General features: G+C 37.1%; 1 long non-coding RNA gene across 5 annotated transcripts; it reads right to left on the reverse strand.

Annotated features, from left to right (window-relative positions):
* Nucleotides 1-11,598: 11,598 nt before the first annotated feature.
* On the reverse strand, nt 11,599-49,310 carry LOC112677864 (uncharacterized). 5 transcript variants are annotated; one of them, XR_007413376.1, is made up of 5 exons: nt 49,087-49,309; nt 36,228-36,333; nt 17,338-17,526; nt 16,764-16,838; nt 11,599-12,102 (listed from the first exon to the last, which is right to left on the reverse strand). It is a non-coding gene; the product is annotated as an uncharacterized LOC112677864 (long non-coding RNA). The 5 variants fall into 5 exon arrangements; XR_007413377.1 differs by lacking the exon at nt 36,228-36,333 and adding an exon at nt 33,220-33,303 and having other exon boundaries at nt 11,600-12,102; nt 17,338-17,529; nt 49,087-49,310; XR_003147242.3 differs by having other exon boundaries at nt 11,639-12,102; nt 17,338-17,529.
* Between the last annotated feature and the right edge of the window lie 11,638 nt (nt 49,311-60,948).

The following is a 60,948-nucleotide window of genomic DNA, read 5'->3' on the forward strand; positions in this document are numbered from 1 at the left end:
CTCCTGGAGGCTGGTTAAGTACAAAAATCAAAGCACTAACAGATTTGGTGTCTTGGGAGAGCCCATTTCCTGGTTCATAGACAGCAGTCTTCTGTGTTTCTCATGGTGGAAGAGGTGGAGAGTTTCCCGGGGTCTCTTTTATAAGGGTACTAAGCACATTCACCAGGGCTCCCCCTTCATGACCTGATCACCTCGCCCACCTCCCAACACCATCGCATTGGCAATTAGACTTCAACATATGATTTGGTTGTAAGATACAAACATTCAGTCCATAATATGTCATAACAATTCTAAAAAATATTTGCCTCCCTTACTTGGCCGTGAACATTTATTCATCTTTATAATCTGAATACCTAGTAAAATGTATGGTGTAAGATGGGTACTTAATAAATGCTTTTCTGTTTATGCCTTGCCTCCTTTCAAAGAGAATTGAATATGGCTTACATGGGACAAAAGAGAAAAGTAAAGGGAAAAAAAATGTTTGCTGACTAAAGAGCTGAAAAAAATAATTTAAGAATATAAGAATGGCACATTATCCCAGTTTTAGAATCAATCCAAAAAAACCTAAAATTCAAAAAAATACCTTCCTGGCAACTTTAACCGTGTATTTTATGTGGAATATAAAAAGTCTATTTAAACTGTGAATCACTGGAAGAAATAACGGAAATTCTTTGATTGTTATAAAAGATTATTCTGTACTTGAGCCACCAATCTTCATTTTTGCTATTTGCCTCTAAGCTTTGACATTTTAATTAAATGGCTGTGCCATTGAATCCTATGTATTACCACCAAAAAGTTATCTCTACATTCATGAAAGAAACCATTGGTCAATACAGGGACAGCGCTGGCCAGGCTAGGGAAGTAGACAGGTTTGTTCTGATGCTCCCTTCTCTTCCATATCAGGGACTTTTCCAGGCCATCAATAAATAGGCACAAATAATTTTTTAGAGACAAATCAAAAAGAGAAAAAAAACAATTAAAAGCAAGTAACTGAAAAGGGAATAAAGAAAAAAACAGATAAGCATAATTATATAAGGAAAACAAGTCTCCGAGAGGCTACCGCAATTAAATACAATATTAAGTATTAAGCTTACTGGTTGCCATGGCAAAAAAGAAAAATGTGAGGGGAAGGTTGAATAATTAAACAAAATACAAGAACATTAAAATAAACACTTTCAGAACTCTTGAGAATTTACCTCGAGTCTTCAAAATATTGGTATTTTCTAATAAGAACTTCAGAGATGCTCTTGGGCCAGTCCAATTCCTCGTTCAGTGTCACACACCTATACTCTCTGAACTTTCATATCGTTCTATATGCTATTTCCTCTGAGTTTAATGTCCTCCTCTCTTGATCTTTGCCTAGATTACTCCTCACTGATCCTAAGGTGTCAGTCACTGCAGAAAACTTTCCCTACCCATGTCCCTCACTGGTTGTTCACAGGGGTGTTGAGGTCTCTCTCCGTCTGTCTCTGTCTCTGTCTCTGTCTCACACATACACACACACACACATCTTTGGTAAGTATCCCTCCTCACACTTATCATTGCACCTCGCGCATACTTCTGTCCTAACACAGATGCTAAATAGAGAAGTAGTTTATGAACGAACAGGAAAAAGTTAACTATTGCTTGTGGTATTTGGTCCTTGCAATGCTCCTTTTATCCTTAGATTCTTGATCTCTACAATGAAGAACGGATTGGGCCTGAGTATCCTTAAAGATCCCGTCCAGTTCAATCATTAGATGATAGCTTATTGTTTTGTTTAAAGGTTTCAAGCTCATTGAAGTAGCAGGAAGAAAACTAACAGAAATAATAACATCAGGACAAAAGCAGACACAAACAAAACAACAGTCATGACCCATCTCCTCTCTGGCCAAAAAAGAAACAGACATCCGGCTTATCTAACAACAAGATTTCTCACTTTAAGATTAAATGAACTCTTTAAAGTGCCTAACAGCACGCTTATCAGTTCCTTATCTCTTATTCTCTGCCTGATAGGACTGGCCAATAGGTGGACTAGGATCCCAGGGAAGATTTAAAGAAGCCCTGCTGGCCAGTCTATGTCTTCCTCTGTGAGATTTCTGTTGGTGTCTTTTGCCCATTTCCTGATTGGATTGTTTGTTTCTTTGGTGTTGAGTTTAAGAAGTTCTTTATAGATCTTGGAAACTAGCCCTTTATCTGATATGTCATTTGCAAATATCTTCTCCCATTCTGTAGGTTGTCTTTGAGTTTTGTTGACTGTATCCTTTGCTGTGCAAAAGCTTCTTATCTTGATGAAGTCCCAATAGTTCATTTTTGCTTTTGTTTCTTTTGCCTTCGTGGATGTATCTTGCAAGAAGTTACTGTGGCCGAGTTCAAAAAGGGTGTTGCCTGTGTTCTTCTCTAGGATTTTGATGGAATCTTGTCTCACATTTAGATCTTTCATCCATTTTGAGTTTATCTTTGTGTCTGGTGTAAGAGAGTGGTCTAGTTTCATTCTTCTGCATGTGGATGTCCAATTTTCCCAGCACCATTTATTAAACTGCTGGTGGGAATGTGAACTGGTGCAGCCCCTCTGGAAAACCGTGTGGAGGTTCCTCAAAGAGTTAAAAATAGACCTGCCCTACGACCCAGCGATTACACTGCTGGGGATTTACCCCAAAGATACAGATACAGTGAAACGTGGGGACACCTGCCCCCCGATGTTTATAGCAGCAATGTCCACAATAGCCACACTGTGGAAGGAGCCTCGGTGTCCATCGAAAGATGATGGATAAAGATGTGGTCTCTGTATACAATGGAATATTCCTCAGCCATTAGAAACGGCGAATACCCACCATTTGCTTCTGACATGGATGGACCTGGAGGGTGTTATGCTGAGTGAAGTAAGTCAATCGGAGAAGGATAAACATTATATGGTCTCATTCATTTGGGGAATATAAATAATAGTGAAAGGTCTCATTCATTTGGGAATATAAATAATAGTGAAAGGGAATAAAGGGGAAAGGAGACAAAATGAGTGGGAAGTATCAGAAAGGGAGACAGAACATGAGAGACTCCTAACTCTGGGAAACGAACTGGGGGTGGTGGAAGGGGAGGAGGGCGGGGGGTGGGGGTGACGGGGTGACCGGCACTGAGGGGGGCACTTGGCGGGATGAGCACTGGGTGTTATGCTATATGTTGGCAAATTGAACTCCAATTTAAAAAAAAATGTAAATTAAAAAAAAAAAAGCCCTCCTAACTTGGAGAGACACCAGAAAAGCAAGACTTAAATTTTTTTTTAATTACTATTTTACATTTGCATAGCACTCTCTATCTTTCAAAGTACTTTGATAGAAATTCTGTGGTTTTAACTGTGAAATATGTGAAATATGGATATCTTTTATTAATTATTTAATTTCTGCATTGCCTAAAGAATATTAGGACATTGACTTATTGTCAAAAGATTAGTATATAGATCATATTTTATGAGGATAGTTTATATTATAGATCTGGGAGTTAATTAACATGCCATGCTATGCAACCTTCTAGATGAGAGTTAGCAATGGAAAGCCAAAGAAAGAGCAGTACACCATTATTTTCTACTTTGCTAAAAACATAAAAATAGTTGGACAGTTACCAAACTTTAATTTAATCTGTTAATTGTAGAGTAAACATAGAGCAATTACAAAAACAATGATATTTATTTTCATAGTAGCAAACTTTCTCATTTATCTATCTTCTTTTCCTAAAATAAGCTTTCAGATAAAACATGTTACAGTATCTTTTCAGCTTTTGAGTTTTTTGGGTTTTTTTTTTTTTTTTACAAATACATATTTATAGCAAGCTTGAATTTTTACGTACCCAAAAATGGCAGAAATAAACTCATTTATCAAATCTATTCCAGTTGATAAAAATAGGTGGCAAAAAAAAAAAAACAGGGGAAATATAAAGTCTTTCAAAATATAATTTTAAAAAACTAAAATAAGATATTGCATATTGGTTTTAGATAAATTTTGGTAGTAATCATAGAAGAGGGCTTGGTTCTTATCTCACAGAGTCGATGAATGAATCTTGCAGACACAGGACAAGGGGGTAAAGGGATAGAAGTTAATTAAGTAAAGATACAGAGAAGGTTCTCAGGAGTGAGATGGGTCCCGACAGGGTAGTGGCTGAGAGCTTGTAGGGTTGGTCTTTTACTGAGACCCTAATCAGGGAACCTAAATCCTTTTAACAGTCCATTGACATCACCATTGAGTAAGGACTAGTGATAACATCTTTAGTGGCTTACTTCCTTTTTAGAGTCTGATGATTTTTTTTGTTTGGTTACAGGTAGCTGTTATAACAAGACATCCTCCCCGCCCACACCTCAGGGCAGGGTGCTCTGGCTTGTTCCCTTCTCTCTGGTTTCCTTACACCTCAGCCTTCTGGGGATTTTTGTGAGCCTGCCTCCGTGGTTCCCTACCTAGCTCTGCCTATCCCCATTTGTCCCTAACTCAGTAAAACTAGAGGCATATTTGCTTAGACTTAAATTGTTCTCTCTTCCATTGAGATTTATTTAATGATACAACAATGATTAAATCTTTTGCCATTTTTAGTCTTGAAACACGTAATTTTTTATAAATTTCATTAAAGTACATGCACATCATATTAGAGGAAACAAAAAGCTAATTGTAGTACTAGATGCAATTTACTTATTAGCAAAAGACACTCAATGAGAACATCTGTCTAAACCCAGCAGAGGTTAAACAGAATATAAATATGTTTACTTTTAATGTTGAACAATATAATCTGATTTAAACTATAAAAATATAGTGTAATAAGCTTGAAAAATCTTATTTCACTTTCTTTGTTTAGCCTCCAAATTCCCTAAATCATAGCAATAATTTTATCCAAATAAAATAACATTTTGCAAATTGCACACATTTATCCTCTCCTTATGTTCTCACCTCAGGACATAGGGAAGATAGAATTCTGCTCAAGGTTGAGATGGGAGCACTGTGAGTCTTGAGAACACACTTGAGTACTTCCGGTCTTACACTGACCCTGGGATGAGGAGTTATTCATCTTATCAATCAGAACCTTTTTTGAGGATAGAGCTGAATTTTACTGTAGGTAGGGACACCATGTGAAAGGTCAATGTTAATGCTCAGTATGCTCTCCTGGGCTTCCTTCCACTTGCTGGCTTCATATGGCCAATGTGGTAAGAAAGCTAAGGCCTCATCCTTTTACCCACATATGAAAGGAGACTGGCCTTTCTTCTCTGTTCTTTCGATTACACCTGTGCGATATATTTAAAAATCTTGTTTTGATCTAAGATTAAAACTTTATTTCTTATTAAAAATTTTTTAAAAATAAAAAGAATAAAATTTTATTTCTTAATTTTATTTCCTAAAATGGAATAGTCATTGTTGTGCCCAAGATTGCAAATCTGAGAAACCACCAAGGAGCCGACACCAATGCAAGTGCACGAGCGTTTATTAGCAAGCTCGAGCTTGGGTCCAAGTATACCCGACACAGCGGAGCAGGGACTTGGATTTCGGAGTGGGTTACAGCTGGTTTTTTTATAGGCTGGTCTAGGGGATTTTCAAAAGGGGTGGAGGAATTTCACAAGTTCTGTTTACATTTTGATATGGGGCTTTCAAGGACATTGAGCTCTGTTCTCATTCTAATATGGGACTTTCTACCACGGGTGTGGGCTCTGTTGTCTTTCTGATATGGGATTCTCTGCCGAGGGCAATTCTGAGCTCTGTTGTCTTTCTGATATGGGATTACCTGCCGAGGGCATTGAGGACATTCTGCAGTTTTTCCCAGAAAGTTCAGTTCTTATTCACAGGGGCCTAAGATGGCTGTACTTGTGCTAATGCTAAACTTTAGGTGGGATGGCCTTAATTTTTCTCGGCCTCCACAGTCATCTATTTCTGGCTGAAAAAATATTTTAAAAACCATAAACATTAAAATATGTGCATACAAGCACTGGGGATTATATGACTGATGAATCACTGAACTCATCCTCTGAAACAAATGATACATTATATGTTAATTAATTGAATTTAAAATTTTAAAAATTAATAAGTAAATAATATATGCTCATGCATTTTGCCTTATCATTTACACAAAGTGAATCTTTATGTAATAATTGAGATTAAAAAATCATAAAAACCATTGTATCAGAGACACCTGGGTGGCTCAGCAGTTTAGCTCCTGCCTTTGGCCTGGGGCATGATCCTGGAGTCCCGGGATTGAGTCCCAAATTGGGCTCCCTGCATGGAGCCTGCTTCTCCCTCTGCCTGTGTCTCTGCCTCTCTCTCTCTCATGAATAAATAAATAAAATCTTTTTTTAAAAAAGCATTGTACCAGAAGACACCACATTATCTACTATTGCTTTAAAAGTCTACTGCACTATGGAAAAAGCAGATCTATATTTTTTCCAGAACATTAATATTATCTCTTATGCCATAAAATTGCTCAATTCAAGGAAAAAAGTAAATCCCACTTCACTTGTAAACAAGTATTTATTGTATTTTTGGAAAATAAAAATTTGCAGTTAACAAAGAATAATGCCATTATTACTTTAACTTCTTACTTTAACCACTACAAAAAATAGAAAAGTGATTTATTTTTTAGCTTGTTCCGTTTCCCCCTTTATGAATCCCTTAAAACCAGAAGGTATATATCTCTCATTTTTTATCCCTAGTGCCAATCACAGTGTTAAAAATCACATATTAAGTGTTTTCTGGATATATGGATGGATGAATGGGACAGATGGAGTGGATGGATAGGCTAATGGAGTGGATAACAGATGGCTAAAACTGATGGATAGATGGGATGGAGGGGATAGATGGATGGAATGAGTGGCTGGGATAGATAATAAATGTATGAAATAAATGGATAGCTGAATAGTTCAGATGTTTAGGGGTTAGATAAGTCAAAGTCCATGACAGTGCAATGTATGTGTCCGTTAATTGAACACACATTTATAACTCACTTTTAGATGCCAAATATGCGATGGGTGGTCCAGGCTCACAGTAATGTAAGGGACAGAGACAGACCAAAGTAATAATATAATAATATAACACAGCAAGTATAAGAACAGAGGTAAGTAATAAGTTCCTAGAAGAGACAGGGCTTTACTAAAAAGCATAGTAATTTATCTGGATCTGACGAAAGTGATCTTTACCAGTATGATCTGCATGAGGAAAGCACACATGCACTGTATTAGATCCTGGGAAGAGTCCACTAGATAGACAAAAGTGGTAGAGAAAGGGAATTCTAGTAAGATGAAAACAGGATGTGCTAAGATACAGAGATATAAAACTTCATGGTATGGCCAAGAAACTGCAAGTAATGGAGTATGGCCTGAAATTATAGCAAAATAATACTTTGAGTCATTTATTTTGATGCTATAAATTCATGTATGTCTTACAGCATAAATCAATATATTTCCAACTTATGCCTCACACAGCCTGACTTATTATTTATCTTTTATTTTTCAACTCTGTATTTTGAAAGGAATATTCTCTTGTGACCCATGCCTTTGAAAAAAATAAAAATAACCTGACTTCTTAATGTGTAAACTCCAACTGATATCAATAGTCATATCTTTTCTATAGTTAAGGGTAAAAAGCCTTAATAAAAAGGCTTGGAACCATTGAGATTCTGATTAGAATTTTATTTATTTATTTTATTTAAGATTTTTATTTTATCTATTCATGAAAGACACAGAGAGAGAGAGGCAGAGACACAGGCAGAGGCAGAAGCAGTCCCCATGCAGGGAGCCCGACGTAGGACTCGATCCCAGGTCCCCAGGATCACACCCTGGGCCGAAGGCAGCGCTAAACTGCCAAGCCACCGGGCTGCCCTGATTAGAATTTTAGAAGGAAGTAGTAGATAGTGTTATAGAATCAATATCAGAGTTCACTGTTTTCCTAAGATTTTATATTTTAATGAATCCACTCAAATTAAAATATTGAACATAAACAATAGGGTATCAAATAATGCCTAGGAAAATAAGAACTGTGGCAATAGAAATAATAATTTGCACTAACCATTAAGAGCTCCTTCCTTAATCTTGACAACTCCATTAGGTAGATGTTATTAGTAGTGTTTTATAAGGAGAAAACTAAACCTCAAAGGGGTTGAATAATTTTCATACAGTCACACATCTAATAATTGGTAGAGTCAGGACTCAAATCCAGATCTGTCTGGTTTCAAACCTCTTGATGACAATGCCTCATTACTACTTACATTCAGAAACTCAGATTACCAGGATGCCTGGGTGGTTTAGCAGTTGTGCTCCTGCCCTTGCCCCAGGGCCTGATCCTGGGGTCCCAGGATTGAATGCCATGTCGGGTTCCCCACATGGAGCCTGCTTCTCTCTCTGCCTATGTCTCTGCCTCTCTTTTTCTGTGTGTCTCTCATGAATAAATAAGTAAAATCTTAAAAAAAAAAAAAAAAAAAACTCAGATTATCGTGTAAAGATTTATTTGAAATTTGGTTTTGATTAGGGCAAGGAATAAAGAAAAAGTCACATTATTAGGAAAAATTTATATTTGGATTTTTCAAGAGCATACTAAAGTATGTATAGGATAGTAATATATCAATAGCAAGGACACAGGGCTCAAGCCTTGTCATTTTTTTCACTCTTTGCCCCCCCCCCCCAATAAACACCTATTGTGATATGGTGCTTTATAATAAGAAATATATATTTGGTATTCATACCTATTCCTAGCACAAAGTCCTAAATCCTTGGACCTTCCTAAGGAGAAGCTAAGGGAGATAAAGGTGTCATTTATTATTCATAACAGGCCCCTTTTAACCACACTTGAGTTTATGTTAATTAGGTGATTTTTGGAAAGCTCCTAAATGACCACAGGATAGGGGTAGTTAGTTTCCAGAGGAGCCAACCATATGGCCAGAAGATTAGCACTTTCGGTCTCACCTTTCAACCTCTGGGGAGAAGCCAGGGGCTGGAAGTTGAATTAATAACCAATAGCATATGATTTAATCAATCGTGCATATATAATGAAGCTTCCATGAAATTCCTAGGGGACCAGCTTCAGAGAGCTTCTGGGTTGGTAAACACATGGAAATGCTGGGACGGTCGTATGTCTTGTAAGGGCATGGAAGCTCCACACCCTTTCCCCAGCACCTTGCCCCATGCAGCTCTTCCATCTGCTTGCTCCTGAGTTGTATCCTTCGTAATGAACTGGTAATGTAGTAAATACGCTGTTTTCTTGAGTTCTGTCAGCGATTCTAGTAGATGATCAAATCTGATGAGGGGATTGTGGGAACCTCTGATTTATACCCAGTCAGTCAGAAGCCCAGGTGACAACCTGAACTTGTGATTGACATCTGAAATGTCGCAGCAGTCTTTTAAGATCGAGCCCTCAACTTGTGGGATCTGATGCGGTCTCCAAGTAGTGTCAGAATTGAATTGAATTGTAGGATACCCATCTTGTGTCCACAGAGAACTGGAGACTTGCTTAGCATGGGAAAACCACACGCACACTTGGAGTACAAACATATTCAGTGAGCAGTGAGTAGAGGAGGAAAACAGGAGTTTTCACATTATACCAAACTCAAGTCGTTTTCTCGGAGTTGGTTTTTGGAGGAACTCAAATAAAGATGCAAGATGCTTAAGTTCTTATTCCACATATTTTTGCATAATATTAATTTTTCACAGTGACAATATACTCATGCAGGACTTATGTCATTCAAAAAATATAAGAAAAAATATTAACTTGGCCAAATCACATCTATGAATTTGGAATGTCGTCTTAGGATTTTACATTTTGTTTTACTAAGGGAAGACCTCGTAAATGGTAACCAGTGTCTTCATGCCCATCTGAGTCTCTCAAAATTTAGAGCTAGCATCCTACAAATAGTTCCAGCTCATTCTACTCTTAACTTTTCACATTTAGATACTGATAATATAGAATCACAGGAAAAGATTTCTGAGATGCAGTTTTGTAGATTTATACATCCATAAAATTTTGCTGATTTTAAATCTGCTACCCCTTTGGGAAAAAAGCATGAATGGAATTTATTTGTGTTTCACCTTAAAATGTTTATTTTTTTTTTTTACCTTAAAATGTTTAAAGTCCCATGTACTATACTACTATAATTAAAGAACATAGAAAACCATTAACTCTGGAGAAGATGTGAGTGTTAATCACTAAGAAGAATATTGGGTAAGTGTGCAGAGCTGGATATGTAATGCAGTGAATGACCAGGACGTAATTTCAACAACCGGTTGAGTTCAAGAAATATCATTTGTTTCTACTCTACACTGAGAACTGTTTTTCAAACAAGAAGCAGGAAGTTGAGTGCCTTGTCTAAAAGGGAACATATGTGGGCAGCCCAGGTAGCTCGGCGGTTTAAATGCCACCTTCAGCCCAGGGTATGATCCTGGAGACCCGGGTTCAAGTCCCATGTCGGGCTCCCTGCATAGAGCCTGCTTCTCCCTCTGCCTGTCTCTCTCTCTCTCTCTCTCTCTCTTAAAATAAAAAAAAAAAAGAAAATAAGAAAATAAATAAAAAAATAAAAGGGAACATATGCTTAGGAACAGAAAGAGGGTGGTCTAAAAGGGATATGGCACCCTGCAGAAAAGCTAGAGTTAAAAATGGAACTGGCTGAGGTATTTACATGATAAGTCTATTATTTGAGAGACTAGTATACTCCAGATAAACCAGAGAAACAAACCCCAGTGGGTCAGCAAATGGATAATGTTCACCACAGTTGATGCTGATGGGAAAGTAGAAAAGGGATATCGATTAGATGATACACAAAGTAACTGTAGAACGGTGGAATTATGAGTAGCAGAGGAAGGGTTTTCAGTAAACACTCATGTCAGAAACTGACTACTCATCAAACTTCATAGATTCTTATAAAACTACCATGGTAACAACGACAGAAAAGAAGGTGCCTAAATGCGGGTGGGGGTGGGCAGCAGGCATCCTTCTATAATTGAAGAATTATTCAGCCTGCATCTGTTCAGGAGCAAAAAGGAATAAATGCAGCCATAACCCTGGAAAAGCATAAAGACATGTCATAACCAGTGTTTTCATATCCGTCCAAATCTTAGTGAGGTGGAAGCAGTAATTAAGGCCAGAGCTGCATAGTATGTAGGACTATGCTCGATTCCTTCATTAATGTGAGCTCCATTGTTCTCAATTATATCTTTATAACATCCCAAATCAAAATTGCTCCCTTGATTAGTAATGGTAGGTACTTGACACACCAGGAATCAACAGACGATTAGTAGTCAAGATGCTAGTGCTCAGGACACTACATACCTATACTTGGTGAGTGGCACAATTTATAAAAATTTCCTAGACGGGGAATTGAGAGCATGTGCTCTCAAAGAAAGAAAGAAAAACAAAAGTTTGGAACAGTGAGAAAGGACTCTGAATCCATCTGTTCAGGTTTAGCAGTGTCATATGTCTGTTAGTTCAGAATAATAAGTGAAGAGTACCAAAAAAGTAGAATTCATCTTTCTGCTGGTAAACATACTTAAAATAATTTGAATTATTTTGAATTGATGTAACTTAAAAAAGGCCTGAAAGCTTAGTACAATGTGTTCTGGCACCTTTCAAGAGATCTCTTGAAGGAACATTCAGCCAACAACTCAGGTCAGAGCAAGATGACATGAAGCCCAGAAGAAAAATCTGGAGCCTCGCTACTTTCCTAATGATCTATTGCTGCACAACAAACTCAATGGCTCAAAATGACGACCATTTTATTTGCTCATAATTCTGTGGCTCAGAAATTTGAGGTGGGTTCAGTGGGGTGGTTCTTCTGCTAATCGCACTCATTCTGCTGATGGTCAGTCGCTGGCGTGGTGAGGCCATTGGAGACGCGTGATCAAAGCTGACCTTGCTCAAAAGTCTGGTAGTTGGTGATGCTTTGGATGGGCCACTTTCTCCGTGTGGTGTCTTATGCTTGAGGAGCAAGCTTGCTGGGATGTTTTTACATGGATGGCCATGTACCAAGAGGATGAGACCAGAAGATCTTGAAGGTTACGACTCACAAGCCCAACAATATCACTTCAACTGCATTCTATTGGCAAAGCACATCACAAGGCCAGCCAGATTCAAGGTTACAGAGAAAGACTTTTATCTCTTGAGAGGAGTAAGTCAGTCACTGCTGTAAAGAAACATTCGTACACAGATGGGAGGAATCAGTGCAGATGTCTTTATAAACAATTACTACAGCTAGAAAAATGCCTTTCTCCTTTAGATGCTGGGACAGAAGCCGAAAAGGCCACAAGAGGCCTCCATACAAGAGGCCACCAACCGTATATATAGTGGGATCTTAGAAGCAGAGGGGACCACTGAGTATCTAAATGGTAAAAGAGCTCGGGGAAACATTAAGACAAACTGAAGCTCTTTTTATTTAACAAAATACTGGCAATTTTAAATAGTCTAAGACATCCATATTTAACAATCAGATCATTTCCCAAATATTTACTTTGTTTATCTGGAATGCTTTCCTGCCAGTTTTGGATGGCTGACCTATTCACATTATTTGAGAATAAGCTCAAATTTGCCTCCACAGGCAAACCACCCCCTAATTAAATTTCATCTTCACATTTTCTCCATAGCAATATCACTATCTGAAATTACTTTAATCTTTACTTATTTATGGTCTGTCTCCCACACTCCAATGTACGCTCCATGAGATTTGAGATTCTTTTCATTTGTTTAGCATAGTAATATCAGCAACTGGTGAGTAGTGCTTGAAAAGGTAGCAAGGTGAGGACAAGATTCTGATAATTATTTCTCCACCAATATCCCAAGTCTGGCCCAAGTATGAATCACTGCTGTAAAGCACAAAGTAGATATCACCATCTCGTCATCCCTGGTCTCAGAGTTTACTAAGTTTTTCCTTACACGTATGCCTGCTTGGGGCTCCCCATTTATGTCACAGATTCTAGTCTTTAGAATGCATCTAACTAACCTCCATTTCCTTCATTCGTAAACATGAGAAACCAGTCATGTTGCTTATTATGTAAATTAAAAGAGGTTCTATTTGTAAAGTACATAATACAGTACTTGGTATAGAACAAGTACTCAATAAATGGTGGTTACAGTTATTACTATCCATGGTTCAATTGTGAATAATGGCTTGCACACGTCTCCAGCCCAATCAATATTCTGTCCATTTTGTTGTTGTTGCTTTAAGTTCCCAATTCCAGTCTTCTATTTCTGAAGGTTTCTCTAACTCTTCAGAAGTTCCTAGAAAAAAATCTGATTATTGATTTTACAATTTTTTAATGTCCAAAAAGAAATACAACACCAGAGTCAGAATAACACACAGAGTATCAGCTAAGATGTTCTTTTACACGTGACCACTGGGGTCTAGCCTGCCTAGCCAGCAGTCTTTCCAGTTTTCTTCATCTGGTATTCTCGCCAATCTCCTCCCCTTTCTCCACGAAACCCAGGAACTCCTCCATCTAGGTTTCTGTTGCTCAGCTAACTGGTGACCTCCCTATGTTCCCTCTTCCTTACAATGCCATATTACAGCAGTGAGTTACTGCTGTTAGTAATGACTTTTTTAAAGACTATCCATGCCCTGGACATTTTATTATCTTACTGTTATTAATGCTATTGTAATGATTTCCAGTCACATTTTGTAGTCACAGCATGAAATCCTTCTCATTAAGCTACAATTGCATTAATGTAACAGCTGAACCATTCTGAATCTGAAAAGCCTGCTGTGTTTATCCTGGGAGGGTGTTTTCCTTAGAAATAAGGACATTGGTTTGCTCAAATAACAGGCTCCTTCTCATCCTCCTGTTAAATTCCTCTTTATTCTTCTTGGTATGTTAGGTACCATCTCGCTGGTGAGGACAGCATGTGATTATATTCTTGTCACCTTCCTTAGCACTGATTGGTCCCTTCAAAACCCCTCAAGAAAGAAAAAAAAACCTCAAGATAGAGCATTATCTTGAACTCATTGGGCCATTTCACTGCTTGCATGTCTAATAAGGAAGATTTTTCTTTACATTTCTCAACTGTTCTCAAACAGTCCCTTTTTCTTCTTTATTCTCTCTGTAAGGGAGCAATTAATGAACAATTAGGCTCAGTCATTGCACTTGGCTGACATAAACAGCTACTGGTGGGTCTAATGACATAAACCCTGTCTTCGTGATTCTCCACACAGAGCTCAACAAACCACCCTCAGGAAGAGAGATGGGACCTTGTTGGCTATTTCAGAGGAAAGCTCTGCTAAACTAAGAAAAATGAGGTCTAGCTGTTAACAAAGTAAATTTTTATTTTTTTTCTCTTGGTAAAAAACCTGACATAGGAATTTTTATATATGATGATTGTACCGTGATGGTCGATAGGAGACCTCATCAATGATATCACAGTTTAAATTAAAATACTGAAGAAAGTATGTGACTTTGGTGCCTTAATGAAAAACATGGTCTGTTTTGAACGCTTGGAATGTTTTATACACAGTAAGAGCTATACAAAAATGGGGCGCCCAGGGTGGCTCAGTTGATTAGGTGCCTGATTCTTGATTTTGACTTAGGTCATCTCAGGGTTGTGAGATCCAGCCCCAGGTGGTGCCCCATATCATGGCCAGGCAAAGAGCCCCAAGGAGTCCTGCAGAGAGCCCCTCACTGGGGCTAGAGCCTGCTTAAGATTCTCTCTTCCTATATGCTCCCCCTCCCCCAAAAAAAGAGTTATACTGAAGAGTTTTTAAAACTTAGGAGTATAAAAAACTATGTGACCTGCCTCTCACTGGAATTCTTTTTGGTACAAGAGTGAGGGGCAGCATCTAAGTTTCTCTTTAGTTCAGATAAGAATTATTTTGCCTAGTGGCCTTATCTTTTACAAGGAAAACAACATTTTTAATGATGAATTCTGAAAAAAGAAGAATAAAAAAATGACATTGGCCAGAGACTTATGTAAGCGATGCAAAAAGATTTCTAAAAAAGGCCCATTTGTTTAGTTGAGCGTTTTATTGGCTTTGCATAGGCCAAGATGTATCTCAATCTGACTTTGGCAGTAGGAGAGATACTGAGCTAAATGACTCTCCATTTAGGAGTGGGAGGAACTGAGGTTTCTTCCCTAGAATAGAGGACAGAAAAGTAAGAAGAGTAAGAAAAGTACAGGAGGCTGACATCAAGTTGAGTTGTTTTTTGTTACTGTGATATAAGAATCTCTGCATATTACCACCTTTAGCAAAGGCAGCTCTGCCTATGTGAGTATCTCGGCCTCTGTGAGTGTTTTCAGTGGCCATTGGGATGAAGACCAAAATTCACAACTGGGTTAACGTGACAGAAAAAGGCAACATGAGCAGAAAGGTGCATGAACTATAAACTAGACTAAGTAAATGGAAGTAGGAGCTCCAAACCAGAAAAGATTATGAGATCACAAGACTTCAGGGAATACATATACATCTTAATTTTGAACAGCTACCATCCAGAGGATAATGATGGAAAGTCAGGCTCATCCATGTCTTAGGTGGCACAAGAGGACAAAGATGATATCTGAGTTAACACAAGTTATGTTTCACAATTTCATTAAAGAAAAAAAATACGGGACACCTGGGTGGCTCAGCGGTTGAGCGTCTGCCTTTGGCTCAGGGCCTGATCCTGCAGTCCCAGGATCGAGTCCCACATCGGGCTCCCTGCATGGAGCCTATGTCTCCCTCTGCCTACATCTCTGCCTCTCTCTCTCTGTCTGTCTCTCATGAATAAATAAATAACATCTTAAAAGAAAGAAAGAAAGAAAGAAAGAAAGAAAGAAAGAAAGAAGGAAGGAAGGAAGGAAGGAAGGAAGGAAGGAAGGAAGGAAGGAAGGAAGGAAGGAAGAAAAGAAAGAAAGAAAGAAAGAAAGAAAGAAAGAAAGAAAGAAAGAAAGAAAGAAGAAAGAAAGAAAGAAAGAAAGAAAGAAAGAAAAAAATACTGGTTGAGCATCTGCCTTTGGCTCGGGGTTTGATTCCCCGGGGTCCTGAGATGGAGTCCTGCAGCTGGCTCCCCATGGGAGCCTGCTTCTCCCTCTGCCTGTGTCTCTGCCTATCTCTCTGTGTCCCACATGAATAAATAAATAAAATCTTTTAAAAAAAAGAAAAAGAAAAAGAAAAAATATTAAGTATTACTTATAATCTGAATTATTCTTAAATTGAGTTCTAATATGCCCTGGCAATCCTTCTACTTGTGCTTGGCAAATTTATATTTCCATTCTTTTCGTCTGTTTCCAAATCTTCGCTGCTCTTTTCAAGCCCCCTTTTTGGTTCCCTACTATTCACCCTTACTTTTTGCAGACGATTTCACTTCCTGATTAATAAACTTGAAGCCATCGGATATTATTTCCCTAAACTCTTACCCTTCTCTGCACATATACCTGTATCTACAAAACCCTAATTTAATCTGAGAGGAAGCCTCTCACCTATTCCAGACTTATTACCTTTTCTCTTTTACTACATACCAACTTCTGTTCTCTACTAACAACGTGTTCTCAGACTAAATCAATTTCTCTTGTACTAGAAATAAACTCCTTTAACTCATATTCCCTCAAATTCTACCCCTTATCCGTTTTCCCTTCTCATGAGGACTTTAGGTAAGCACAGTCTTTATTTTCTCACAACACACTTATTCTCAATCGAACAAATATTACCTTTAGCAACTACTATATATCAGGCACTGTGCTATGTGCAACAATTACAAAATGCCTCTCTTCTCACTGATTCCACTGAAACTGTACTAGAGATCTCCATAGACCTCCTAAATGCCAAATCCAAGGGATATGTTTCTTGACCTTTCTGAAACATCTGGTAACTTTTTTCATTCTTACCTTCTCGCAATTCTTGTAGACTGTGACAGTTCATTCTCCTCTTTTACTTCCTTGACAGTTTCTTTTTTATATATTCTTGGTGGAAAAAGATACAGACAAGGGTAAAGTGAAAATTACTATGGGGGGTGATATTATTCTGCCAAATTTTTCCATTGCAAAAAGTGGTAGGACCACAACCTATGTGCAGTCTGTTAGGGGCACAAACTTAGACTCAGCAGATACATGTATTTTGAGAGCAGGGTTTTTGATGTCTTCACTACATTATTCCTAGCACTCAGAAGAGTTTCCGGCACAAAAAATACCTTTTATAACAGCACTATTGAGAAATAATTCACATAACATAAAATTCGCCCTTTTAAGGTATACGATTTGTTTTTACTATATTCACAGAGTTGTGTAACCATCTCCACTATATAATTTTATAACATTTTTATCATCTCAAAAACTTCTTCACCTATTAGCAATCCTCCCCAGGACCTCTAGAAGCTACTAATCTATTTTACATATCTATAGATCTGCCTATTCTGGACATTTATATAAAGAGAATCATATATAATGTGTAGTCATTTCTCACCTTTTTTTTTTTTTTTTTAACTTGGCGTAGTATTTTCAAGCTTCATCCATGTTGTAGCCCATTATCAGCACTTCATTCCTTTTTATGGCTGAATAGTGTTCCATTATATGAATACATTGTATTTTGTTTATCCATTCATCAGGTGATGAACATTTGGATTGCTTCCACTTTTTGGCTATTATAAAAATGCTGCTGTGAACAATAATATGTAAGGCTTTATGTGGACATACATACTCTCATGGGTATATGCCAAGGGGTGGAATTTCTGGGTCATATGGTAACTCTCTGTAACATATTGAAGAACTGTCAAACTATTTTTGCAAAGTGGTTGAACCATTTTACAATCCCACTAATGAATAAAAGTTCTAATTCCTCCATATCCTCACTAATGCTTATTATTACTTATTTTATGTTAGCCATGCTAGTAGGCATGAAGTAGGGTTAATCTGCATTTCTCAAGCAGTTAACGATGCTGAGCTTCTTCTCAAGTGCTTATTGACCATTTGTATAGTCACTAAATATTTTATACATGAATATAGATAATCATAGACATCCTTGAGGCAGTCTCTCAAGGATGCCATCCAGATTCAATCTTCTATCATTACTTAATGCCCTTCCTTGTGTCTTATTACAGTCTTTGTTTTAAAGTCTATCTTGTCTAATATAAATGGAGCTACTCAGCTTTCTTTTGATTTTCATTTGCATGGAATATTTTTTTCCATCCCTTTACTTTTAGTATGTTTGCATCCTTATATCTGAAGTGTGTCCTGATAGGCTGCATATAAACGGGTATTATTTTTTTAATCCACTCAGCCACTCTATGTCTTTTGATTGGAGAATTTAGTCCATTTACATTTAAAGTTATGATCAACAGATATGTGCTTATTGCCATTCTGTCAATTGTTTTTGTAGCTGCTTTTGTAGTTCTTCTCTGTTCCTTTTTTCTCTCACTCTCTTCCTTTGTAAATTGATAACCTTCTTTAGTGGTAGGCCTGTATTCCTTTCTCTTTATCTTTTTGTGTATTTGCTATAGGTTTTTGCCTTGTGGTTACTATGAGGTTACTATAACAACTAATAAGAGTTTATTCTGAGTTGATAACTTAATTTGACTCTATTCTAGAGCTCAACATTTTTACACTCCATACATACATGCATGTTTTATGTTTATGATTTCACATTTTACATCTTGTTGTGTATCTCTTAATTAATTTGATCATAGTTATTTTGATTACTTTTGTCTAGTAATCTTTATACTATCTTTATACTATATTAGTTACTTATGTAACTAATCCACTACCTTTACTAAATGTTTACTTTTCCAGTGATATTTCTTCTTTCATATGAGCTCTTGTTACTAATTAGCACCCTTTCTTTTCAGCTGAAAGAAGTCACTTTAACATTTCTTCTAAGACTAATTTAATGGTGAACTCCTTTAGCTTTTGTTTACCTGGAAAACCCTTTTTTTTTTTTTTTTTTTTTGGAAAACTCTTTATTCTCCTTTAATTCTGAATGATAACTTCTCTGAGTAGAGTTTTACTGACTGTAGGTTTTCTTTTTTTCTTTTAGCACTTTGAATATATTGTGTCACTCACCTCTGGCCTGTAAAGTTTATGCTGAAAAATCTGCTGGCACTCTTAGGGAGGTACCCTTATACATGGAAAGTTGTTTTTCTCTTACTACCTTTAGTATTCTTTCCTTGTCTTTAAATTTAGACACTTTAATTATATAGATGGTCTTGACTTACAATGGTTCAACATACAATGGTGTGAAAGTAATACACATTTCTACTGAACACACAATATGTATTTACAATGTTGTGAATCTGTACTTTAAATTTTGAATTTTGATCTTTTCTCAGGCTAGTGGGAAATATGTAATACAATACTCTCTCATGATGCTGTGCAATGACAGTGAATTGTAACTCCCAGACAGCCATGCGATTGCAAGGATAAAGAACTGATACACTTATAACCATTCTATACCCAAGCAACCATTCAGTATTTCATTTTCATTACAGTATTAAATAAATTACATGAGATATTCAACATTTTATTAGAAAATAGGTTTGTTTTAGATGATTTTCCCCAACTGTAGACTAATGCAAGTGTTCTGAGCACATTTAAGGTAGGCTAAGTTAAACTATGATGTTTGGTAGGTTGGGTGTATTATATGCATTTTTGACTTACAATATTTTCCTTTTATTAAAAGACTTTATTTATTTATTTATTTATTTATTTATTTATTTATGAGAGACAGAAACAGAAATAGTGACAGAGATAGCAAGAGACAGCATGAGAGGGGAGGAGAGGGAAAAGCAGGGAGCCTAATGTAGGGCTCGATCCCAGGACCTGGGATCTTGACCTGAGCCGAAGGCAGACACTTAACTGACTGAGCCACCCAGGTACCCCTGACTTACAGTATTTTCAATTCACAATGGGTTTATTGGGATGTAACCCTATCATGAATTGAAGAAGATCTGAAATGTGTCTTAAATGTGGGTCTCTTTGAGTTCATCTGTTTTGGTATTTTTTATTTGTTTTGTTTTTAAGAAAGAGAGAGAGTACACACATGTGCGTAGGTGGTGGGGGGAGGGGGTTAGGAGGGAAGGGAAGAGGGAAAGGGAGAATCTTAGGTCAGGCTCCACATCCAGCATAGAGCCTGACATGAGGCTCAATCTCATGACCCTGAGATCATGTCCTGAGCCAAAATCAAGAGTTGAATGTTTAAATGACTGAGCCACTCAGGTGCCCTTGAGTTCATCTTATTTAGAATTCTCTGGGCTTCCTGGATCTGGGTTTCTGTTTCCTTCCCCAAGTTAGAAAAGTTTTTAGCCATTATCTCTTTGAATGAGACTCCTGCCCCTTCTCACTCTCTTCTCCTTCTGGGAGTACTAAAATGCAATTGTTAGTTTGTTCAATGTTGTGGCACAAGTCCCTTAAACTATCTTCATTTTTTTTTTTTCATTCTTTTTATTTTTTGCTGCTCTGATTGGGTCAGTTCCATTGCCCTGTCTTCAAGTTGACTGATCCTTTCTTCTGTTTCATCTAGTCTGCTGCTGAACCCCTCCAGTGTATGTTTTTAGTTCAGTTACTGTATTCTTCAGCTCTATGACTTCTATTTGGTATCTTCTTTTATTTTTCATCTTTCTGAAGTTCTCATTGTGTTCATTCATTCTTCTCCCCAACTCAGCAAGCATCTTTATGACCATTATTTGAACTCTTTATCAAGTAAACTACTATAGTCTTTCCAAAGACCTCACTGGTCAGGCACAATCTTTATGTTCCATAATGCCAGTCTCTTTGGGGAAAGCCTCTGGAGCCTCTTTTTTGCAGCTGATGCCCAAGCTTGCCCCCTTTGATTTCCTGGTCTTGGTGATCAGAGGGGTTTGCACCCTTGGGTTGCACAGGATTGTAGCAATAGATGTACAGTTCTTGGCAGGCTACCACTTCCAAGGCATGGCACAGACAGCAGATAGAGGCACACTCCCCAGTCTTTCTGTGAAGAGGCCACTTTGCTTGTTCTGGGGCTTTGAAATGAGGAACAAGCTTCAGTTTTGGCACACATTTAATGGCCTACACAGCTGCTCTCAAGGAATGTAGGCTGTAGATGCCATCTTGGCACTTTTCCTCTGCCTTCCTCTAGCTTGCCAGTATCTCCCAGAAATAAGTTCATACACTCATCCAAAACCTTAAGTTTTGTGATTGCCACCCAAAGGATACTTACAGATCATCTGGCTCTGGTGGCCAGTGGGGCTTGTACTTGTGGCCTCTTGGAACAATATATAATAACATGCTTTTAAAAACTGCTATTTGGGGATCCCTGGGTGGCTCAGCGGTTTCGCACCTGCCTTTGGCCCAGGGCGTGATCCTGGAGACCCGGGATCGAGTCCCGCATCGGACTCCCGGCATGGAGCCTACTTCTCCCTCTGCCTGTGTCTCTGCCTCTCTCTCTCTCTATGTCTATCATAAATAAATAAAAATAAATCTTTAAAAAAATAAAATAAAAAAAATAAAAGCTGCTATCTGAGGGCCTGGCTTCCAGTCAGCCTAAATCTAGGTGCTGAGCCCTTTTCCTTAATATGCTGACAGTTAGTAGAACATCCTCAGCTACTAGGAGTTAATCAAAATATAATAGGATACTTGGACAAGCACAGAAGTTTGAGAGGTGAACAAGAGCTGGAGCAGGGCTGAAACAAAAAGTTTTATCTCCTGAACAAGGCTACTTCTTCAAGACCAGAAGTGGTTATTTCATCTGTTGTATAGAAACCAACATAGAGAGGCAAGAAAAATAAAGAAACAAAGGAATATGTTCCAAATGACTATTTTGTTTCCCAGAAAGAAGATACGTATTTAATTTTCAGTGTATGAAATATATATTTTATGGTTTAGTGTTTTGTTTTCATTTTGAGTTATTCTTTGTAATCTCTACACCCAACTTGATACCTTTTTATATGAGCTGAAACTGATATGTGAGCTCAAACTCACAGAGCCCTAAGATCAAGAGTCACATGTTCTACTGATTAAGCCAGCCAGTCACCCCAATTGAGTTACTCCTTGCAGAAAGCATAGTAAAAAGCTCAGCTGGGAAAATCTGCAGCATTCACACAGTTCATACGATCCCACTCAGTCCCACTTTTGGAATTATGTAGATTGATAAATTCAGGTCACTTCCAGGGTTCTCATCAAGTTGTGTCTCCAATCTTTTCTTATAATTAGATTCACATCGTACATTTTTGGCAGAAACACCCCAGAACTGGTATAAATGTGGAGAGTGGTATTTAAAATCAAAACCTGGGGTAGATGTACTCACTGCTATTAGCACTCTTTGCTTTCAAACACACACAGTAGAAAAGATTCCTAGAAAGAGTTTTGCTTCCAGTAATAACAGAGTAGCATATATCAGACTAACCCTCCTTGAGATTATAAGTTAAAAATCTGGACATACTATTAAAAATAAAATAGGGATGCCTGAGTGACTCAATGGTTGAGCATCTGCCTTTGGCTCAGGGCATGATTCTGGAGTCCTGTGATCGAGTCCCACGTCAGACTCTGCATGGTGCCTGCTTCTCCCTCTGCCTATGTCTCTGCCTCTCTCTCTCTCTCTCTCTCTCTCTTTGTGTGTGTGTCTCTATGAATAAATAAATAAATAAATAATCTTAAAAAAGAAAGTTCTTCCCTTAATTTAAAAATCAATAAATAAACAAATAAAATCCTTAAAAATAGTAATAATATAAAATAATAATATAAAATATTTTTAAAAATAGTTGAAGGCTCTGGGAAACAATGAAGAGGAAACAAAAACTAAAGGGATGTTAATTCTTGAAATTAGGGAAATGTACTTTGTGGCTTTTGCCTGAGGGAAATTCCCAGTCTGTGGAGCATGGGGTAGCTAGAAGTCAAGTAGCCAGCTGCAGTCTTAGTGGCAGGAATCATAAGACAAAGAGTAGAGCTAACACAATGGCTGGAAGTAAAGGGAATGCTCTGAGAATAAGGGAGTCTGAAAATCTGCATAAAAATTCCATCCAAGTCTTTGGATGACCCCAGAACTACACTATGAAATAGGGAACTAAAGCACCCAGTAGAAAGCAAGAGTTAAAAGGATGAGGGTATTTAGAACATATCAGCCACTGTCCATCCGAGGAAGACAGAGTTCTGAGTTTGTATCTAGGCAATTCAACTTCTGCCAAAAATCTAACATTTTTCAGAGATAATATTCAGTGTCCCTATAATGTCTAGTACATAATAAAAAAAGGTATTAACATAAAAAGAAACAGAAAAATATGGCCTATAAACATACTGAAAAAATAATCACTAGAAACCAAGCCTGACTGGACTAAATGTTGGAATTAATAGATAAGGATTTTAAAACAGCTATTAAAATTTAGTCATGATGAATTAAGTAAAAGGCAGAGTAAGTAGAGGGATGCTAACAGTCTGCTCCAAAAATGAAGACAAAAAAAAAAAAAAAGATAATTTCAGATAAAACTGACAGAAAAAAGTTTAAGTGAAGTGAAGGAGTCAGTTAAGTGAACTTTCAATAGAAATGACCCCATCTAAACAGTAGAAAGGGGGGAAAATAAAGAACATAAGTAGACCCTTAGTAGAACTGTGAGAAGATATCAAGTGATCTAACATACATATAATTGGAGTCATGAAAAGAGGAAGAAGAGAGTAAATAGAGGACATAACAGGTGAAAACTTCCCAAGAAAGTGTGAAGTACATCATGCCAGCAGGTGGATCAGGTATCATAAATACACAGAAATCCCCAACTAGGTACATCATAGCCAAATTACTGACAAACAGAATTAAAGAGAAAATCTTAAAGCACTCAGAAACGAAAAGACATGTAACATAGAACAATGATACAAATGACAGATAATTTTTCTTTTCTTTTTTTTTTTTGACAGATAATTTCTCAAAAGAAACTATGGTAGGATAAAAAAAAGAATGTACAGAAATCTGTTACATATCTATACATTAATAATGAAGCAGCAGAAAGTGAAATTAAGAAAATAATTCCATTTACAATTGCACCAGAAAAAATATATAGTAATAAACTTAACCAAGAGGTGAAAAGACATGCACTCTGAGAACTATAAAATACTGATGAAAGAAATTCAAGACAATACAAATAAATGGAAAGACAGTCATGCTCACAGGTTGGAAGAACAAGTATTGTTAAAATGTCTATACTACAAAGGCAATCTACAGATTTAATGCAATCCCTATCAAAATACCAACAGTATTTTTCACAGAACTAAAACAAACAATTCAAAAATTTGTATGGAACCACATAAGGCCTTGAATAGACAAAGGAATCTTGAAAAAGAAAAACAAAACTAGAGGTATCACAATTCCAGATTTCAAGTTATATTACAAAGTAGAAGTAATTAAAATAGTATAGTACTGGCATTAAAATAGACACATAAATCAATAGAATAGAATAGAACAGAACAGAACAGAATATCCAGAAATAAACCCATAATTACAAGGTCAATTAATCTTTGACAAAAGAGGAATGAATATACAATGAGAAAAAGACAGTATTCTCAACAAATGGTATTGGGAATATTGGACAACTACATACAAAAGAATGAAACTGGACCACTTTCTTTCATTTTTCCCAAAACCAAACTCAAGATGGATTAAAACCTAAATGTGAGACCCAAAGCCATAAAAATCCTAGAAGATACTAGGGATAGTAATTTCTTTGACATTGCCCATAGCAACATTTTTCTAGATACATCTCCTGAGGCAAGCGAAATAAAAGTAAAGACAAACTATTGGGACTACATCAAAATAAAAAATTTATGCATGCAAAGGAAACAATCAACAAAGCTAAAGGACAACCTATGGAATGGGAAAGGATATTTACAAATGACATATAAAGGGTTAGTATCCAAAATATATAAAGTATCCAAAATATTAAAGAACTTATACTACTTAACAACCAAAACACAAATAATCTAAATAAAAATGGGCAAAAGACATGAAAAGACATTTCTCCAATGAAGACATCCAGATGGCCAACAAACACATGAAAAGGTATTCAACATCACTCATCATCAGAGAAATGCAAACCAAAACTACGAGGCTACATCACTTTACAACTGTCAGAATGGTTAAAATTAAAAAACGCAAGAACAACAGGTGTTGGTGAGGATTTGGAGAAAAAGGAACCCTCTTGCACTGTTGATGGGAATGCAAAGTGGTGCAGCCACTCTGGAAGACAGGATGGAGTTTCCTCAAAAAACTAAAAATAGAAGGACTCTACACTCCAGTAATTGCACTACTGGGTATTTAACCCCCAAATACAAAAACACTAATTCAAAGGGATTCATGCACCCCCCTGTTTATTGCAGCTTTATTTACAATACCCAAACTGTGGGAGCAGCCCAAGTGTCCATCAATAGATGAATGGATAAAGAAGATGTGCTAAGGGACACCTGGGTGGCTCAGCGGTTAAGCGTCTGCCTTCAGCTCAGGGCGTGATCCTGGAGTCCCAGGATGGAGTCCCACATCAGGCTCTCTGCATGGAGCCTACTTCTCCCTCTTCCTATATCTCTGCATCTCTCTCTCTCTCTGTCTGTCTGTCTCTCATGAATAAATTAATAAAATCTTAAAAAAAAAGATGTGATATAGATACATATATAACATATAGTATTACTATATATTTAGTATAGTGATGTGATATATATGTATGTTACATATATGTGCATTACTATAATGTATGTTATATATAATATTATTCAGCTATAAAAAAGAATGAAATCTTGTCATTTGCAACAATTTGAGCTAGAGAGTATAATGGTAAGAGAAATAAATCAGTCAGAGAAAGACAAATACCATATGATTTCACTCATGCAGAATTTAAGAAACAAAAGAAATAAGAAAAGGGGGGAAAGAGTGAGAGAGAGACAAATCAAGAAACAGACTTAATTATAGAGAATAAACTGATGGTTACCAGGAGGCAGGAGAATGGGGGGCGTGGGGGGTGAATAGATGGGAATTAAAGAGTACACTTATGACAAAAAATAAAATAAAATATAAAATAAAATAATAAAATAAAATAAAATAAATAGAGAAACTATGGAAACCAGAGGTTCTTCCTTACTGAGTCCCATTTCTCAAGAACACAGGTCATAATATCCCATATTTCTTCATTTGTTTTATCCCTACATACATGCACATTAGTCTCAGAATAACAATACTAATACCAATTAGTATAAGTACAGTTTAAAATGTTTCTGCTGTGCCAATTTTCCCCACATTTTATATGTCTATGCTCTATGATACAATATATTATACAGTATAGATTGTTGGACCACATAAGGTTTACGTATTGGATTTTCTTTTCCTGTCTTTAACATTTGTTTTTTTTTTTTTTCTAATTTTCTTTCTCTTTTTTCATTTCTTCCTTTTCAAAATTTGCATCCTTTTTACTTCTTTTTCTGTTAAAGAAAGATTTCGTATATTTATTAATGTTTATGTTTCTTTTAAGTTACTTTTATTTCTAAAATTATATTTTCTTTTGTTTTTAATTTGTGTGTTTTTGTCACCTCATTTCTGAGTTTTTCTGATTCTGATTTATGTTGTTTTTTTCATGCTTTTATTATTTTCTTAATGTCTTTTAGCTTGTTTTGAAATAGAATATTACAGTTCTGATCTGATTTTTGTATGTGTTTTCCTTGATTTTATTGTCTACAAGGAAGTTATCTGTCCTTATTCTTCTTTGTCTAACAGTAACTTTGTAAGGGATTTGACTATGGTTCTTTTCTATTCAATTTTACATAAATTTAATTTTCTCAAACTGTAAGAAGGAAGGTTATTGCAGATAGCTTGTCTAACTACATAAAGCTCTTTTTTTTTTTTTTAAGACTTATGTATTTGACACACAGAGAGTGAGCATGGGGGGAGGCGGTGGCATTTAGCAGAGGTAAAGGTAGAAGGAGAGTCCCAAACAGATACTGCATGAGCATGGAGCCCAAAGCGGGGCTTGATCCCAGGACCCCCAGATCACAACCCCAGCCGAAACCAAGTGTCAGACGTTTAATCAATTGCACTACCCGGGTGCCTCTACATAAAGCACTTTCTGTTTTATCACATAGCGTTTAACAAACTGGGAGGTTTACTTCTAAAATTACCTGACTCTCTCCCCCTCCCATTATTTTCTGAATCTTGCCCTCTTGCCACTATTCTTAAAACTTAGGTTACTCTCCGAAGTTTCTCTTTCAGTGTGTGGCTCAGTATTGCAAGAGAACTCTGATACGTTAATCTTGAGAATTGGAGATAGGCTGTTCCCACAGTCCTTACCTCATGCCTTATCATCTACTGGGCTGGGCAAAACTCTGCCCAGTTGCAGCTGCTGCTCTCAAATCAATCCACTGCAATTGCCTGGAATACCTATTGGCTGTTCAGGTATTATACTGTTCTTAGCTCTATTGCTTCCCCTAGGTTTCTTCTACCAAGGCAGTGATAACACACATACCTGGAGATACTGGTGTTTGGAGGTCTGGGAGGACATCTGATCATCTAGTTCTGTTAAAAATGCTCTCCAGGGGGATCCCTGGATGGCTCAATGGTTTGGCTCCTGCCTTCGGCCCAGGGCATGATCCTGGGGTCCCGCGATAGAGTCCCACGTCAGGGTCCCCGCAGGGAGCCTGCTTCTCCCTCTGCCTGTGTCTCTGCCTCTCTCTGTGTTTCTCATGAATAAATAAAATCTTAAAACAAAAACAACAACAACAACAACAAAAAACGCTCTCCAACTAGTTTTGCTCTCTAGTTGCTTGCACTACTTTTGTGTAAGGATTTGAGAAAATTCTGCAACCTTCTCTAAATTCCTGAAATTTGAATCTTGAATATACTAATTAAGGTCCTGATAGTAGTTAAAATTCACTCCCCTCAGTGGAGGTATCCTAACCAAAGTGTTGCTGATAAAATTTGCCGTATAGTTCCTCTTTTTTTAAATTTCAAGATTTTATTTAAATCCAAGTTAGTTAGCATATATGGTAAAATTGGCTCCAGGTGTAGAATTTAGTGATTCACCATTTACATATAATACCCAGTACTCCTCACAAATGCCTTCCTGAATACCCTTCACCCATTTAGCCCATCCCCCACCATCTTCCCTCCATCGACTTTCCCCATAGTTCTTACTAATTAATGGCCCAGAACTGTTTTGGTTTTCAATATCCGTCTGACGAATACCTTTCTTTTAAAAAAATGTTTTGAGTGGGAGAGCACTCAAGTAGGAGAGGAGGTAGAGGCAGAGGGATAAGGAAAGAGAATCTTAAGCAGATGCCTAGCATAGAGGCAGCCTAGCATGGAACCCAGCTTAGGGCTCAATCTCATGACCCTGAGATCATGACCTGAGCTGAAATCAAGAGTTGGACACTTAACTGAGCCACCCAAGTGCCCCACAATTTTTTTTTTTATGTAAGTTAGCCAATGTTTGTTTCTTTTCTTTGAAAGGAGAGTACCCAAACTACAATAAAAATGTGAACTTTTAATTCACATTTACGTTCAATAGTGAAACTTGTTTTGTTTTTAGCGAGCTCTACACCCAATATGGGGCTTGAATTTATTACCCTGAGATCAAGAGTCGCATGCTCTACCCACTGAGCCAGGCAGGTGCCTCATTAGTGAAACTTTATTTTTTAAGATTTTATGTATGTATGTATGTATGTATTTCTTTATGAGACAGGGAGAGCATGCACATGTGTGAGTGAAGGGGGAAAGGAGCAGAGGGAGAAGGACAAGCAGACCTCCTGTTGAGTTCAGAGCCCAATGTGGGACTTAATCCTACCACCCTGAGATCATGACCTGGGCCAAAATCAAAAGTTGGTTAGTTTACTAACTGAGCCACCCAGGCACCCCAATAGTGAAATTTTAGCTCTGACATGTGAAGAATTTGGAAGTTGTCACTGCCATTCTTACAACAAGAAATATCTGGACAAACTGAAAAATCAATGACTTTTTTTTAGGTCTACCTGAGAACTGATGCCTCATTGCAAATCAATAATCGAAATCTGGAAAGGCAGGTACCAGAGAGAAGGCACAATAAAGATCTGCCTACCTTAGGGGTGCCTGAATGGCTCAGTTGGTTAAGCTTTTGCCTTCAGCTCAGATCATGATCCCAGGGTACCAAGATAAAGGCCCACATGGGGCTCCCTACTCTGTGGGAGGTCTACTTCTCCCTCTCCTCCCTGCTGTGTTCTCTCCTTGTCTCCCTCTCAAATAAATACAGAAATAAATCTTAAAAAAAAAAAAATCTGCCTACCTGAGGCAGGAACCACTGGAGACATAAACCGGTAGGAACACTTAAATAGCAATTCTGACAAATTGCCAAAGGTCAAGTATGAACTTGTCAAGTACGAGAGTGAAAAACCCCTAGGAACTGCAGTCTTGAGGGGCTTCTATGCTTTCATGGGTTCTCTGTCCGGGAACCCCATCAAGTGTTCATGGTGAGGATCCCACAAAAATTCCTCCTTGGATTTGGCAAGGGGTCAGTGAGGGTGGGAAAAGTAACTGTTGCAAACCATACCCAGAATCTTCTCTATAAAGAAATCCTACTCTCCAGGAAAAAAATTGTTGCCAAAGCACAATTTTGCAAATTTATCCCAGGAGAGGAAAGGGAATTCCTCCTCACTCCAGGGCCCCTTTTACCTTCCTGTCTTACATGAGGGAAAAAACAAACAAAAACCTTATTCAACAGAGAACAAGGTACTAAGGAAATAGACAAAACATTGCAGTTAGAGAGTAGGGAATATGGGGTAAAAGCTATTCAACTGAAGAAGGGATAGAAAACACTTGTGAGGGCCACAATCCCCAAGACATAGGCCCGGTAAAAGACTGAGACTCAGTTAGGTGATTATAAAATGCTCCTCCTCCCACACACTTTACCACCATACCAGTAATGCTCTAGTATAATAATAATAGATCATGGTTGAAAAAGTCTACACAGACTGATACCTCCTCAGAGAGAGACCAAATATAACAGTACTAGAGAATTTGAACATTAAACAGCACATCTCTTAGCCAGAGTAACATACGATCTCTCTCTAAAAACCTGTCTGCCTAAGTTGCAATTACCCAATACAACATATCTAGCTTTTAACATAAAATTACAAGGTATGCTAAAAGGCAAGACAAAGCACAGTCTGAAAAGACAAAGCAACTGTCAGAACCAGACTTACATATACCACAGATGTTTGAATTATAAGATAGGAAACTTAAAGTATATGTTAGGGACTCTAATGGAAAAGGTGGACAGCATGCAAGAATAGATGTATAACATAAAGCAGAAAAATGGGAACTTTCAGAAAGAATCACAAGAAATGATAAAAATTTTTAAAATACAGTAATAGAAATAAAGAATGCCTTCAGTGGACTCAACATGGCTAGGAAAAGAATCAATAAACTTGAAGATAGGGCCATAGAAACTTTCCAAACTGAAAAAAGCAAAGAGTAAAAAGAATAAACAAAACAGAACAGAACATCTAAGAACTGAGGACAATAGCAAAAGGTCTAACTTATCTATCATTTTAACACCAGAAAGAGAAAATAGAGCAAAAGAAATATTTGAAGCAATAATAACCAATAATTTTCCTAAATTAACGGCAGATACTAAACAACAGATCCAGTAAACTCAGGGAACACTTAAGCAGTAGTGATACAAAAATAAAAACAAACAAACAAAATCCTACACCTAGGCATTTCATATTTAAATTTCAGTTTCAATTTCAGAATATCAAAGGCAAAGAAAAAATCTTGAAAGAAGCATGGGGGTGGGAGGGTGGGGAACCTTATAGAGGAATTTTAGCAGGCTTCTTATTAGAAACTGCAAGCAAGAAGAGGGTGGAGTGGAATATTTAATGTGCTGAAAGAAAAAAATCAACCTAGAAGCAATTCTGTATCTACTGAAATTATCCTTTAAAAGTGAAAGAGAAATAAAAATGTCAGAGGTATGGCAATACGGTGGATTAGAGGTCTTAAAACCTTCCTGCCACAGAAGAGCTAAACCTGTTCTCTAAAATTAAAGATAATTCATTTAAAATTATTGAGTGAATCTGCAACGAAGTAATGGAAATCTACTGAAGACAGACTTAAGCAAGGAACACAAGATTAGGAAGATATGTGAACCTTGAAGTCATCAAATTCTTAGCCAACTATATGAGTCATGGTGGCTTAGAACTACTATGCAGAGAGTATGTAGGAGCAGTCTTGAGTAGGTCAGAGATCACACTGTATAAAATTGGAAACTTGCAAGGCCTACAATCCAGGGCAAGAATGAAAAAAAATGTTTTTAAGATTTTATTTATTTATTCAAGAGAGACACAGAGAGTGAGAGAGAGAGAGAGAGACAGGCAGAGGGAGAAGCAGGCTCCATGCAAGGTGCCTGATGCAGGACTTGATCCTGGGTCTCCAGAATCACGCCCTGGACTGAAGGCTGTGCTAAACCACTGAGCCACCCAGGCTGCCCAAGAATGAAATTGTTTAAGAAAGAAACCTAACCCTGCTGATAGTACAATGATTGGTTTCAGAATTCGCTCTGGGTAGTTTAAAAAAAAAAAAAGTCTTTCCACAATATTGTGGCCCTTCACAGGAGTTTGGAGCCTAAATGTATTCCAATGGAATGTTGAAATTTAAGTGGAATTGGTGTGCTGTGTTTCTAGGCCCCTGGAAAAGAAAACACAAACACTCCCTGGAGGAGTAGGCTTTTTTTGCTGGCTAAAATTTCTACAGATAGAATTCTAAGTATTATTTAATAGTAATTTAAAAGTCACAAACACAAAAGGAGGCAATCCACCAGCAGTGAAAGCAAATAATATACCAGATAACCAGACCCTGACAAACTTCTTATATTGTAATTATCAGACAAAAATACAAAATAACTATACTTGATGTGTTTGTACAAATATAAAAAGGATTGAAATACATGAACAACGAGGAAAAGACAACAGGAACTAGTCAGGAAGACCTGAAAATCAACCACACTGAAATTCTAAAAGTGAAAATGTAATGAATAAAATTTAAAGCTCAACCAAAGGGTTAAAAAGCATATTAGATACAGCCGATTAGAATAAATAATGAGATTATAGAACTGAAAAAAAATTCAGATTTCAGCTCAGAGATACAAACAGGTGTGAAACATTAAAGAGAGTTTTGTAAACATAAACTATAGAGTGAGAAGGGCTAATTAGAATTTCTGGAAGAGGTTATTCAAATAAGGAAAAGCAACACATGAAGAAATAATGGTTAAGAATTTTCTAAAATTGATGAACGACATCAGATGTCACTTTCAGGAAGCCCAATAAATCCCAAGCTGTATAAAATTAAAAAAAAAAAAACCCTCATAAACACATAGAGTGAAGCTGCAGAACAACAAAGACAGGAAGAAGATCTTAAAAACAACCAGATAGAAAAGATAGATTCCCCACAAGGAAGTTAAACTGGCAGCTAATATCTTAATGATAATGGGATCCAGAAGAGAGCAAAATATATAATTGAAATGATCTTCTGAAAATAAAAATGAAATATACTATCAAAAAAAAAACACAAAAAAACAACATGAGAGGATTTACCACTAAAAAGACTCACATTGAGAGAACTAAAGAATGTACTTAAGAGGAAAGTAAGTGATTTCAGTAGGATGCCCTGAGATAACATGTCTCAAGAAGGACTGTTGAACCTTTACTGAAATGGGACGCTAGTGACCCTCAGGGCCATGTCCAAAGAAAACTATTTCTTCCAAGCATGGTTTTAGGTTTATATGTATTTGATTTTTGTCAACAGGTTAAAAAAATGTCATCGTTAAGAACTTGGAATGCTTGCCAGACAATATGCTTAAAAAACAAAACAGTGGTTTTCTTAAATGTTGTTAGCTGAGGTGAATTTTATATTTCTGTAGTCCAAGGGACTCACTTTTGGCTAACAAGTACATTTCTGGAACAGCTTGCTCTGTCTGAATCAGACAGCAGAGAAAAGAAGCAGTCAAATCAGCAGGAAGAACAAATGTTGCAAATGGAAGAAAACACAGACAGATGGTTGACTCTGTGTTAGATCACACTGAACCATTGTGAAGGCAAGTAAGGACATTAATCGTTTAGAGCACACATATAGTGAAATGGGGGGAAATTATTCAATAAGTGCATATAGATTTCCTGCTACTCTATACAGAAAAACCACGGATACACATGTATGCTGTTGTCCTGGAGTAAATGACAAGATTTGGCATTTCTCCCTGCAGAACCCATCTTAATTTCACATTTCCAGGGAAATTGTCTTCATTGAACTATTTATCCTTATGGTTGTTTTGTTTGATGGTTTTTCCATTGGTCCAAAGCTGGGGGATATTACAAAAATTTGGAAGGATTTGCTTACTAAAAAGTCAGGTGATAATCTTCATTACTTCAATTAGTGCCAAGTGTTCTTCAATTGCTGTCATCAAAAATGTGAGAATTTTTCCTATAAAAGACCAAATTGTGAAGAAGGCAATAGTTTCTTCCATCCACACCCTAAATTAAAAATCAACATTTCTTCTTTCATCATCTTCCTCCCTAAGAAGACTTGACCTCCAGAGCCAAAATTTCTGTTCTTGGATACATTTATGGAAGCTGAGTATTAAGAACCCAACATTAAATAACTAATTTACACTCTAATGTTTCTAATTGGTATTCCTTCCAGGGTTACATTTTTAATTTTTTTTTTTTTTTTTTTTTTTTTTTTTTTTTATGATAGGCACACAGTGAGAGAGAGAGAGGCAGAGACACAGGCAGAGGGAGAAGCAGGCTCCATGCACCGGGAGCCCGACGTGGGATTTGATCCTGGGTCTCCAGGATCGCGCCCTGGGCCAAAGGCAGGCGCCAAACCGCTGCGCCACCCAGGGATCCCCAGGGTTACATTTTTAAAAGAATTCTTAATTAGAATAAAACACTAATTGGTATACTGTGTATCATCGTGGTTAATTTCTGAACATCAGCTATATCAAGGTGGCAAGTCAACTCACTAAGGAAGGGACATATTTTTGGAACAATTGGCTAGCTATTTGGAGGAAAAATAAAATTAGATCCCTACCTCAGGCCATAGACACCCACAGTATAAGATTCAAGATTAATTATCATAAAGTTAAAAATGAAAGCTAAAACTTCAGAATAAAATACAGCAAGAGAATTTTTTTAATTTAAGTGCAGTTAACATAGAGTGTTATATTAGTTTCAGGTGTACAATATAGTGATTCAACAATCTGTACATAACCTAGTGCTCCTCATGGACAGTGTGCTCAGTAGAAGAATATTTCTATTACTCTCTATACTAAGCCTTTCTTAGTATGAAACAAGACTGAGTAATGTTTTTTTAAATATTGAAAATGTGACTACGTAAAGATTTTAAATGTCTACACAGTGAAAGATGCCAACCACAAAGTTAAGATGACAAATGAAAAATGGAGAAGGTATTTGCAACATATATAAAAGGCAAATAAAGCCAGGATAGGTGGTATTTAAGAACACAGGCTCAGGAATGAGATTGCATAGATTCAAATACTAGCTACATCACATTCTAGTATTCTGACCTTAGGCAAGTTACTTAACCCTATTGGACCTCAAGATTCTTCATCTATAAAATTGAGATAATAAAATCTGCTTTCTTGGGTTAGCTGAGAGCTATTATTATTGCCCATAATATATAAGGGATTAATAAAATCAATTTTTAAAAGGGCAACCAATCCACTAAATGGTCAACATCAATAAAAACCTATCTACCCTTTGCATTTATTTTCAGTCAGTCCCTGGTACAGTTTCAATATATTAGTCAAACTCTTCTATATACTATAGAAAGTAAAGTAGGGAATTAGAAGGAGCTAGGTAAAAGACAACTGCTTTTCACTATAATTATTATAATTATTTTTATACAGTGATCCTCAAACTTGGCTGCTCATTGCAGTCACCTGAGGAGCCTTGAAAATTAGTGATGCCTGGATCCCATCCTCAGACGTTGTGATATAATTGATATGGATACAGTCTGGTGTTGGTAGTTTCAACAGCTCTCCAGATCATTTTTTTTAAGGTTTTATTTATTTACTCATTTGAGAGAGAGAGAGAGAGAGCATAAGCAGGGAGAGAGGCAGAGGGAGAGAAAGAAAGAGAATCTCAAGCAGACTGCATGCTGAGCATGGAGCCCAATCTCACAACCCTGAGATCACGACCTGAGCTGAAATCAAGAGTCCAACACTCAACTCACTGAGCCACCCAGGCACTCCTCTCCAAATAACTGTAATGTGTGTCTAAGATGGAGGACTACATTTTTAGTATAATGTTAACTATGTGCGTGAATTCATTTTTATTATTAAAGCAATTATCTGTATGGTGTGCATGGGAATGGGAACAATCCAAAACTAAGGATCAGAAGATATGAGATCATGGGTATGCTCTTCCGCCATAAGTTAGCTGTGTGTTCTTGGGAAAGTCACACATTCCTTATGGGCGTTAGTTTGCCCATATGTAAAATTACGATGCTGGACTAATTATTCTCAAATGTTCTTTCCAACTTCACTTTTTTTGAAGTAATAGCTGTAATTTTCAGCACTATAAAATCTGAAATTTTAAAAAGTGCATAGCACAAAAAGTTCTCCATACAATGCTGAGAGTGATTATCATTATTTATGAATATATGCCGTATTTTCATTATTTCTTTTTAGCTAATATTATTTTTCATATATACATATCACCTTTCCCCAGTTACCTATTTACTGTACTCAGTACAATAATCAATTCACCGTGAGAAAGAAAGATGAAAACAGTTGAGATGAATTTATATTTGATGGCAGAGCAGTATATCACTGTCATTTCTCCAAAACATCACTTGCTAAATTGCATCCAAGAAAATAACAAAATAGCCCATTTTTTTGCTTATTTTAAGTTATTTTCCCAAAAGTAGTGATGAGCATATCCTGATCCTTCTACAGGCTGTATACCTTTTCCTACAAGCAGCACCCACTTCTAAGATACCTCTGCTCCTGGGGCACCTGGCTGACTTAGTCAGCAGAGCACGTGACTCATGGTCTCTGAGGTATGAGTTGAAACCCCATGTTGGGAGGAGAGCTTACTTTAAAAGGAAAAGAAAGAAAGAAAAGAAAAAGATATCTGCTCCAGGCTCATTTTAAGGGGGCAACGTATGGTCATAAATTCAGGCAAAACAAAGAAATTGATTAGAGTGGTGGCTTAGCTCCCTAGTGACTCCTTACCCTGATTTTCTTAGAGGCTTAATAAATAATTGTGCTGTCAACTCTTAGTTATGAATGCTAACAAAGGGAAATTTGGGGAATGAGGATTGATATAGATAATCCAATCTATTGGACCAATTTTACAATGCATTATATAGAAAGAACTTACAAGGTCTTCATCATTAGGTTTTCTTTAGAATAATTTAAAATCGGCCTTCAATTCTTGAGTCAATAGAGATAACTGTAATTATGTATGTAGAGAGGGGAAACCTGATCTGAAACAAGAAATCAGTTGCCCGTTATTACAGATGGATTATGAAGAGAAAGTTGTTTATAAAAGTAAATATATTCATGTGCATATGTGTTTGCCCATGACTTTGACCTCTCGCCTTTTGAGGAATTTTTTTGCCCAGATGGAAATCAGAAGCTATAGTGATGTAGTGCTGAAACAAAGGTGAATTCTAAAATGAAATGAGGTCAGAGCCAAGTGCCATGATTTTGCAGGTAGTTAAAAATGAACTGAGAAGTCACCATCTGGTGGGAGGCATCTTAGGGAAGCAGCCACCTTCTGTAGGACATAAATAGAATAAAAGCTTGTTGAGCTATTTATTCTTAGATGGTTGTGATCATGTTTTGCTCTTCTGCTGAAATGTACCCATCTTACAATCTCACATTTGTGGGATGGATGCTCTTAGCTAACTCTGGGCCAGTTATTCAATTAATTCATTCTGAGAAGTTTTAGAAGACAGTCACCTCTCTCAATGCCTAAGTTCGCCTTACCTCTCCAGGTAAGGAGACATACCTCATATTTTACCTCCAGGTAAGGAGAGGTAAAATATGAATGTGTTATTAGATGTTAGTCCTTTCTTGTTGATCCTTCTAGAATCACTCATCAAGAAATTTCAGGTGAGGTAGGAGAGTAGCTCAGCACCAAGAAGAAAAACTGGGGGGGGGGGGGGGGGGCTAGTGAGATCTTATACCTCCCCTGCAATCACAGCTTCTATGTGTAAGGGCTAGGAAACACATACCCACTTGTAGAAAGCAGTTTATATGCAAATGGAGATTTCAGCTCTGTTTCCTTACAGAAAAATATTGAGTATTATTCAAAATCATTTGAAACAGATTTACAAACCATATAAAAAAGTAACCTGTACAATAAACAACAATGCTAATTCATCTTTGTATAGTGTTTTATAAGCATTCTCACAAAAATGATCTTATTCCTCATAACAACCCTGTGAGGTAGGTAACGTAAGTAAAAACCCTATTTTACACATGGAGAAACTGAGATTCAGAGAGATTAAACAGAGCTCCAGCATGGTATATAGCTAGTACACGGAGGGAAGAAAGAAAGGTGAAAGTGTTTGCTTTGAAGTGACTATGATAACAACTACCATTTATTGAACACTTACCCTGTGCCAGTCATTATGTCAATCATTTTAAGGATATTATTGCATTATAAAAATATTATTGTTTCTTAAAGCCCAAAGATGAGTATCCACTAATAAGAGGAAAATGAAAAACTGACTTGCTAAAAAACTTAATTCAGCAAAACAATTTAGGGCAGATGACGATGTTGATGATAATTATCATTTGCTGAACAACTAGTATTTGCCAGACACTGTTCTAAGCACTTAATCTAACCAACGAGACAGATATTATTTATCTCATTTACACGTGAAAAATATAAGACACAGAGAGATTGACTTGCCTGTGATTATATAGTTGGTTAAATGACGGAACATTCTAGTATATGTCATGGGATACCAGATATCTGGTTAATTGAATTTTTTACTCTTTACATAATTCTTCAACTATCGTGAAAACTCACCTATTGTAGACCTAACAAGATAGCTGATATTTTATTTTATTTTATTTATTTACTTATATATATATATTTTAAAAGATTTTATTTATTTATTCATGAGTGACACAGAGAGAGAGAGAGAGAGAGAGAGAGAGAGGGGCAGAGACACAGGCTGAGGGAGAAGCAGGCTCCATGCAGGGAGCCCGACGCGGGGCTATTTCCCAGGTCTTCAGGATCACGCCCTGGGCCGAAGGCAGTGCTAAACTGCTCAGCCACCCAGGCAGCCCGATACCTGGTATTTTAAACACTTTGTTTCCCATTCCTCTTTTTAAGCTTTTCAATGTGAGTTGTTTTTCTCCTACCCTTCAATTAAAGCTTAGGCAGGCCCCATGTATTTTCTGGCCACCCTTAAGTAAAGTCCTATAATCATGTTAGGTCACAAATACAATCTGAGTACGTTATCATAAGTGATCAACAATAGATAATAAATCAAAATCCCAACATTGTTTTAACATTAAAATTTTTCCACTTCTCCCAACAAGGACCTGGACATACACAAGTTGGGAGTGAGAGGAGTCCTCTTTTTCTTCTCTGCTCCTCTTTCCCTAGTCTTTTTTGCTTTGTTTTGTTTTAAGATTTTATTTATTTATTCATGAGAGACACAGAGAAAGAGAGAGAGCGAGGCAGAGACACAGGCAGAGAGAGAAGCAGGCTCTCTGCAGGGAGCCCGATGTGGGACTCCACCCTGGATCTCCAGGATCACTCCCCGGGGCTGAAGACAGGCGCTAAACCGCTGAGCCATCCAGGGATCCCCTCCCTAGTGTCTTAACTATGGTTTCTGATTTCTGTTTCCAACAGGGTTGATGTTGGTATGGGACAGGGAAAAGATATGAAAAGAATGAGAAAAGTCATATATGACTATTACCGTTGTGAGGTGGCTTTGTGTTCTCTGGGACTGGAGATGTGTAACTGACTTTTTTCACACGGTCCATTTTTATTGGCTCTTTGGAAATCTCCAACCTTGTTAAAAGGCCTCCCAACTTCAGTGCCTTTGGTCTGGGTGAATAGATTTTGTTCCGGCAGTTTACTCTCTCCCAGCTCCTAGCATCCCATAGCACATCTCCACTTCCCTTCTTCCGAGGTCCTTATTACCCTTCCAAGTAGCAATATTGGATAGAATCTAGTACAGATGCCGTGCTGGCTGAGGAGTCACTTTTAAAGCTCGCTTTAACATTCACCTCTCATCCCACTTCCCTTTTGCAATGTGACTTTTCTATGCCTTCCATGAAGAAATGGGCTCAAAGAAGAAGAAGAAGAAGGAGGAAGAGGAGGAGGAGGAGGAGAAGAAATGATCTATTTTCCTTCCTTTTTGAAACTGGGATGATCCTAATAAAATGAGGCAAAAGTGATGCTATGTGATTTCCAGGCCCAGACTTTGAGAGATCTTACAGCTTCCATTTTTACACTTCTGAAGTCTGAGTCATCATGTAAATTAGTCCAATTACTCTGCTGGAGACGGAGGCTCTGCCAGAGACCAGGTAATCCAGTCATGCCAGCTGAGGCACCAGATACCAACGTGAAGACATTTTAGATTCTCCAGCAGCACAGAGCCAGAGATTCTCCAGCCAACACCACAGAGACAAGCCAGCCCTGAGCCCTGCCCAAATTACAGAATTGTAGCAAATAAATTACTGCTTTGTTTTTTGTTTTGTTTTTTACTGCTTTCTGTTTTTAAGTTCCTATGTTTTGGGCTGGTGTTTGCACTGGGTTCTGTTTTAGCAGTAATAAATAACGGATACAGAAGTCACCTATTTACGGTAAGTACTTGTGTATTCCTTAACCTAGTCCTCTGCAGGAAGAGCAGATAACACTCGGTCATTCTAGAACTGGCTAAAGCTACTGATGCACCCAACTTGCAGACTTCCCAAGTAGAGTCAGGCAGCAATCTAGTAAAGTCAAACATATACTTGACATATTGCCCCAGAAACCCCATTTCTAGCCCAAGGAAATGAAGACATGTTCACACCAAGATCTATATTCAAATTCTTAAAACAGCCTTGTTTATAATGGCCAAAAACTGGGGAAATTCATCAACGGGTGATTAATACAAACTCATCGATAAAACTACTGATATATGCAACAACACAAGTGAATCTCAAAAGCAATTTGATCATTGAAAGATGGCAGACACAACAAGCTACATTCTATATGATTCTATTTATATGACATTTGCAAAAAGATGAAACTATAGGGACAAAAATCAAATCGGTGTTTGTAAGTAGCTGAGAGAATACGGAAATTAGCTACAAAAGAGCAACAGAGAACCCTTGGGGGTAATGATGTCATGTTATTTATATGACTGTATACATTTGTCAGAGCTTAGAGGACTATATACCTAAAGAAGAAAGGTGTATTTTATGTATATATGTATGTATATCTCAATAAAACTGAATTAGCAGATAAAAAATAAATTCAATAAACCTACTTGTGCTTTCTCTTCATGAGAAACACATATCAAGCCAGCCAAATGGTCCCACTGAGATCCCTTTCATTGGACTTTAAGTGTCAGATCCCCTACTCCACTCTCTTTGGATGGTAAAAATTATAATTACATAATTACAGCACAGCATTGCTATCTCTAAATTAATTATCCTTAAAAATCTTTCAACCTTCCAAAACTCCAAACCTTTTATACTTTTACCATGGGTGAATCATCTAACATAACTCTGAGCTATTTCCTTTGAAAATTTGCATCTGGATTACCATACCCTTTGGAATATGGCCTCTATTGTATCTTGGCATCTCCACTGAAACTTTTTGATCTATTATTCTTTCACATATATTTATATACATTAATATACACACTGTGACACTACATTGAGAAAAATTATTTTCATGTCTAGTGCTAGGAAATTGCTAGGAAATACTTATTTACCTATATATCTACCATTTGAAATGCTTTTGATTCTTTTGTAAAGATCTGAATTTCTTTGTTATCATTTTCCATCTACCTGAAGAGCTTGCTTTTGCATTTCTTGCAGTTTGTTGGCAATGAATTCTCTTGGTTTTCCTTTACCTGAAAATGTGCTTATTTTGCCATCATTATTGACAGATGTTTTGCTGACTATAGAATTCTGGGTTTTCTGTTCTTTCTTTAAAGCGCCTTAAAGATATTGTTCTTCTGTTTTCTAAGCTCATTGTTACTGATGAGGCTGTTTAAATTGTTTGAATTCATTTGAACATTTGAGTTGTTCCTCTTTACACAATGTGTCATTTTGCTCAGGCTTTTTTCTCAAGATTTTCTAAACACCTTGGGTTTCACTATGATATGACTGGGTGTGGCATTTCTCCGGACTTATGCAGATTGGGGCTTTCTGAGATTCTTGAAGCTATAAATTTCTTTCCTTTACCAAATTGAGAAAATTTCAGCCATTATTTCTTCAAATATCTTGTTCTTCCCATTTTCTCTCTTCTCTCCTTCTGGGATTCCAGTTATACAATGTTAGACCTTTTGATATTGTTCCTCAGGCCTTTGAGGCTTTTAATTTTTTTTATCTTTTCTTTCTGTTCTTTAATTTGTTTAACTTCTATTGACTTATTATTAAGTTCATTAATCCCTTCTTCTATCATATGCATTCAGTGGATATTTTTGTCATACATTGTGTTTTTCAGTTCTAGAATTTTTATTTTTTGTAGTTTCTATTTCCTTATTGAGATTTCTTATCTTTTCACATGTTGTGAGCATATTTTTCTTTATTTCCTAAAGCATAGTTATAACAGCTGTTTTAACATATGTGTCTGATACGTCCAACATCTGTGTTTTCTTAGAGGCAAAACCTCTTTATTCTTTAAAATTTTTCATGTTTTCTGTTTCTTCATCAAGCAATTACGGATTGTATTTTAGTGAGTGATACGTTGTAGAGACTCTAGATTCTGCTATATTTCTCTGAGAGGTGTCCATTGTTTTAATAAATACTTAAAATAGTGAGATTCAAGCTACCAACTCTTCTGCAATAGGTAGCAGCTTAAATCTCTGTACTGTTCTTTAGTTTTAGTTGGCTTGTTTGAGTCTGCCCCACATAGGTATGATTCAGGGTTCAGCCAGAAATTTAGGAAGAGTCTATACATGTAATTTGGAGCTGCCTCTTTCTAGAACTCTCCTTTCTTGGATTTCCTCCCTCAATTTCCAATGGCTCTAGTTGCCCTAAACTCTGTCCTGTGGTTCTTCCGTCAGTAAGACTATTGGATTTTTTGCTTCCCCATTTGGTGCAGTCCAAAAGTTATAAAAAATTAGAAATTTACCCAGTGCTGTTCTCTTCATCCGGTTACTAACTCTACTTCATTGTCTGCCTGCTTTGGGTCATTATCCAATTCCTTCAGAGAGTTGATTTCAATATTCAGTCAAGAGTTTATAATTGTTATCTATAGAAGATTTGATTCAATAGGCACTACTCTGCCAGTCACAGCTGGAAAGAGTCAGTAATATAGTGTACTAAATATAAATCCAAATTTTGGGGCCCCCTAGCAAAATATCCATATATATAATCTCTGTACAAAAAAATGTTTGAGGGAGGTGTTTGTTTTCCTCATTTTATAAAAAAAAAGATGAGGTTCAAAGAAATTAAAGAGACTTGCTTTATCAACTAGGGTCCAGGAAGAAAACAGAACTTAACTCAGTGCCTCTAAATAATAGACTACCCACAAAGAAACGGTCAAAGTTAGGGAAACCAAAAAGGACGCTGAAGCACCCAGAGCTTAGCAGCAGAGGAAAGCTGTTGCTATTCCTAACACTGAAGGAGGAGTGGGAGGAAAAAGTGTAACCAGAGTCTCGGGAAAGCTGAAGTCACGTAGAAGGAACTGTCAGGCATGACCTGTAGTTATAGAGGAACCCTGGCACCACCAACAATGCTTTGCTGAGTCATGGAAGAGGCAAAGAAGAAAACCTAACCTCTCTCTCCTCTTACTGTCTACCTTCCTTCCAGGTCTGAGTTAATTCAATAAAAAGCCAACTGGGTAAGGCAGTACAGGAAATAGAGATCACAAGGAGCCAGCCTCTAGGAGGGACATAGAGGAGAAAAGGATGGATGGACTCAGCAAACCATAAATAGCCTGCACGTTGCCTAAGACAAGGTTGCCAGATTTAGCAAAAAAAAATACAGGATACCTTGTTAAATTTGAATTTCAGATTATTTTAAAAGTAATTTTTTAGTGTTTGTCCCATGTTAATAGAATATACTTACAATTAAAAACTTATTCACAAAAACAAAACAACAAAAAAAACTTATTCACTGTTTACTTAAAATTCAAATTTAACTCAGTGTTCTGTCTTTTATGTGGCAACTTAGTCTAGACCAGCAAGTAAGAGAAACTTATTCTGAGTCCAAGCCTAAGATCCAACCCCAGTAGTCTTCTTTCTACTATCCCACAAGTTTTTGTTTTTGTTTTTGTTTTAATATTTCCTATGTCTACCTTGTACAAGTATATCTCCTTCACCAGACTGTAAGCATCTTGGGGTGAAGGACCAAGTCTTATTCATCTGTGTATCTTATTTTTATCTCTCTCAAACTCACTCCCAGAATTTTACAATATTTTGTCTGTAATAGGTGCTTCATACATTTTTGTTGAGCATGTTGAGCTCTTTATGGATATATCATTGAATTTGTTTTTCACTGCATATTTATTTAAGATAAATTTCTGCTAAAGTCATATATTGACTCAGATGAAAGTCCTATGTCAAGTCAATTGCCATAAGTATTCAGACCACATTTTCTACCTTTACTTTCAAAGTTAAAAGTTTTTTGTTGTTTTGTTTTAGATGGGGGGAGGGGGAGACAAGGGGAAAGGGGCAGAGGGATAGAGAGAATTTTAAGCAGGCTCTATGCCCAAAACAGCACAGGCTATCTATCTGTTTTAAGTGAATAAATATTTTTTTAATGGAACTAAAATTAATGCTGTATGTAACTCAGGCCATCATGTGCTAGTTCATTGGTTTCAGAAAAGTGATTTTGTAGTCTGTTCCTTAAAATATGAACAGACCTGGGCGCGTGCGTAGCTCAGCCAGCAGAGCCTCTGCCTGTGGCTCAGGTCATGATCCCAGGGTTTTGGGACTGAGTCCTGCATCAGGCTCCCTGCTCAACCCAGAGCCTGCTTCTCCCTCTCCCTCTGCTGCTCTCCCCAGTATGTGCTATCTCAAGTAAATAAATAAAGTTTTTAATATACATATATATTTATGAACAGATCTGTCTGAATAATATGTGATAATTGAAACTTCTCAGACCATAATAAAATTCTAATCCATGTCTTGGTAAAAGAAAAACCTTGAGTTTGGGTCTATTACTCTATAGGTTTCCATGTGACCTTTTCCAATCATACAAATACCCAAAATCTTTGCATATATATTATGCATTAAGTGCTTTACAGTCATCATTTAATTTATTCTCCTAGACGGTAAGCATTATGTGATTATGATACTTATAAGGTAAGTAATACAAGATTATTACTGTTCCACAGACAAGGACACTGAGGTATAGAGAGGTTATGCAACCTGCCTAAGATCACATAGCTAGTAAGTGTTAGAAGTAATAATCAAATCTATGTCTATCAGATTAATAAGCAAATGTTCTTAATCTTTCCTCTTCTGATTTCTTAATTCCTTTTATCTTCACCCAGCAGTAAAAAAGAAAAAAAATGAAATATGCTCTACTAGACTAACATATTATGAACCAATTGTGTACATTGTAAAATATACAAAGATTGAAATTTTTAAAGAATAAGGAAGCATAAATATAAGCAGAAGCACCCATAGTTTTATCACATAATCCATGGATCATCTTGTAGGTGCCCTATGTGCTGAATATCCATTCTCAAGAATGTTGTTCTAAATTAGATTCTTTAGAAAATGTTTGACTTTTTTTTTTTTTTTTTAATTTTTTATTTATTTATGATAGTCACAGAGAGAGAGAGAGGCAGAGACACAGGCAGAGGGAGAAGCAGGCTCCATGCACCGGGAGCCCGACGTGGGATTCGATCCCGGGTCTCCAGGATCGCGCCCTGGGCCAAAGGCAGGCGCCAAACCGCTGCGCCACCCAGGGATCCCAATGTTTGACTTTTTTAATGAAAATATTGTTCATAGCTTTTGCCAAATCTAAATTGACTATGTCTGAATTCAAAATATCCTTGACAAGGCCATTTCAACCTGATTTAGCAGGAACAGGGAGATATAGTATAGAGTGAGAATAGTGGCTGAAAGTGATGGCTACAGAGAGAACTGGAGAAAATAAAAGGGATGGAAGGATGTTCATCGGCATTCAGATATTAACTAAGTAATCTTTGTTTATGTGTAAAATTGGGCCAATTAACATTTTAAAACATAACAGTTTAGAGTCCTTTTTATAATGAGAACAAACAGTAAATATTAATGCAAGCATTTATATAAAATATAGATAAGTAATACATATTACATATGTACACATAATTATATTAAAAAAATAGAAAGCGAACCATGTTATGACACAAACCAGCCATTTCTTAAAATTGAATGCATGATTATAAATGTTACCACCAAATCAACCAATTACTGAATCTATAATTTTTATGGATTGATTATATATTACTAAAAAGTGGATTAAGTAAAAAGCACATATTTAAACACAGAAAATCTATCAAAATTGTTTCACAAACATGTGCCTGGATTTCTTGGTCATTCATGTGATCTGGTTTTTGTAAGATGACATAAATAAAATCTATGTCTCTAATGAATGAAGACCCATAAGAAAATCATCACATATATCTGAATGAATTTTTTTTAAGATTTTATTTATTTATTCATAAGAGAGGCAGAGACATAGGCTGAAGGAGAAGCAGGCTCCCCACAGGGAACCTGTTTTGGGACTTGATCCCAGGACCCTGAGATCACGCCCTGAGCCACCCAGGCATACTTGAATGAATTTTCTTTAATTCTTTTCACTACTAACATTATTTTGCTGTTCTTTGACTCTCAAGCATATTTTCCTTGGTCGTTTTTTGATTGTCCATGTTCTGGGAATGAGACAGGGGAGATGTGGATGTAGAAATGGTGCCTCTAACCACTTTGTGACTTTGAAATTTTCTTTAGCCTTTCTATGAGGCCTTCTCCTTCTTAGTCATCCTTAAACTACAGATTCCTACCTTTGAGGTTCTTTTTCAATTTGAAGTCAGAAAATTCCCAACAAAGAGCTACTTGACATCTTTCTGCAAAGGAGCTATGTTCCCATAAACATTACCATTATGCATCTGTAAAAGCAGACCTTATGAGAATTTCCTAGGAAATTCCTAAGTCATATCACGTATAAGGGGGAAAAAGATATCTCAGAGCTAAATTTCCTAATAAATACTAATTAATGTAATCACCTATTTCATTAACTAAAACCTCACCTTCAGTACCTAACTTCCAATTTCTTATGACAAGGAATAGGCTATAGAATATCTTTTCTTCAAACCTGTATTTCCTGTTCTTATTTATTAAATGTTTTCTTCTTCATAAATTAAAAAAAAAAATTTAAGCACCAGCTTTGAGGTCCTAAAAGATGCAATTTATTATTTCTGCTCTAAATTTGCAGATTCTGTTGCTATAAAATGTCCTTTCTTTGTCATTCTTTGAAAGAAATGAGCCTTTGGAAAAAGTAATTGTTGCCATAGTTTTATTTTTTAACCAAACATTATCTCTCATGCTAAAGAAGTAGCCATGCATTCACCGTTCCCAGAACATCACAATAAACATTGTTTTGATCATGAAACTGGGCACTGATTTTATTAAGCTTTAACTTAATTGGACCCATTGCAAGGATTCCGGGCAAAACAACCTACTGTAAAGCTGAATTTAGAGAGGGCATGTACGGCAGACATTGTCTCTGTTTTTTCCAACGTTACAACTACATGACAGATTTTATAATGCCTAAATTACTCCTGGGAAGAAACTCGGTGCCAAGGAAACTAATTGCTTTAATTCTTCAAATCAATGAGGTATAATCTATTAAATTACTGTTAATTAATATACACACAGACTATTCCACAATTTTTTTAAAGTTTGTTCTGTGTTCCTTAATACTCCTACACATTCATATAACTTAAATTTGCAACACAAACGCCAAAACGTCATTTACAACATAAGAGTGAATGAGATATATAATTTATCTTGTATATAATTTATCATAATAGGCATAATGCTGCAGGTACTTATTTACTCATTTTTATTTATACTCTTGACTCTTTCCACAAAGGATTTAGAAGATTATGTAAAAATCTTGGTATGTACAATATAAGGACTGAGAGATAACAATGGTAAATATCAAACAAAGCTGTGTTTTGCCATGGGTGATTGTATTTTAAAATTCTACCACACTGCTAAAAAAAAAAGCGACGTCAATATACTAAAGAATAGAATGTTAATATGTAATTTAATCAACACTATACATTAGGTAATAGATACACAATGAAGATGAGTCTTAGAATAATTCAGTTGTAGGAGATGTTAGATCTAAGAGGGTTAGTTTTAACATCAGCTGGAAATTGTTTTAAAGATTTTATTTACTTATTCATGAGAGACACAGAGAGAGGGAGAGACACAGGCAGAGGGAGAAGCAGGCACCATGCAGGAAGCCTGATGTGGGACTCGATCCTGGGACTCCGGGGTTATGACCTGGGCTGAAGGCAGGTGCTAAACCCCCAAGCCACCCAAGGATCCACACAGCTGGAAATATTAATTGCTACAGAAGCACCTGGGTGGCTCAGTCCGTAAGCATCTGACTCTTGATTTCTGCTCAGGTCATAATCTGAGGGTAGTAAGATGGAGCCCTGCCTCTCGGGCTCTGTGCTGTGCTGGGCGTGGAGCCTGCTTAAGATTCTCTTTCCCTCTATCTCCCCCTGCCCCACCCCTGCTTCATGCTCTCATTCTCTATCTCTCTTTCTCTCTCTCAAATAAATAAATACATGGAACATTAATTGCTACATATTTGATTATGTGAAATACCATCATGGAGCCAAGTGGAGGGCTCTATGGAAAATTTAGTTCCCTCCACCCCATGCATAATTTTCATCAACCCCCAAGTCTCCCCAGAGAAACATTCAATCTTAGTAAAAAAACATTTCTTATATAAGCCTTGCTTTAGCACCTTCTTTCAACCAGCCCAAGCCCTTCCTGTGTAGAAACGTTGGAGCCGGGATCCCTGGGTGGCGCAGCAGTTTAACGCCTGCCTTTGGCCCAGGGCGCGATCCTGAAGACCCAGGATCGAATCCCACATCGGGCTCCCGGTGCATGGAGCCTGCTTCTCCCTCTGCCTGTGTCTCTGCCTCTCTCTCTCTCTCTCTGTGACTATCATAAATAAATAAAAAATTAAAAAAAAAAAAAAAAGAAACGTTGGAGCCACCACTAGCAATCTGCAAAATCATAGGTTTATATGATGGCCTCGGTTCAAATCTCTATTTGCTGCCAAATCTGTTTTCAAAGATCAAGGAAAAGAAGGAAAACACTTCAAAGTTTAAAAAAAAAAAATCTGTTATTAAGATATTTGATAGAGAACGTAAACGTGAAGTCTACGTAAAGAAAGACATGAACTTACTGCAGATCCAAAATCATCACTAAAATAGATCTAATATGGGGGATCCCTAGGTGGCTCAGCGGTTTAGCGCCTGCCTTTGGTCCAGGGTGTGATCCTGGAGTCCCGGGATCAAGTCCCACGTCGGGCTCCCAGCATGGAGCCTGCTTCTCCCTCTGCCTGTGTCTCTGCCTCTCTCTCTCTCTCTCTGTCTATCATAAATGAATAAATAAATCTTTAAAAATAAATACATAAATAAAATAGATCTAATATCGTGTTGTTGGTGTTTTTAAATAGCAGCCTGTGTTTATGGTTTGAGTTGTCTCAGGTTTTGAAATTGCTTTGTAGGTAAACACTTTTGTTGGAATTCCCCAAGTTTCTCTACTTGTTCTATATTTCTCCTAATTCTACTTGCTCTTCCTGAGTAATTTTTAATATTGTCATAATTTTAACTACACCTAAATGCTATTGACTACCAAATCTGGGTATTTAACAGAAACATCCAATTATTACACATTCACCTCCAACCATCTCCTAAAATTTCCCCTAGATATGATATAGATTTTCTCAATCTCAACTCTGCCCTAAACTGAAGTCATGGTATCTTCCTTAACCTATGCCCCCTCTTCTAATTACGTAATTGTTCGTACCCAATCCTCCTGATCAGCCACGTTAGAAACTGAATCTTTCCTATCCCTCACTTTCCCAACATTCGATCAATGATCAAGTTCTGTCAATCTTCTAAACATTTTTTGAAGCTTGCCTTCCTTCTACGGCCAAGTGCAGGTCTTCATTTTTGCTCCCCTAGAACAATGGTCTCCTAACTGGCCTCTCTGCCATCAATTTTGTCCCTCTACAATTGTCTCCTCGACTCCTGCCAGAGAGTTCTGGAATGCTACCTGTGTGTTCTAAAACACAAAACTGTCCATATCGCCCATCTATTTGAAAGCCCTTAGTGGCTCCCCCAAAGGGGTGTCCATTATTTCCCAAGGTATGCTTCTCAGAACTCTAGTCCCAAAAGATGATCTTTCCTAAGTGTTTCATAGTCAGAAACCTGTATAGTATGTCCCTGCCAAGTCACCAGTATATTAGCATATTTAAGCTTCCCACAGACTCTGTGTTACGGAAGCCTTTTTCATCCGTTATTTTCCAAACTGTTTTCCCCACAGAATTCTCCCACCAGGAACAAAATACTTCACTAAGTGACTTCTAGGGAAGCTCCTTAACATGTCACATGAAGCCTTGAATGATCTGGAGTCTCCTGACTCTCCTGCCATCATTTCCTGCCATTCCCCGCATCCTTCTCTGTTCTCCAGTACCACTGAAACATTGTTTCTTAGCCCTTGGCCCTGCCTCCAGCTATTTCTTTTTCCTTCTATCCTTCTTTAAGACTTTAAAACAAGTCTTTGTTTCAAGAAGACTCTGCCTAAGAGGCACCAGGGTGGCTCAGGGATTGAATGTCCGCCTTCGGCTCAGGTGGCGATCCCCGGGGTCCTGGGATCAAGTCCTGCAACAGGCTCCCCTTGGGAGCCTGCTTCTCCCTCTGCCTGTGTCTCTGCCTCTCTCTGTGTGTGTCTCTCATGAATAAATAAATAAAATCTTTAAAAAATAAATAAAGACTTTGCCTAAGCCCTCCTGTGTGCTTCCATAGCCCTCTGTGCTGGCCTCTTCCAGCACTTACCACATTGTTGCTGAATTTAATTCTCTATTTATGAGTCTCTCTCCCCTATTAGACTATGAAGCTCTTTAAGGTGCTGATGACATTTTGTCTTTGTATCCTTAGCATAAGCACAATACTGGCATTTATTAAGACTAAAATGAAGTAAAAAATGCCTGGCCCACGTAGCAGGTACCCATTAATAAATCCCACAAATGTTAGTTGGATCAGAAACAGACTTTCCTCAACCTTAAAGCACTTATTTGAAGGTATTTGAATATAAAAACAATTCTTTCAATAATGACTTTTATCTGATGCATCTAATAAATTCCTTATAATCACCACTGTTACCTTCAAGACATTAATGTTCCTTTTACTGTCTTACAGCACACGTAATATTGTTGTTCTATAAATCTAAAGAGTTGTGGCCTTTCACTGATTTCTTTATGAGATAAATTTTTCAGATACACAGAACTGAGTAGGCAAAGGAAAGATGTGGTTTAGGATTCCCTGGATTGGTTCATGAAAGGATATAGTGAGGTAAATTAATGCTGACACAGTGCCCTCTGTCAAAATAGCCTGCTGGTTTAAGAAAATTATCACAACAGATATGTGCCAGTTGGAGAAGGGCAGAACATTAGATGGCTATGAAATTTTTAAACAGCCAGCCTTTCAGAATACAGAAATGGAAAATCTTCTCCTGGGAGATAATCTGAAGTTGTTGCTTTTAAGAAGATCCCAGGAGTTCTGGCTGGTTAATAATGACTACTACTTCATTACAAGGTGAATTGACCTCTTAAAACTGGGGGCTAGGTTGTTAACTAAAAACCATGCTTTTTTTTCCCTTTATACTTCTATTCCTTTTTACTTATCATACATCACTTATCATTTCTATTATACTTCTGCAGGACAATTAAACTGCTACTTACCTATGACTCAATAAGAATTTGTATATTTGGGCCTTTCAATACTTTGGGATAAGCCAGCTTTTAATTTAAATATTTCTTGCAATCTTTAATGGATTCCTTACTGTGAAGTAAGGTAGTTCCCACATATATCTGCAGTTTTGCTTTCCAAGGTTTCACTTTCTTGCCATCAACCACAGTCCAAAAGCAGGTGAACCTTACATATCCAGATATATGCTCATCGATATCAGAAGGTCAATAGTAGCTTAATGCCACATCACAATGCCTACGTCACTTGCCTCACTTCATTTTGCCACGTGGATATTTTATCATTTCACATCATCATGAGAAAAAGGGTGAGTACAGTGCAATCAGATATTTTGGTGGAGAGAAACCAAATTCACATAACATTTGTTATAGTATATTTTTATAATTCTGTTTTGTTCTGTGTTCTTATGAGTCATTGTTGTTAATTTCTTACTGTGCCTAATTTATGAGTTAAATAATCGTAAGTATGTATGTATAGGAAAAATCACAGTATACAAAGAGAGTTTGGTACTATGGGTGTGGTTTCAGGCATCCACTGGAGGTCTTGGAACACTTTCCCCATGGATAAGAGGAGCCTTCTATAAAAGTATCTGCTGAAAAGGGCACCTCAGTTACTCCATCCAGCCATGCAGGGACAGTCTATCTCTGGTCCAGTGACATATGACTCCTGAAAGAATCTCACTACATAGCGATCTCACGTGCTGAATTTCATCAGGACGTTACTTAAATAGTGGGAACAGACTGTTATATGCTCTGATAGAAACACTTGGAAAGCATTCTAATCCTTCAAATTCCAAAAATACGAGAGGATGATAAAACCTGACCAGCACTGGCTCTGGCCCCCTGAGATGTAAGAATACTCCTAGGATTATAAAGGGAGCCTCACCTTGACCACCTGACCAGGGGTTGTAGCTGGGGCCTAGCTGCTCTTTTCTAGACCTAGACATTAGCAAGGATTATTAAGAAAAAAAAAATCCGTTTGTTTTTTTCTAGATGAAGTAGCAGAGAGAAAAGCATAATAGACAACAGAGGCAGAAATGGCAGTTTCCTTCTCTTACTCTTTTTTCAATCCTTCCTCTTTTGTCTTTAATTTAAATAGGACCTGAAGATAACTACAAACACCTTCACAATGTACTCACAGTCCCTTTTATATGCAATTCATCTCTTTACGTGGTTATTTTGGTACCACCTACAATTCCACACCAGAAATATTTATATTCCCAATATAATAACAGAAATCTTTCTATTTATAGGTTTCAAAATGGAAGATATATGTGATATAATGTAAAATGTACGGAAGTGCATAGTTGCACCTGTTTGTTTAGGGTATGTTTTTTTTCTTGACATCGAATTGTAATCCTACATCATTTTGTAAACTGTTATAATTCCCCCTTTCTCTTTTATTCACTATCATTTTCAGTGATTTTCCTATCCCTAAGATTTCTGGAACCCATTTCCATTCCAAACTGTTAGGTTTCTTCTGAAGTGAAGTCCTGCTGTATCTTCCCTGGCATATATGTCTAAACTTGTATTTACTTTATTTTACTTCTCAGCCCTCATTCACATTGACAGTACCTCCCAATTTAGGTCACCAAATGGACTTCATTATTATGTTCTTTGCTTTCTTAGAGTCTAGATAAAGAATAAAATGTCCAGTAGAATTAATACGACCTTATTCTGACTCCTGTGACACTCAGCCAGGCATCTTGACACAACAGGCTCATTCTTACTCTTTGTCTATGGCTAAAAAATATTGCCCAAATCAGTTGAAGCAATATTTCAAACAGTATTCATCATTTGATATAAAAAAAAATGTATCAGGGCCCAACTAAGTAGCAACCTATATTCCCTTCTTTTGCTTAGCAATTTTAGGAGGAAAAAATTATTTAGTAGAGTTGACAGAATCCACTTTTTACAAAAGAAAACATGGCTTGAGATTCTAATTCACCTGTGGTTTACACATTTTTTCCCCAGTGTTTGATGTCAGACCTGTAGGATCTTTCTTTTGGCTTTTTGCCTTGCTTTGTTTGGTGTTTTTATGGGCTTTGAAGGTGTGTATCTAATACCTGGACTTGGGGCAATGTGATATTGTGGAAACCCATCAGATTAGCAGCTAAGAGACCTGAGTTCTAATCCTGACTCTATTTATAATTACTATTATACATTATGCTATTACTGCTATTACTATTTATAATCTTGGTTAAGCCGATCAAATGTCAAGACTCGAATTTTTTCCATTGGTACAATGAAGGGGTTAGATTTAAATTTATTATGTCCTTACATATTCTAAATCTCTGACTCCATGTGTGTGTATTTAAGAATTCCTTCCTTTGGACTGGTCCTACAACAAGACTGAACGGAGGCTGACAATGCAACTTGCCTTACCAGCCTTTGAAAGGTCCATCTAGTAAAAGCATCTATAGATCCCTATCTTCTCTCTCATCTAGTTTTAAATTACATCTTAAAGAGTTGTCACCATGTGGGACAGCCTAAGAATAAGAAGTATAATCCTTGGAAAGCCCTGATTAACTGGTTTATATATTTTCCCTGGTATGGTTCACTCACTGTGTCCATTTATTGGATATTAATTGATTCAACTACTGAGGCAATTCTTTGGAATTTGAAGGTGTGAAGGACAAAATAATAAACATATCTTGCCGAGGTAAAGAATTATAGACTTTACAAAGGACTTTGATGTCTTTCTCAATGAAAGAGCAAGCAGCAAGGAACCAAGGGAGTAAATGGTCACTGACAAATGCCACTTGAAGGAATAATATAAACTTAATAGCTACTGCATGCAAATAAGTCTGTTGAATGAATAAATTTTGGATGGTTCTTGCATCCCCATTTGGTATTCTCTCCCCTTTTCTTCTTTACTGTCCCTTCTACCTACCTGCTAACCCTACAAATTGCTCAGTATCTTCACCCCACCACTGAACTGTCTAGAACACCCTACCACAGAATTTGGCCTAGAATTGCCCTGCTCTGACAGCTAAGTATCTGTAGATCTTTACCAAAACTGTCAAAATACTCTTTATCAAAATGTCCTGAGTCTGATACAATAACCCATGGTTAGTGTCAGTGGATGCTACCCTGCTAGGTAAAATAAGGTAGGTTTCATTGGAAGAAAACAAAAGAAGTTTTGTTTTCTTTTGTTTTTTTAATTTAAATTTTACTTAGTTAACATACAGTGTGATATTGATTTCTGGAATAGAATTCAGTGATTGATCACTTACATACAACACCCAGCGCTCATCACAAGTGTCTTCATTAATGCCCTTCACTCACCTAGACCATCCCCACACTTACCTCCCCTCCAGCAACCTCAGTTTGTTCTCAATTGTGAAAGAGTCTCTTATCATTTATTTTCCTCTGTCCCTTGTTTTTCCCTTTTTCCTGTGTGTTCATTTGTTTTCTTTCTTACATTCCTCATAAGAATGAGATCATGTGGTATTTGTCATTCTCTGACTGACTTATTTCACTTAGCATAATACAATCTAGCTCCATCCATGTTGTTGCAAATGGCAAGATTTCATTATTTTTGATGGCTGAATAATATTCATTATATGTATATAATTAAAAATATATATATCAAATATTCATTCATTAGTCAGTGAATATTTGGCAATTGCTGATAATGCTGCTGCAAATGTCAGGGTACACCTACACCTCTGATCTGTATTTTTGTGTCCTTTGGGTAAACACCTTGTAGTGCAACTGCTGGGTCTTAGGGTAGTTCTATTTTTAACTTTATGGGGAACCTCCTCCATACTGTTTTCCAGAGGAAGAAAACAAAAAAACTTTAAACAAAAAGAGTTGCTTCATAGGAATTTCAAGGACTCATGAAGTCAGTGAGGGAGATACTTTAAGACACGGATCTGTGGCAATCTTTGAATCTCACCAGAAAAGCTAAGCCTACCAATAGAATAGGCTTTAATATATTGAATAATATATAAATTCATTCCTGGCAAATTTGCCTTCTTACCTTCTATGCTTCAAACTTGTCAAACTAAAGACATATGTTATCCTGAATTCAAGTTGATAAATATATTTTTGGAAATTATTTATTCTCAATACTATGATTAACTAGTTTCAAAGATCCTGTCCAGTGTTTACATAACATGACCTCTCTAATCTTGAATTTTTCTAATTGCACTTTTCCTCTGACTATAAAAGAACATATATTTTAAAAATTTAGAAAATGCAGAAAAGTATAAACAAAAGGCAGTAATGCAAATAAAGAATCCACTAGCCAAAGAGAACTATTAATATCTAGATATATATCTTTTCAGTCTTTTTTTCCTAAAAACTAAACAAAATTACCAATATCCTAAAACTAAACAAAGTTAATCAATGTCCTAAAAAGAAATGTGCTTATCCATCATCTTATGTATGTAACATAGTTTATGTAATGATTTTATTTTTAGACACTTAAATTATTTCCAATTTTATTATAAGAAACAGTAGAAAAACGTGATTATAAAAAAAGTTATTCTAATTCTCATTTTTAATTATTGCCATAAAAATTCTTGTAAGTACAATTACTGGTTGAAATATATATATGTGTATATATATATATATATATATATATATATTTCAAGATTTTTAAAAAAATATTTTATTTATTTATTCATGAGAGACACAGAGGGAGAAGCAGAGACACAGGCACAGGGAGAAGCAGTCTCCCATGGGGAGCCCAATGGGGGATTTGATCCCAGGACCCCGGGATCATGCCCTGAGCTGAAGGCAGACGCTCAACCAGTGAGCCACCCATAGTATAGTGAAATGATACCAAAAAGTAGAAATAGGAAATATGTGGGTGAGTGTAAAAAATAACCAGTTTATATTTTTCTTTTCTTTCCTCATCTTAAAGGCATATGACCGCTTAAAGCAAACAGGTTTATAACAAATATAGATGTAATATATATGAAAAGAATAGCACAAAAATCAAGGGGTAAGTGGAATTATACTATTGCAAGTATTCTATATTTTATCTGAAGTAATTCGGTATGGCTCTATGTACTGGGATTAGTTAAAAATACATTTAAAAAAAACCCTACAGAAACTAAAAAATAATGAAAAGAAAGATAATTAGGAAGTCAATAGAGAAATTAAAATGGGCTACTAGAAAATATTCAATTAACACCAAGGAAGGAAACAAGGAACAGAAAAAGAAAAAAAAATCAATGGGATTAGAAAATAATTAGAAATAGCAAAAAAGCAGACCTGTGAATAAGTATAAAATGTATATTAATACATATTAAATACTAAATATGTTTAATATGTAAATTTTATTTCTATTAAAACACATATTCAATACATCATAGGGGCACCTGGCTGGCTCAGTTGATGAAGCAAGTGACTCTCTTGATATCAGGGTTGTGAGTTTGAGCCCCACTTTGGGTGTAGAAATTGCTTAAAAATGAAATCTGAAAGAAAGACAGGAACATTAAAAAGGCAAGTATCAACTATATGCTGTCTACACAAGATGCACTTTAAATACAGACAAATAGGTTTAGCAGGAGTTTTTGTATTAGCATTAGACAAAATAGACTTTAGGGAAAGGAGTATTACTAGGGACAAAAAAGGAATACTTCATAATGATCCAGGATGAATATATTAGGAAAATATGACAATTATAAATATACATGTAGCATGATGGACAGCGAATTCTCAGTGAAAACTCCGTTCTAGGGAAGGAGGAGCATGAATTCAGAGGAGATAGCCTTTTCTACCACAGGCGGATTCCTTGCCCTCTCTATAAAATAAGATCATACTTTATAGGGTTGTCCTGAGAATTAAATGATTCTAGTCAGCATTTAATCCTGGGGGTTGTTTGTTGTTGTTGCTACCGTTACTTGCATCTTGTGGCAGACTGCACAGTACTCCAAATATTCACAGAGGAAAGGAAAGGAAAGAGAATTCCTGCCCTGGTGTCATTATAGAATCAGAGACATGACAGTGGGATCCAAGGAAGGGAAAAGAATGTTAACAGATGGCAGGGGCTGGAGGAGGCGGGCAAAAGAGAATTTGGATCTGGAAAGAGACTAGAGAGAGAACTTGAATAAAATGAGAAGACTGTTTGCTTTGTAGTGTGACATGGTGCCTCCTCCTCCATTTGTCATGAAACCCTTGGCAAAATCTATGTCACTCACCAAATTGGTTACGATACAGTTCAGCAGAGTAATAGAAGCTCCAAAGAGCAACGTCATAAACAAGACAGATGTTTTATTCTCTCTCACTTAGAAGAAAACACGAGATGGTCTAGCACTGGTATAATAGCTCGACACCACACCAACATCCCTTCAGTTTTCTGTTGTTTTGCCTTAGGGGCAGCTCTGGTCTTCTTGGTCTAACACGCATTTTGGAACACCAGTCACAAGAACTGTATTCCAAACAGCAGTTATCAAGATTTTCTAGAAATATCTCATGATACTTCCTCTTAAAACTCAACGGCCAAGAACTCATCACATAGGCACTCCTACCTAGCAGAGCCATAGGTTAGGAAGTATAGTCTTTTAGCTGGACCAACAATATGGCCAACTAAAATTCAGAGTTCTCTTACTGGAGAAAGGGATTTATCAATGCTTATAGATTGTATTGATAGGAATGTTATTGCATGTGTTTATGTGTGGACAAAAGATGTGCATGATAGGTGGGTCGATCGAAGGCAAAAAATAAAAGGCTATCTTAGGTCTTTTAAAAAGTTGTTTCCCTTTTTTTTTGCCTCATCCATTTGTATTATAAGCTAATGTGTTATAAGCCAACAATGACTCCATGTAAGCTTGTATCTTACTCTTAGGTCTGCAGTTAGATTTGCATCCACCGAAGGTTTGGTAGGCCTACACGTCTAGTGTAGGGCCAATGGTGCATCAAGAAACAAACCGCATCAAGATATCACTACTGTGCAACAATACATTTTTTATTTGGTAATGGGGTGCATCAGGTAAGACCCCTCACCCAGCCTAATGTTGCAAAGGTGTACAGAACTGATTCCTCATGGGCTGCCTCAATTATGGAACTTGGGTGTTTGTGAAGTACAAGAAAGGTGATAGGGAGCTAGCCGCATCCAGTCATTTGCATCCCTAGTGCTGTTTGTTTCATAGTTTAAAGTGAGAGTAGGGACGCCTGGGTGGCACAGCGGTTGGGCGCCTGCCTTCGGTTCAGGTCGTGATCCCGGGATCCGGGATCGAGTCCCACATCGGGCTCCCTGCGTGGAGCCTGCTTCTCCCTCTGCCTGTGTCTCTGCCTCTCTCTCTTTGTATGTGTCTCTCATGAATAAATAAATCTTTAAAAAAAATAATAAATAAAGTGAGAGTAGTTTAAACAGAGTCATCATCTCATCATTCTTTGAACTTGGACTAGATTTTATAAGCTGGCTCAGCTCCAAGATTAAAAAAGGTCTTGCTACACATTACTTCCAGTGGTTTTCCTGTACTCTCTTTCCTACCACATCATTGTTTCATTAGACCAGCATGATCCATGTCAAAAAAAAGCTGATGGTCCGTTAGCCCGCTCAATCGCCCTGTTTAAGGTTATCATTCACTGTCATCCATTCTTTTATTCCACAAATATTCATGGAGCACTGACCATGTATATTAGGCACAGTACCCGGGGCTGGGAGTACAGCAAAAAACAAGTCTTTTGACAAAAGTCTTTCTAACAAAGGTCTTGTCAGAAATGCCTTTCCTGAAAGTCCCATCCTACGTAGTTTCCATCAATTATACTATCTTCTCTCCTTCTGTCTTTTATTTGTTTCATTCATATCAACTTCCAGCCATCTATTTGTTACTTTTTCTACGTTCCACAAGGGCCAGAAGATTCCATCTGTTCCTTGCACCATTGCACCCCCAGTGTCTAGCACAGTGTGATACATAAACCCGTAAATATTTGACTAACATAATGGGTCCTCGATTCGTATTTTTGGTTTTCTAATCAGAGTTCAGGATTTAAAATAAATTCCTCCCAAAAAAAGCTCTGAAAAAAATCTCTTTAATAATTGAATCATTTTCCACAATGATTCTAATAACTAATATATGCTTTATATAAAACAGGTTGATTGTTGTCATCTCCCAGCATAATTTCTAATTTTTGTTTGCGGAACACTGTTAGACTTAATTTACCAGCAGGTGGTGCTCCAGAGTAAAGCTGAACTTAACTACTGTCACCCACCCTCCCTTCCTCAAACCCTCCACTCAAAACATTTCTTAACTGCTTATCAACCGATTGGTAAGTGGTTATCAGTGAGAAAAGTCTCTCGTATTTTTCATTCTAGTAAATTCTTCACACTCTTATGTGGCATTTAGGCGGTTCTTGTTGCCAAAGAATCCCTAGACAAACTCAGATGCGACGTGCAAAAAAACTCTAAGGCAAGAGTTAGAAGTAAAACCTTACATGTTGCGTTCCTACAAAATTTAGAACTGAGGAGAGGTGAAATGTAAAAGTGAGATCAAAGGAAAGGGGGAAGAAAATTGCTGTTGACTCAACTCATGGTGAGACCTGACAAGCTTGAATAAAGCGGTTGGCAGCCTTGGTTATTAAGTTAAAGTTTTCCAGAAACGACTTCGCTGAAGCTTCCCTATTACATCAGATGGTCAGAATATTCCATTTTACCCTATCCACTATTAAATTAGCTGTTTTATGGAAATGTGATTGTAAAAGTTTTATTCGTATGGCTATGGGAAGCACCACGCGTGAGGCTTTGCAAAGCACTCTAAATCACAGTCCCTCATTTCACGTTCGATCTTCACCTGAATCCTGTCAAGCATGGCAGATTGTTTAATGCTCCTACTAAAGCTGACTCAGGGAGATTAGGTGACTTAAGTGAGGTAATTAGCTAGTAAGTGGCAGAACAAGAAATAGAACACAAAACTTTTGACCACTTCAGAGCTCATTTTTCTATATCATATTAATCTTTCTTCTTATCCATCTAAGATTTCTTCTAAAGTATTCAAATTGCAGTCACAGATTCAGCTTCTATGTCTTGGAAAGAAATTTCACAGGTATGTAACTAGGACACTGGTCAAAAGATGATGCGTTCAGATTTAAGGAAAAACAAAATCTCTCTATTCCCCCTCCAAAAAGTGTCTCAGATTGTGCTTAGAATTTCCATAATAGCCACTCTTTGAGGTTTTAGGTCAGTTGTAATACTAATAAGGTATCTGGGGAAAAAGGTAACTTAAACCCATTTTCATCCAACATCCAATATTTTAGAAAGAATTAGTTTATTACAACATCAACATTAATTACTTAGCAAAAGCCTAGGAAAACAGGGGCACCTGGGTAACTTAGTGACTGAGCATTTGCCTTTGGCTCAGGTCGTGATCTTGGGGTCCTGGGATCGAGTCCTGCATCAGGCTCTCCTCATGGAGCCTGCTTCTCCCTCTGCCTGTGTCTCTGCCTCTCTCTGTCTCTCACAAATCGTTAAATAAAATCTTTAATGAAGGGTATAGAGATTACTTAAGAATAAGATCTCAAAAATAAATAAATAAAATAAAAAATAAAAACCATATACTAAGAGAAGTCTTCCCTAATTATTCTATCTAAAGTAGTGTTTTAGGGGTGCCTGTGTGGCTCAGTCAGTTGGGTGTCTGCCTTCGGTTCAGGTCATGATCCCAGAGTCCTAGGATGGAGCTCCGCATCTGGCTTCCTGCCCAGCGGACAGTCTGCTTCTCCCTCTGCCCTTCCCCACTGCTCATGTTCTCTCTCTCTCTCACACGAACTTTCTCTCTCTCTCCAAAATAAATAAAATCCTTAACAGTCAAAAAAAATAATAAAGTTAGTATTTTAGTTTCCTAGGGCTGCCATAACAACACAAATTGGGTGCCTTAAAACAATAGAAATTTACTCTAGCAGTTCTGGAGTCTAGAAATCTGAAATCAAGGGCCTTGCTCTCTCCCAGG

The sequence above is a fragment of the Canis lupus genome, chromosome 10 (assembly GCF_003254725.2).
Source record: "Canis lupus dingo isolate Sandy chromosome 10, ASM325472v2, whole genome shotgun sequence".
NCBI classification, from domain to species: Eukaryota; Metazoa; Chordata; class Mammalia; order Carnivora; family Canidae; genus Canis; species Canis lupus.